We start from the raw sequence: 66,931 nt of genomic DNA, 5'->3' as shown, positions 1-66,931 counted from the left end.
CGCCACCGCCGCCACCGCCGCTCCCTGAGCCACGGCTGCCGCCTCCGCCTCCACCTCCACCTCCTCCGCCCCTACCGCCACCGCCTCCACCCCTACCGCCGTCGCCTCGGGCCGGAGCCGACGTTTCCACCCGTTCTGTCGGCGTATCCGGGACGCCGGAACTGAGCAGACCTATCATAGTATCCAGTGCGTCTTGATCTGCTTCGGTGAAAGGAGATTGGCTGTATTGGAAAGGGGACTCAGATGCGGAGCGAGGTTGGGTCTGTAATCTCCAAATGCGGAACGACTCAGATTCCGCTGAATAGGTGGGGGCGTTGGAGAAGACCTCCACGACTGACATGGAGGTAGGTTTAGGCTCGATGCCCACGGCGGGGAGATTGACTCCACATCCACTGCTGAGACGGAGACCCGCCATATCTCGTCAGCTGAGAAGGATATCCGCCATATCCCGATGGATTTGAAGGATGGCCGGCCAACGGCTGTGAAGGATTGCCGCCATAGCCCGATTCCTGCGAGTCGGGTGATTCGTCGTCTCCACCGTTCATTTTACAGAGAGTGAAAGTCTAGATAGTGAATGGAGGGATTTTGTGAAAATGGTGAAAAAATGGGTGGTGGAGAGTGATATTTATAGAGGAAATTAAAAAATAATAATTAAAAATTCTGGCTAACATCCGCCGCGTCGGATGGCCAGACACTATGGTCGCCGCGCCTATAGGCGCGGCTAACGGACGCCCGCCGCGTCCTCGCCCCCTCGTCGCCTATCCGTCGTCCGCCGTCCTACCGCCCCATTTCCGCGTCCGCCCCAGGACCGCCCCCGCCGGGGCTATAGCGGGGGCGGTCCCATTGTGGATGCTCTTACTTAGTTATCAAACAAGCCCTAAGAATAATATTTTGGGAAGTTGTGATCAATGTTGAACCAATTTTAAAGACCGAACTAGAGACCAAATTAGGGCCATTAGATATAGTTTTTTGATGAGATGTGCTGTTGTGTAAATTTTTTTCGGTCTTCATTACAATCTCATTTTAATTCATTGTATTAGGTTTATTACTTCATTCTGTACGTAATACCTTGAAACTACAACATGTTTTTACTTGTTTCCAGTAGGTTTTGAAATGATTCAACATATGCTTCATTCGAATTCATTGACCTGGGTTTTTACTTTATTCACTTTAAAAATGCAATTTATTCAAGTGGATTTATTACTTCATTCAGAAACGTTATTACTTCATTGGATAAGGTTTTTACTTCATTCCAGTAGGACTTCAAATGTTTCTACACATACTTCATTCAAACACTTTATTACATCATTCCATGTGTTTATTACACCATATCAGCGCCGTGGCGGTGGTGATAGACATTGTAGAGAGAAAGAACGGTACGTGACGGCGAAACCTCATTTACGTACTAGAATGAAGTAAAAACCTACTGGAATGAAGTAATATATTCAGGAATGAAGTTAAATCTTCGTAACATGCTAGTATGACTTATTTGCCTTCGGATGAATTAAAATAGGCTCGTGATGAAGGTGAAAATAATTTATAAATTTGTGCATCTCATCCATAAAAAACTAGATCTAAATTGTTGTTCGGCAATAAGGAGTGGATTTGCATATAATGGGACTCCAAAGCCTAATATATCTAACTTTATTAGAATAATATTTTAGAGATAACATGAGTTTTAATATGAAATTTGAAATTAGTAAAGTATGAGAAACTAAAATGTAATCAAAATGGTCTTAGTGGTAGTATAATATGTGGTGACAATTTTTTTGGAAAAAAATTAATTTTATAGGACAGACTAAAATGACAAAATGAATCTTTTCGGAAAGGAGGAAATAATATATTGTTGTTGTAATTTCTTCCTATTCAAATCTATCTGGATATTATTTTTAATTGTTCTATTCCCATCCATACAAATTGGCTTCGAGTTCTTAGCTAAAACAAAAAAAAATGTACAAAACTTATTTCCGCTTTCAAGTGGTGCCGAATTTATGTAACTGGTTACCATAAATTAGGTACATATGAAATTATGTAATTAGACAAATATAACTCCAATTGATTTATCCTAATAGGCTAATACTGTATGGAAAAATTGTTTTATCTTTACGACTACATAAGAGCATCCGCAGCGGTGGCGAAAGACGCCACCGCCGTCCGCGCCGTTGGCAAGGCGCAGGACCGCCGCCGCTGCAGCCGCGCCGCTGGCACGGCGCTGCTCGATGTATCGAGCACGTCCGTGCCAGCGGACGCACACGTGGCGCGCTCCCATTCGTCAACGGCATAGCCGTTGTGTTTAAACTTTTTTTATTTTTTTTTTAAAAAATCGGTATTTAATTATAAATAATGCTAAAAAATAAAAAAAAAATATTTTCCAAATCCCAAAAATATGGCCGTTTTTTTCCCGTTTTTTCTGAATTTTTTTGATTTTTTTTTATTTTTTTTTTCCCCAAAATCATCTATAAATACACACATTCATCATCCATTTATCACATCAAATCATCTCTCATTCATCTCTCATTCATAATTCTCATACAAACTATCAACACATTCATCCCCCACTCAAATTCTCAAATGGATTTCACCCATATTATGGCGGAAGCGGAACGCGAAGAACAAGAATACTACGAACAACATCGTGCCGCTTACGAAGCATATGTCGCGGCGAATACCCCTGCTCCTCCTCCTCAACGAACCAGATCAAATCGACGGTACATCCATCGTGACCGGGAGGGAGCCCACGAAAGGCTCGTTGCCGACTACTTTGCCGACCAGCCGCGGTTTCCGGCAGATTACTTCAGGCGCCGTTTTCGCATGTCAAAGCGCTTGTTCATGCGAATTGTCAACACATTGTCCGCACGTGTTGAATACTTTCAAACAGGTGTAGATGCAGCCGGCCGGCAAAGTATCACGGCGTTGCAGAAGTGTACGTGTGCCATCCGACAACTCGCTACTGGGCAAACGGCCGACATGTTCGACGAGTATTTGCATATCGGTGAGTCCACTGGAATCCTATGTTTAAAGAATTTTTGCGAGGGCGCTCGTTCTGCTTTTGGGGATGAATTCCTTCGAGCACCCACCACTGATGATTGCCAACGGTTGCTTCGTCTTCACGAATCAGTCCATGGCTTTCCCGGAATGCTTGGCAGCATTGACTGCATGCATTGGAGGTGGAAGAATTGTCCGACTGCTTGGAGGGGGCAACACTTGAGCGGTCACAAAGGCGGTGGCCCAACGCTTATCCTTGAGGCGGTCGCCGACTACCGCCTATGGATTTGGCATGCATATTTCGGCGTTGCTGGATCCAACAACGACTTGAATGTGCTATATTCGTCACCACTCTTCAATGATGTGATGAATGGTGTAGCACCGGCGATCGACTTCACCATCAACGGAAATATATACCGCATGGGTTACTATCTCGCCGATGGTATCTACCCAAGGTGGTCGACGTTCGTGAAGACGCTCCACAACCCGCACGACCCGAGACGGGTTCTTTTTGCGCAGCGTCAAGAGTCAGCGCGGAAAGATGTCGAAAGAGCCTTCGGGGTCCTTCAAGCTCGATTCAACATTGTGAAGGCCCCGGCTCGGCTGTGGTACGTGAATAATATCGCCGACATCATGTTCACGTGTATTATATTACACAACATGATTATAGCCGACGAAGGGCCGAGGGCGGCTAGCTTCTACGACGAGGACGAAGCCGGAAGCTCAACAGCGAGGTCTCCCCTACGCCGAGGCGAGCATACGACGGTTGGCCAGAGGATCGAGACAAGACACACAATGCGCGATACTCGAATCCACAATCAACTACAAGAAGACCTAATCAACCACATGTGGGCGAAATTCGGCAACGAGTAGTGTCATTTTTAATTTTTAGGATTTTAATTATGTAATTTTTAATTTTTAGGATTTTAATTATGTAATTTTTAATTTTTAGGATTTTAATTATGCAATGTTTAATTTTATTTGTCATTTGTAATATTTATTGTGGGTTTTAAATGAATTTTAATATTATGGAAATGTTTTTGTGTAATTGAATTTTATATTAATTGTGCTCGTCCTTGCGGAAGAGCACAGTTGTGGGTGTTGTGCTCTTGCCAGAGAGCAGGCATGAATAGTACCGTCCGGGCCCACAACCGTGCCGCTGGCAAGAGCACGGTTGTGGATGCTCTAAGGTTTGGGACGGGACAGCAACTCCGTGTAAAGTTATAAACGTTCGTATTTTTCAACTTTCTTTTTATCATCAAACAAAATATAGGAAAAAGCACACTATTGGTTTTCCTTTATTGCCAAATGAACTTAATAAAGCCTAACAAACGTGTTATCATAATTAGTCTTGAATAGTAAGAACAGTATGTTTTAAAAGTGAAGACAAAATAATAATCAACGCCGATCCCGATAAATGTAATATCGTTTCAGAATGTTCCAAAAAGTTTGAAAAAGAAAAATAAATTAAGGTGGAGAAACCTCTTTTAGTGCAATTTGTATTCTGCTTTAATCTTTTACCCCTTTTAATGGATTCCCTTCTTATCAAATCCCATGCATCATATTATTACCATATTTGCTTTATATCCATTATTACCTTTTTGCGCCTTTTTTTACAATCTTTCGCTGTTTAGACTTTAGAGGGCTGAAATTGAAAAAATAAAAATAAAATGAGCAAGATTTACTTGAATATGTTTATCAAATAGTAATTGAAAAAACAATGCTTTGTTTTGTTCGCAATATGTTTTTAAAGAACTAAATCTTCATGGATTCAAATTTATAAAGTTTGATTGATGATCAGTCACATATGACTATCCAAAAGAGTAAAAAATGGAACTCAATCTGTGCAGAGCGTGCAACAAATATAAAATTGGATTAATTTGGTCAAAATAAACTGCTGCATAGTTATGATGCAGACAAAGTTATTGTGGAGAACGCTTTCATACTTATTTAAGAAAGATTTGAGCAGCAGAGTAGCAAACTGACAGCCAAAGGTGTCGTTCAAGACAGACAAACAAACCAGCCTTAGAGCATCAGCAGTGGTGTGGAATTCCCGGCGGAATTCCCAAAATCACCTCCTGCCACGTCATACGGACTTCCCACTGCACTGCCACGTCATACGGAATTCCCACTGCACAGTGGCGTAATTTCCCGCGGAATTCCCAAAGGATTTCCCACAATAAAAAAATTCACAAATTAAACAGTTTCCGGAAGTAAGAAATTTACGGAATTAAATAGTCGAGACAAATAGGGAAAAATATTCCATTAATAAAAAAAAAGAACAGTACATTTCACCAAATTAAAAAATACATTTCAATAATGCTCACCCCCACATCAACGACGACCCCTCCGTTGTCATACTTCTTCAATAATATTGTTCTAGAGTCGAACATGAGCTTGTTTTTGCTCATGTCGGCGAATGCACGGACTCGATCGACATCGTCGTGGGGTACCCCCTTGCGGACATTGCTAGTGGCCACGCCGTGGTTTGGACCCGCAGCATCTGCGTCATCGTTGGTCCAATCAGTCAGTGCTGGACCTTCATCTTCGACAATCATGTTGTGCATGATAATACATGCGTACATGATGTCGGCGATGCTTTCAACATACCATAGTCGTGCGGGATGTATATATAGGAACCGAAAAAAAAACATTTAATGCATTAAACGGGAATTCCGCGCGGAATTCTGCCGGCGTCAACGCAATGGCGGACGTCCGCACGGAATTCCCCGCCGAATTCCGCGGAACTGCGAATTCCTTCGCGGAATTCCGTATCCGTGGAAGGGTTGCACAATGGCGGACGTCTGCCACAGAATTCTCGCACGCCGGTGGGAATTCCGCGTGGACGTCCGCCATTGCTGATGCTCTTACTCAGAAAATGCGTTTCGGTGCAAAACTATTACTGCTAGTACTAGTATTGTTTCTCATTTTTATTATTTTTTGACAACGTTTCTCTTACCATTTCAATGTTAAAGAAAAAGTAGATTGAATAAGTTAGTGGAATATGAGTCTCATTTATATATAAGTTTCATAATAAAATATGAGTGGAATAAGTTGGTGGAATGTGAGACTTGTACTTAATATTTATGGTAAAAGTGAAATATGACACTTATTGTGAGATGACTCATGCTAATTTTGCAATCAAAAGTGTCACCCACAAGTGTGCGGGATAAGTAGCACGTGACAAGCTAAAATTATCGATCCACGAAGACTAAAAGTCGGTTTGAGTACTATGATGCAACTTTGAACACTATCTAGACTAATAAAAGGGGTTTTTGGTTTTCTTAACTAAGATCAAATAACAAATAAGCAATAAAGGCAAATTGACTAAGTAAAGCAAATATAAGATGATTTTCACACAAATTGGGAAAGGTAGGGATATGGATCCGTCGGTCTGGATCACGGGTGTCACCTAGGAATCATGCTCATCTATTGGGTCTCATGTGTGGCTAGGAAAGTCGGGAAGATTAGTTAGACCCCCTCTCAGGTGCATCTAACACGTGGATCAATCTCTAGTGTTGGAGTCTACTCCATACAATTCGAGATTGACTCCCTAAAACAACGGACTCAAGCCCTCTCTTTAGCTCATGCATCTCTCGATCACAAGTAAGGCACGGAGTTGTTGATTACCTAACCATTCTAATCATGCATTTCTCAATGTCAACAATTAGAACAAGATATATCAAATTAGTAGCTAATCAATTGGATTATAAAAGCCCAATAACCAACAAAACCAACACAGTGAGATAGATAAGCATTAATCTAGGTTCAGCCCATGGATTGCATACAAATTTCACCAAATCCTTAAATAAATCTAGCTACTCATGATCAAAGTCAAAACAAAAGAAAATACAAAGGAAATGGAAAAATAACATAATAGAAAGATAAACTAGAACTCCCTATAGGTGGGATTGATGGTGGGGAGTCTTCTCCTTCAATCTCTTGAGAGGAAAAGCTCCTTCGCCTTCAAATCCTCTTCATTCTCTTGTTTCAGCTCTTGATTTGGTAGTGTGGGAGTTATGGCTCAAATGTGTGAAGTCCCCCTTTTATATCCGGAGTGAAAATCAGGGTTAAATAAGGGATTAGTCAAAACACCCGGCCGGGTGATCTGTAAATGGAGAAACACCCGGCCGGGTTTCTTCTCTGGAAGTAGCCTCGTTCGCTCCTTTTTTCCCGTTTTAACCTATTTTTACTTCAAAACTCCAATAAACTCATTATTTCATCTAATTGATAACTAAATTGATGAAAACATATAATAAATACCTTAATTAAAAAAACATGGGTTAATTCACCTCTAAAACAATCCTAAACTGTGAGTTTGTCATCAGACATACCGAAATAACAAAATAAGACTCTTATTGTGGGACAGAGATGGTAAAGTAGTAGCTTAGAATGATTGTACGTTCTTTTACGATGTTAAATAGGTTTAGTTATTATTGCGACAATTTTTAGTTGAGTAAGAGACGATTTTTATTATACCAAGTCGGTCATGCGGTTTTCTCTGAAGTAGATATGATGTGACCAAATAAGTCGTAAAGTAAACCCGTTATTATTTTTATTTGTGCATCACAAACGCTACTGATCTCAAATAAATTGGAAAAAAAACATAAGTTATATTATAATTATTTTTTGAGTATCAATTATATGTCATGTCAATAGTGGCCCATGCTTCTCATGTATGTTGATTAATGATTAATGAGGCATATACAATTAATTAAGCAGAAAACAATGATCACATAGCTCGGGATTAAGGTGATCGGTAGATATTGGATCCCTAGTAAGAACACTCTGTTTATAGAAAATGACATTATTAATACATGAATTTTAAGTTTTGGATATACTACTATTTATTAGCATCTTTAATTTAAGTTAGGTAAAATTGCGGGTTTTAAATGATTGAAAACTGTAGTTGAACGATTTTTTTATTCATCTTATTTTATTCTTGTTTTATATAATTAATAACAACCCGAATCATTCCAAATGCCATGATGATCAATTTACAGATACATCGTCCCCTAAAGTCGTATAAGTATGATTTTCGTGTGAATTTAATGATGATATACGTACATAGGATTAACAATTGTCAAATAATGTTACTCTTATTCTTTAGTTAATTTTGAGAGAGAGTATAAATTTGAGTACTATTGTAAAATATCATACCGGCGTTGAAAAAAAAAATCAAAGTGAACATATAATTGCAAATTAAGATGTAGTATATACTCTATATTCAATTTACTTTTTCATTTTCAACATAAAAAGGCTGAGTTTCGATAACAATAAATTATAACCATTGGAGTGTGAGAGATTATAGGCGAATACCGAGAGATTACTGAGTTCGGATATTATTCACATTTTATCAATTAAGTTTTGTTGCATTTGATATATTGATATTTTAAAAGTTTACTGATTGATTAGTGACGTATGGTGCAGTTTGATACATATGTTACGTATGATTTTTAAATTAAGGAGATGTGAATCGAAAAGTCTGGAATACTATCATTTTCTGCTAACCTTCATAATTAAGTGTATATATTACTACTATAAGATATCATGCTTTGTTTATTTCAAATCCACTCGTGTAGCTCGCTATTCTCTTTTTTTAAGCATTATTTTGAGCAGTCTCTTAAGGCATGTGTGAATCAATTAGTTTTCAATAAAATACAATTACTTTCTCTTATATTGTACTAATTGAATCATATTCATTATTTGGATGTCCAACTGTATGGTTGAATTATTTTTTCTAAAAAAACACATTTAACCTATCATAATTAAACTACTTTTTCATCTCATAATACTTTATCTTTCCTTTATTTAATTTACTAAATATTTCTCTCTCACTCAACTAATATGATACACTTTCCTTTTTAGTTTCTCTCAACCAAGATTTCTATTTTTTGTGACTTTCCCTCTCCAATTAGTACACTTAATCATTTTTATCTCACTCTAATTAAATATTCAACTTACTTCTTCACAGTATTTAATATTTATATCCACTCTTCTATCTCCAATCAAACACATTAACTAACAACTCCTAAAATCTCGTGCTGACTGAAAAATATATCATCTTAACCGTGATGGAGGGAGAATTTGTTTTTTTTGTTTTTTTAATTCTTTACTCATAGGAAATGTCTCAATTATATTAGGATGGAGGAAGATAATTTTAATCAATAATTTGAATGATTCGTTATGCATTTATGTGCTCAGAGAACTTAAAAAGATGGAGTTAAATGTAGTCTGCTCTGTATAATTAAATTATACAATTTCAAAAATAAATTAATTCAGTAAGGAGTCGTTTGGTTACTAAGGGGGTAATGTTTATAAACCAGGTATCTTTGGGTGTATAATCTGTGGAAGTCGTGACTACGGCCGTTTGGTTGAATATAGGTCCAATTACAAACATGGCCAATTCCCTCATGTGGTTGACCATATTCAAAGAGATTGTATACTTGTGATCCCTTTTTTGCCCCTAGGGTTGCAGAGGAATTTCAAGATTGCAGTCTAATAAAACCGCGAACCCCTTTGTGAATTTTGTCATTCGCGCGGTGTTTCTCGGAGCAGCCTCCCACTGTAAAGCGGCGACTACTGCAAAATTCCTCTTATTTTGACGGGCTAAATCCCACACAAATTAGATTATTTGACCGTTTGTCGCTCACTCCTTGATTGAAATCTGATTTTATGTTTTGCGTATCGGTTTTCCATTCCGTTATGCACTCTTTGTTCCCTGTTAATTTCATTGACGAGTTAAACCTAGTGGTGGTGATTTGAAATGGGTGTCTGTTACTACAATGTCAATGTAAAATATTTGTTTGAATGTTTACATTTTCTGGCTGAATTTCTTGCAATGAATGCTCTTTCTACTTTGTTTAACGAACTTTGCTGCAAATGTGTAGATGTGTGTTATGTGATAAAATAGATTTACTTAATTTTCCTTGAGTCTGACTCTTGCTCGTTCATTCTTCGAAGCTATGTCCGATCCTCGAAGATTTGTACCTTCCGGCGATGGTAGCCAGAACACACAAGGTTTGGGTTTTGTATGAACATATTCCTGTCCAAAACTCGGCCGCGTCTGCATTCGTACATTTTTTTTACGTTGCTGCCATTTACACTTCATTTTGTCCCAGGGAGTAGCCAATACCGAAGGGGAAATGCTCGCCGACCTGTTGTTCCCCGTCGTTCTTGGTCTGGCCGTGAGGAGGCCGTCCTCATGGTTGCCATGAAGGATTTGGTCGCCCATGGGTGGAAATCGGATAATGGGTTCCGAGGAGGCTACTTGAACAAGGTGGAGGAATGGATGCAAAAGGAGTTTCCGATAACCGATTTGAAAGCTAATCCGCATATTCAGTCTAAGTTAACGGCTGTGAAGAAAAGCTACAACTCACTGGCAAAGATCCTTGATCGTAGTGGTGTCGAGTTCAATGTGCATGGAGATTTTAAGATTGACTGTGATGATGATCAGTGGGACCAAATAGTGAAGGTTTGCTATATTTATCTAGCCCTTGAATATTAATTCCTTTTGATAATCTCTTTGGCATAGTTTTTGATAGTCTCTTTAAGCATAGTTGTTGACCTTGTACACACTTGTATGTTCTCTCGCAGCAAGACAGCAATGCCCGCAGAATGCGCACAAGGTCCTGGCCCTACTGGGAAGACTGGAAGGTTATCTTCGGCAAAGACAGGGCAAATGGTGGCCATGCCGAATGGGTTGTTGATGCGGCTGCGAATAGTTCGCCAGATGCGCCTGTTACGGAGATAGGTGAGAGTAGTGATTATCATCCCAGCTTCGAAGATTTTCTGGGTTATGATGAGCAGATGCAGGCTACGTTTGCGAATCCAATGGTTGATGACAGTAGCACGCAGAGTGGGGCGAATGCTACTGCGAATGCTCAGGTTCCTCCTAAAAACAAGCGCAAACGCAAAGTCCGGGAGAATGATAGCGGCATAGTTGAAATACTGAGAACGTTGCACTCCGAGACCAGCGCTCGTTTGGAGACCTTGGCATTACGCATAGGGTACGAGATGGATTTGGGTAAAGCAAGGGCGGAAATCTTTGGTCATTTGGGAAACATACCAGAGCTGACCGAGAATGAGAGGTACGATCTGTGTGACATTATTGGTAAAAAGAACTCCCACCTAGAGATCTTCAGAGGACTCCCTGATGCTTCGAAGGCCGGATATGCGAAGCGTGTCTTGGAGAAAGAAGGTCGCACCTAGCTGGCTGTGCACATCGGCTATTTTTTGTCTTATGAAAAATATGCTCTTTTGGACAATTTCATCACTTCTTAGCCGATGGTGTAGTATGGTAATCGTTTTGTAGTTGGGAATGTAATTTTGGGCGACGTTAAGACCTCTGAAAACTAATCGTTCGTGATGACTTATGCATATCTAGTTTGATTAACTTGAATTTTCGTATTTGGTCCATATTTAACTGATGTGAACGATATGTTGGGCATCTCACTTTCCCCGTTAAAGAACTCCAGATTGAAGGTGGGTAATACACTGACTCATGAATTGAAAATAATAAAAGTATACTAAAAAAAGTGGATACACTCATTGACTTGTATATAAATTCAAAACAATGAATTGTTCTAATATAATAGAATTATATTGTTTAAAAATTAATTGTTTGCTTGTTTAAAAATGTTTTGAAAACTCACACACAAGAACAATCAATAGCCATTGCTCAAAATGGTGAGAATGCATAATATAACTTCATTAATAATACTAGCCGCAAAAAACGCCGTGGAATACAAAGAAAACTGTTCGTGATATGTACGAACATTGGCCTTCGAGATTAGCTAAAACTATTGGTAATATACTAGTGGATAATGTAGATTAATAACCGATAATGGAGCACTTAGTAAAACATAACAGTTCCTTTGCCCAACGAAGCCAATAATTTGTCACCCCATTTATATGTTGGGCTTCCCGAGCACCCTCCAGAGCATTCTCGGACTGTTTGATGCGCAAGAGTAGGCCAATGTGGGACTGTTTGGTGGTAATGGTCGAGGCAATACACGAGAAGCTTTTTCCTCGACCTTCCTTCCCAGCTTGCCTTTAGCATCAGGGACGTAGTAGCAGACAACCTTCTTGTTGGGCGACTCCCGGTCCAAAGGACTGCCTTCGCCGAACATGAGTTTGCGCCTGGCAAATGAGAAGGGCTGGTTGCTACTTACCTCTCCATAGTCGACGGCAGGGGGTGCATTCATGTCTTGCCCAGCTTGAACCAGCCCTTGAGATTGGGAGTCGCTCAGCACGATCACCGTGTTCTCCTCCTCCTCTTTCACATCTTGTAGACCGAACAACTCGTTAAGTTGGTTGTATGCAGGATCGCCATGTCGGCAATAAGCTCCGAGAAGGGGGTTTCGCTTCAACAAAACCAATGGAGACATGAAAAACCAAGCAAGTTTTAAACTGGTGATGTCAACATATATAGTGATGAACTTACCTCAAGCACTTGGGGCCAATTAGGCGCAACAACTATTACGGTGTTGGTCTTCGCGTTCCAATATGTTCCCTCCAAGGCTACGATCTCATCGAAGGTGTTATACCGCTTCTCCAAAAAATGCTGACGATCGACAAGGTCATACCACTCGGCCATAAGGCTAACCTGGTTTTCGATTACGAGCTTAGCCTCTGAGATGAAATGGCTGGGGAAAATGAACCCCTTACAACCTGCGGCAAGCTTTAACCTAATCAACGTACCGAGGAGGACTGAGTCCATCTCGTGAGTCCAGATTGAATTGTAGAGAAATGAGCTTTGGTTGGGTATGTTGTCTGGCATTGTTGAAAGGATGAGGGGATTTGCAAGCAATTTTTGGTTGATGACAGATTTCCAATGCCCATGCTGGACATATTTATAAGTCATGCAAGTTGAAGATACACAAGTACAAGAATTTAAAGATTTTTTACATGCAACAACCCACTTCAATAGTCTTGCGCCGAATACAGAGAGTAGTTCAATGACTGCATTGAATTGCATTGCTGTTCTTGATAAATATTTGCAGCACTCCAATGACCCAGGAGGAGTTCACATTCAATGTTCCAACCACTGCCATTTAGGCTGCTAATATTATTTCTTGAATAAAAAAATGTATATATTTTTGCATTCCTAATCTATGTGTCAATGAAGGCTGATCGAATTCATCAAAGAAACTCATCCAAACTTTCTGCTAATATATGCCTATCAAATGTTTGATGAAAAGACTAAAAGAGAAATTATTTATTTAGAAATTGAATTTGATAATTTAAAATTTGGTGTTGTATTCAAAATTAAATTTTATCTATTGTAGATCATGTAGGCAGCTAATATATTTGGCTAGATAAATAACAGTAGTTCAACGCAACATTAGCAAAAATAATTAGATATAAACAATCCAAATATGCCTATCAAATGTTTGATAAAAAGACTAATAGAGAAATTATTTATTTAGAAATTGAGTTTGATAATTTAAAATTTGGTGCTGTATACAAAATTAAATTTTATCTATTGTAGATCATGTAGGCAGCTAATATATTTGGCTAGATAAATAACAGTAGTTCAACGCAACATTAGCAAAAATAATTAGATATAAACATTCCAAATATGCTTGCTTTGAAACAAAGACTAATCCAAAAATACTAGCTCAAAAAGGCATGAGTTGTTACTAATAAGTTCAGGGAAGTCAGCTACATAAAATACGGCTAATAAGTTCATGGAGTGAAGGTTGATTAAAGTTCAAACTTGAAAATAAGCTCAAATGCAAACTAGAATAGTTTCCCTAACACAATCCCCAACAATAACAACACCAAACCTATGACAACCAACACAAAGTTCATTCTAATTTCAGCTTGGCATCGGCCACAAGCTCCACATACATGACCGCTGCCATATCTCCTTTTATTCTTATCTTCCTCCTTGTTGCGTACTGTTTTTGCAGGGCGCCAAGTTTGGTTCAAGACATAGTCTGGTTGCTTGTCGTCTCCAATCCTACTATGATAATCGTCACACCACAAGAAAGACCCCGAGTGGTTTGCATTAGTCGGACACTTGTAAAACCATCTACCGCAGTGTTTGGCTTCTTTCCCGGCACACAACAACTTCATCTTCCCAACACCGCAAACACACTCGGGTATCATGTCACTGTCGGTTGTTGTCGTCGACATTAGAAGGCTGTAAAACAAGTACAAATATTATATGATCAGACTGGGTTATATTTATTTCAATTTCCACAAAACATATCAAACAAGAAAACAAATTATATAACTCAGATTATAAATGAACCACACTGAAATACACACATTGTTCCACATAGAGTTAGCCAAATCTTCTCTCATTTGAGTCCAAGCAGCAGATGTCTCAACTTGATCAACATATTCAATTTCACCATTAGCATCTTCTACAACACCAAGTTGTGTGTCACCCGCAATTTGTTCCTCTATTGGGTCGTTGGTCATCTCACCACGAATATAATTGTGCAGTAAAAAGCAAACCATTATCATCCGTATTTGGATCTTGATCGGATAGAAGCTAGCACTTCGCAAAATTCCCTATCTCATTTTTAGGACAGCAAAAGCTCGCTCGATTATATTACGAGCTTTGTTGTGCCTTAAATTAAACAATTCACGAGCATTTTGGGGTCTTTGGTTACCGACTCCCCATTCCGTCAAATGATAACGAACATTTTTTAATGGCATCAAGAATCCTTCACAATTGGCGTATCCATTATCGCATAGGTAGTAATTTCCTAAGAATACCACACTCGGTCAGGATATTTTTATATTTAAACAGAAAGAATAATGAATTCTGGAAAAATCAATTAGTGTCAAAGACTCTAGTGAATTTAAACCTTTGGGCACCCTCAATCCCCGGTCTCTTGTAATGGCATCCCTTAGCACTCGAGAATCGCCGGCAGATCCCTCCCACCGGGTAGAAAATACATGAATCTCATGTTGCGGTCGCAGGCAGCAAGAGTGTTAGTTGCGATTTTCCCCTTGCGAGATCGATAGCGTGGCTTATCCGCGTTACTTACAAGGACATTTATGTAGGTCCCATCCAATGCGCCAATACAGCCCTAGGACGAATCACATATAACTATAAAAATTCCACATGAACCTCGTGACTTAAAAATGTTACCTGTATTTGGAGACTTCGTTATTTACCTTAAAATGTTTCCACCGATTATCAACACACGTATTCGTTACTGGATTAGGTTGGGGCAAAAGAATGGTATGAAGTCTAAGAACTTCTTTCAGCACAAGATGAACATAATGCGATATTGTTTCCCTGGACCGCTTAAAATGAAACCTAGCTGGACGAATTTTCTTGTGGTGTGCTAGGATGTTTAGAAAAATAGCTACTTGTTCCTCTAGTGAGACATATCTACCATTTCGCATCCCACCCACGTCTCTCAACAGGATACATAAACGACCAAATGCATTCCTATCCATACGTAGGTTCACAAAGCAGTCTATGTCACTAATTTTAGTGAGTCTATTCATGTGTCTCACCTGTTGGGGCATCCTATCCTTGTGTGAATACCTAATTAGATTATGCCTAGTACGTCGGCCGCATCGTGGGTGTCTTTTCAGATATAAGTGCAACAGGATAAGCGTGTGCATATGTAAGAGATGCAATACACCTTCCACCATGAGGTAAACGACTTTGGAAAAATGAAATTGTCGAGCCATAACCACAGTTGGTAATACTAGCAAACAAATCAGGCTACTGCACCATAAAAGAATCCAAATAGGACATCAGAACAAGCAAAGAAATTATCATCACGGTGGTTACGAACTAGAAATCACCAATTTAATCAACAACTTACTACAACAAACTCTGCAGATAATCACACATAAACAAACGAAAATTCTCATGTACAGAAATCGCAAATAAATGTCGCACTGTAAAAAAGGATCTACGGTATAAGGAAACACACAAAATCACGCGATAATTTTTAACATCCAGATCCGAACAATTACTCCAAAAAATGCATCTGAGACATCAGCATAAAATCACAATAGGGTTGTAAAAAGATGAAATTCCCTTCTACGAGCTAAATCGATTCCCCTGTCACCTACAAAATACCGTCGACTACTACTAAGGATTACCAATTTCGTCTGCTACGAGGCTTTAGCTCTGGGCTGCTTCCCTAAATCCGACATAAAATAACGAGGATGAGCAATTGGGGAAAGATCCAACAAAAACGTCAAAGATTTGTTTGAATGTAGTCGACGGAGAATGGAATTACCTTGCGCAGACTAAATCAGACCTTTGTGCATCGACTCCCGTCTCCGGGTGGTGAGGAGTAGCACTTTCTTCCCGTTTTCAAAAAGGGGTTTTTCAATTTGAGCTGCGAAGATTTCAAATTCGATTTGAAATGGGGATGGACAATTGGGGAAAAAGGGTGTTAAACAGGCACGCCATTCGATGTCAGCTAATAAACTGCCGAAAAAATCCCGATTCCAACCCGTCGATTATTACATGAATAGTGCGGGCCTCAGAAGTTAAAAACGGGCCATGAACAATATTGCTTAAGTAACCAAACAATGAGTATATTGCAGATAAAGATTATAATCTAGCTGAAACCTTAGAACCCAATTACTCCTAAACATTCATACTACTTCCCAAAACTTGTGTGTGGACTGAACCAACAAATTATGTTGCTGGTCAACTGAATATAAACAATTTGAATATTTATTTGTTAAAGAAGTGTTTTAGTCTTGAAGTCATCAAATTTCCAGGTTAGAGACATGAATTCGTATGATAACATACATTATATTTTATTTTTGTTGAGACAATTCTTTTGTTACGGGATAGAATGATTATATAATTGGTAAATAATTATAGCAAAAAAAACAATAATGGATAACTAAAGTTTAAATCCGAGAAATCAAAGTAGTCTACTGAAGAAAAAGACAATGAGCCGAGCCGAGCCGAGCCGGATAAGGTGGAAGAGTCTTGGGCTACAAGCCTGTCCGTGTATTGGGATAATGAAAACAAGATTACTGTGTATGCATCAAAACTATCAAGTCAATCCTAATTTTCTCGATACGTCACGCCCCCATCACCATTACGTCACTGCTGGCGCCTTCACCCTTTTGATTTTCAAACTTAAAATCACCCCTTTTTTTCCTTCTAGAAAGTCACTCTCTGGCTCCATTCACGATTATAGTCTTTGTCATTCTAAAAAATAAAATTGCTCATAATTTATCTTCATATTTTCACGAATTCATCGACAAACCTTTTGAAAGATAGAATCAAAAATCTTAGACGTGACTATATATAATTCTATAAATGGAAGTCAAATCCTTATTTATTATCTACAAGTAGTAATATTTAATCAAACTATTGTTGATTTTAAGAAAACTAAATAGTAGGAGTATCATACATTCATACTTATCAAGGGTCACTCGGATGATTTATCTATTCTCAAATCCAAACAAAATTGTATACTGATGATGAATAATAAGCACAAAAAGATTTTTATTAAAATTCACGGCTAAAATTATTGAATAAATTCTAAAAGATTCTTTAGGACCCACGCGGAAAAATGAATGGATTAAAATAAGGGGTCATCACATGGGCCTTAACTACATTGGGACCCACACTTGGCCAATGAAAGATTATACTATAGTTATAGAATAGATGTCAATTTTTTTATATACTATGCAAATATCAATAAATGAAAGTAACAAGGTGATTATTGGGCTAATGAAATTTAATTTATGTGACAAAATCGATTTCCCTTAAATTTTCTTTGTTGAGAAATTTTGAGTTTAATTCTATCTACGTGTGGTGTAGTTATATTATTGCAACAAACCCTAACAATATTATCTTGCACTTCCATTCCCTTCAATTCAACTAATCCAAACAAACATTTTTAACATTTCAGCTAATTAGATTAATGGAGTCCTGATTGTTGAGTCGTTATCGTGTCAATCTATAAACAACCTGACCCAATAACAAAAATACGAACATGACCTGTTAAGAAAATTTCAAATCCGGACACAAACCCAACCTGCTACCCTCAACCCCAAACACGACACGAACCTATAATGACACGAACTACCTTGGGTCAATATGAAACGATAAGTAATTTAAGTATTAACAAATCCAAACTTCAGAAATCAAAATTCACATTTCACTCATGCTATGTACCCTAATATTATTAATTTTAAAATAATATTATTATTTCTTAATGAGTAACCTGAATCTGGCATGAAATTTTCGTGTTCTTAATGGGTCAACCCAATAAGGATACGAACCCAATAGTTTTGACTCAAACACATTATTTTCATACTTTCTCTATCTCATTAGAAATGAAATATTTGCTTTTCATCACGAGATTTTATGTAGTATTGTTTTGTGAGTCAATAAAAAAAATAAAGTAAGAGAAATGAAAAAGTAGATGTGATTGTAATGTTGTTTTTATTTTAGAAAATGTTTTATTTTTAACGAGATAATAAAAAAAATTAATTTTAATGAGACAAAGAATATGATAAATGTCTAATTATCATACTGTACTAAAAAAATTGCCAGCCCTAATCTCCATGCGACAGCTTAACGATGAGTAAATTTCCACTCAAACAAGGAAATCCTTTATTAAGCATTAGATTTAGATAAATATGCCCAAAATAAGGCAAACAAAAGCAGGACCACGAGTGAAGCCTACATATCGGCTACGCACTGCGCCGTGAACCAGTGCAGCTACTTTATTAGCTCAGTAAAATTTTAAGTCTAATTTCCACTAGACATATTTCCCTCTTTAGTAAACCACGGTTAACCATCCGTACATCTCCAGCTGCCGCGTGTCCCGAGGAACGCGGTTCTTCACCGCCCTATTTATTACTCTCCCCCCCCATCACCTCTCCTCTGTAATTCCTTCCGCCATCTCTCCTCACACACTCCCTCCCTCCCTCTAGATTCACACAATTTCCCCCTAAAACAAACCTAATCTTCCTCTTCTCACTTCTCAATTTTCAAATCCAGTTGTTTCGTGCCGTAATTGAACTCAAATCAAGTTGTTTTTCCAATGGCATCCGATAATTTGATGGCGATGGAGCTGCCGTGGATGTTCCGCCCCACATTCGGCGATTCCTGGATCGCCGACATCCAAACCGATACCCTAACAAAGGCTCTCCAGAACTCGATCTCCACCACCTCGTCCGACGGCGACGCCTTCGCCAAGCCCTCTCCGCCGACCGCCTCCGAGAACGACGCCGCGGCGCCGAAGCAGCGGCGGAGCCTGCCCCCGTGCGGCAGGGTCTCGAAGCGGAAGTCGCGGGCGTCGAAGCGCGCCGCGACGACGTTCATCGCGGCGGATCCGGCGAACTTCCGGCAGATGGTGCAGCAGGTGACCGGGGTGAGGTTCAGCGGGCAGCTGGCAGTGCTGAAGCCGGAGCCGCAGAGGGCGTTCGGCCGGATGCAGCAGCCGTCGTCATTTGACACGCTGGATGGCTCGAGCGCCGCGGCGGCGGTTGGGTTGAAGTCGTTTTGCAGCTTCCCGACGCTGGAGTCGTGGAAGGTTATGTAGTTGGGGAGTGAAATGTAATTTTACTTCTGTTTATGTGTTTCCAAGTTAGAGAGGCTGAGGGGAGGGATCTGTTAATATCTGGTTGGAAAATCAAGTTGCTTGCAGCTCTGTTTTATAATTTCCAAATTACGTTTTTCAGTTAATTATGTGTGCCGCCTATGTGTAGTTGTTTTTAATTTGCAATTCATCGACACCATTTTTTTTACTTCGATTGACGTCGTTTAGTTGAGGAGGGGATGAAATTTTTGGCCTTATTTAACCTGGTTGGGTGAGATGCCTGTGTGATCCTGGTCTAGCGGGTAGAAAAAGGGTGTAACATTGCACCCAGTCAAGTAGAGGGCGTTCCCTCCCGCAAACCCTATCTGACCAGGTAGGTGATCTTGCAACAAACCCATAACCATTCTGGTGGGGTGGGGTGGTTTGCCATGGACTCCCAAGTAGCTCTACCCGATTAGGATTAGGTGGCCGTGGCATGCTCTTTCCCGAGCTACCCAGTCGGGTGGTCACCTCTGAATCCCCAGACTTGACTTTTAGCTCTCTTCTTTTATGCTCAACTTGATAATTTACTCTTGGACATCAATCGATCCATGTCGTGTTCGACGTCCATCTCCCAAATTCGCATCACAATGTTCACTGAAAAATCTACAAATAGACCATTTTTATGCATATGAATAATCTTGTTTGGAAGATACAAATAATCAAGAGACCATTTTAGATCAAAAGAAATATCATCAATCATATACTAGAACTTAAAACTAATAAAGGTAAAGTAAATATTATAATCATTTTTTCAAACTTATCATATGCATTTAAATAAGATTTTGATGAGTGACAAGTAAAAAAATTGCTGAAGGATAGATACTCTTATATGAATCTTACAATCAATTTTAATAATAAACGGTAATAAAGTTTAATGAGTATTTTTTTAAAATGGATAAAAAGAAAGAATGAATGAAACACACATGGCGACTTAATTTATCATATGATACAAACTTTTATTTCACTAAACTTCTTTTTTCAGTGAATGACATATCACATGCCTAAATTAGTTAAAGTGCAAGCAAACTTTTTTTAGCAATCGCCTGTCATATTTAATCATGTAATGGTGCATGTATATGTTTTTCATCTGCAACTATTTATGTGCTACGATGAAAAACGAATTAGGCTCATTATTCTTAAAAAATACTCGATTCTTCATTATATCTTCACAAGCTCATATCGACCAAAATCAAATTAATTCCCAACAAATGAAAATTCCAAATTAAAAGACAGTTTATACTTAAATAATATGTTTGGTAACAGTACTTGGTTGACTTGGGTCTTGATGCAGCAACAAGTTGTAGGTTGGTCGATACGTTATCTCGAGAAAGATTATTTGATTAGCTTTAATAAATTAAATATATGCTGATTAATTAAACAATTAAGTATTTTGTAGCGTTCAATAGGTCTTTATCAATTATCATGCAATATTGTTGACAACTGTACATAGTTAATCATGATTGATTAAATTGTTCACCTATATTTTGTATTAGTTCAGATGATTAGATTGGGTAAAGTAACTTATTTACTGTTTCTTGAGTGTATATGTGTATTGAATATACTCCACTTATTATCAATTGTTTATGTGGACGATTTAATCGCATAAATTTGTGTATCTCGATCAGTAAAGGTATACCGTATACGAGCTATAATAAACCTTTAAACGATTTGGGATTGGGATTTAATTGTTATGACTCATTATCATATAATTATTTATTTTTAAATTAAGTTGTGATATTACTTTAAATAGAGCTGGAGCTGGTGGTTATAATGTATTATTATACTATTATTCATCTAACATAAAATTATAAAATTCAATCTATGAATTAAACATAATTCATATTTAATTATTAATGATAATATAGACTACCAATCTGGAAGATGTAGAGGATTAGATATGTTTTTAACGAGTTCACTATTTATTGAAGATTTGTAATGGACGTAACGTGACGCTCCACAATTTTATACACTTCATTGCAATACTTTAATGCACCCACCTATAATATTTGAAACTTAAAAAAAAGGTACGTGGACGTTGTAGGTTAAATGGCGTAATGCTTGTCCTCTCTCAAGAAAATATATTTTAGACATATTGAACAATTCAATAATTATTTTTCATTTGGGAAGATATTTTAGTTGAAATTTGAGGTTATTAATTAGTGTTTGGAAAAAATATGGATGAGTATTATTGTAGTGCTAATTAATTTTTGGAGTTTAACTCACATATTTTGATATAATAAATTGTCTTGCCTTCTTTTGGCTTCACCAAATGAAAACTTATTTAAAATGAATACTTTAATTGTTCACCTGATATTTCCAATTTATTAGTTGAACCGATTGATTAATTAAATCTCAAATTAGCACCTATAAATTAAATCTAAAATCAATACAGTGTAACTATATATAATATTAATTGAAATATCTAAGTGGTCATTTAAACTTAAGAATCACTTAATTAAAAATATATATTTATTATTAAACTTAGGAGTATATATTTATTATTAAATAAATTAAGTAATAACATTATGGTACACGATATCAAACTATACCCATTTCTGTTACTCATTTAATTTAGTATACTTATTTATTTACTACAGTAGTACTTATTCTTCTTATTATTTTTTGGAATTGTAGTTACTAGTATAGGAGAATATAATTGTAATCATATGATTAGACTTATCCATTTTGGAGTGTCACAGTAAATGTTATTTTCTCCGTTAAAATATACTCTTTCCCTCTAAAAAAATATGCACTTTGGGTTCGTCTCAATTTTAATATAACATTGGCAAAATAAGAGAAAACTAGAGAGAAAAAGTAAATAAAAATATTATTAGCGGAGAATGGATCTCACGTCATTACAGGGTAAAAAATTTTCAAAATTAGAAAGTGTATATTCTTGTGAAACGAACTAAAAAAAGTGTATATTCTCGTGGGACAGAGGGAGTACATGTTTAATGTGTTAACTGTTAAGATATAGATAATAAAGTAAACGAGAAAAAAAATAGAAAACTGAATAAAATAATGAGTAAAGTAAGAAAGCAAATAAATTAAGAGTGAAAAATATATTAATTATCTCGACTATAATGGAACTTTCTTTAATGAACAAATTATTTAATTATAATGAAATTTTTTTATATGCAATAAACGTACATACTTCATTAGTTCAAGAATAATTGTGCAATAAACGTACATACTTCATTAGGATCCGATAATAATTATTTTGGAAAATATAGTTTGTAATTAGTGAAGACAGAAATTAGTTTCAACATTTAATTTGAAATTAACGTGTATTCTCTCTCCAAAATTGGAAGGAAAGGTGATTGTGTAAAACTACTTAAGCACTATCTAAAACTATTATTTTATTATATTATTTTTGCAATTATTTACAGAAATACCACGTTGTGGCCGCATAGCATTATTGTTGTAAAAAATACACGGTTTCATTCACATTGATTTGAAAAAAAGTGCAATAAAAATTCAAATCATACCATTGTTTCTGATCTATGGAGTACTATTAATTAAGATTTAAACAGCGCACGTTTAATTAAACTTTCTTCAAAAATGTATTTGACATTATTCACGAAATAGTTTGTAGTATAAGACGAAATTTTGAAGAACTACTTCAATTCTCTATCTCTTTTCATCCGTTGTTAGGCAAATTAATAATTAGTTATTCGAGGTTCTTAAATACTCCATCACTATTCACTATTGTATTGTTGCAATGTTTTCATCTAACATTATTCTCATTGGGGCGAGAACAGTCATTGTTCCTAGAATTTTCAGTGATTCATAATTAATGAGTAATTTATATATACTCCATATATAAGTACCTCCCTATCATTATAAGTGAAGTCTATTCTTTTTAAGCCGTCCCACTAGTAAATTATTTCTTTTTATGACAAAATATTTTATATCTCTCTTACTTTTGTTGGGATATTGTTGAATTGTTGCTCACCATCTTTTTATTTGAGTCTTTTATTTATTAAAAAAATCTCTTTCCAACTTTTGTTGTCTACTTTTTTTTCACTCAAACTTTACTCTCTATTCATTTCAACACTGCCTAAAAACATATGCCCAAAATAAATGTGTCACATGTAATGGGACGGAGGAATTAGTATATATTAATTCAGAAACAATAATAATAATACTCCAGGTTAATTTTAAGAATAATTTACTAGTATTAAGGTTATATATGAATTAATTTAAACAAAAATATTTCTCCAATATAAATCTAATTATATACTACTTACTACATACATTTAAGTATAATTTTTTTTCATAATGTTATAGTTTAGACAAATGAAGTAGTTTTATTATCGCATTTTAAATACAAGGAGATATAATGTACAAAAGATATTCATTTTATAAGATTAAAATATAAACTATTACATCATCATGTACAGCCATAAGAAATGTTATTCCAGTCATATTAATTATCATTTCAATTCTAACTTATTTCATTTATTCGTACCAACCACTATTACATCTTTATAGCGTTTGAATTATTAAATGATTAAATCAAGTAATAAATGATATTTCCCCCATTTTTAATTAAATGGTGGTTCGTAAACATCTTATAGATTGTTTCTTACATTCAGCCAGAGATCACAATCCATTAGGGTATTCAGAAATTAATACTATAAATTTTTACGTAGTTTGTCAATAACTGATCCTGAAGTTTCTAATGTAATAAATTAGTGAAAGCTGAAGGGTGACGCTCATTTAAAATAGAGGAAGATAAACGAATAATTTTAATTGCAGTCATATTAGATGGATGAAGTAAAAAATATTAGTACTATAAAACATTACAAATTAACAATTTAATTAGAATGGTACTATCTAGATTCTAGAAGAGAGTTGATGACCCGCAAGAAATAGTAGTCTTTGGATTCTGTAAGCAATGACGTGCAATTGACTTTGTTTTAAGTCTTTGCAATTTACTCCATTAATTTGAGATCTCGTCTTTTCTGCGTTTCCATTCTCTAGCTTAGACCATCCACGTGCAAGGGCATGGAAGTGGGTCCGAAATCATTTTATTTATTTTTTAGTCCATACTCTTCTCAAGAGCACAACACCCACATTCATACTTTTTCGCCAGGACATGCTCAAGGGTCCCACCATTCTATTATTCAATTTAAATAAAAACATTTCCACAATATTAGAATGCATTAAAAATACCCGAAATACTATTATAAATTACTAAAAAAAATTAAAATTACATAATTAAAGTCCTAAAAATTAAAAATTACATAATTAAAATCCTAAAATTAAAAATTGCATAATTAAAAATACCCCCGTGGAAGACTAGTCCTCTGGCCCTATCTCCAATGTTTTTCGGAGACCCTGTATCATTGCCAAATGTGAATCAAGTTGCTCGCGAGTCATCCGAGACCTATCGGCCAAATTGAGTTGAGCCAAAAGGGTCCACAACGAGTTGGTGGGGGGTTGAGGTGGCACAAAGGGAGCGGGGACGTTGGGAACTGCTCGGGCTAGCGTCGGGGCTACCCAAGTTAGTTCCGGCAAGCTGGCTAGCCACCTCATCGGAGCCGCCGTCGGATAGGGATAACGACCGTTTGCCGGTGGAGCTGGAGGAGGATGATACGCCTATACTTCGGATTTCTATGCACTTGCTGCCAAGCGCCGAGGTGCTTGAATGGTTTGCCATGCATGGAATGGTAGGTCGACATGGCGCCCGTGATGATGCCGGCCTCGCTCATGCCTCCCCGCCGATCGCTGTTCCTGGAGGTAATACCCCTGGAACTTTTGGATTTCTTCGTTGGCTCTGAAGATGGCATTGCGCACCATACTATCGTTTCGCTCGATGGTTCCCCCCGGTCGGTTGTCATTGTACCGGCGAGAGACGTGCCACCAAAACCTCTCCCCGATTTGGTTAGTGTCGGTTTTCGGATCTTTGTATATTTTCATATAGGCTTTGAACATCTTCTCCACTTCCGGCGGAGTGTACGCGGTGCGGACGTGAACTTCACCGCCACGACTATGAGTAGGAACACTACGAGGAAGAGGATGAAAAGGACGGGCACTGGGGTTGTCCTCCGGAGTTTGGGAGCAGCGATCCCTCCCGATCCCGATCCCGATCCTTGTTCGGATGCCCACCCGTATCGCCCATCGGGTGCATCTTGCTCGTCCACCGGATAAGGCCAATAGCCACCCGGAATTCGAGAACCTTGGGTTTGAGGAGGGGGCGAGAATTCCGTATCCGGATGAGGGAATGGTGTTGGGTTGAACCATTCGTGGTTCCATCCGCGGGAGTCGGAGGGATGATCGCCGGAGCCGGACATTTTTTTTTACAAGAGTGAAACATTGAGAAATGATGAGAGAATTTAGATGATAATTGTATAGTGTGGTGTGAAATTTTTTGTGTGGAAATTGGGGTATTTATAGATGAAAAATGTGAATTTTGGGGAAAAAAATGAAAAATAAAGTAAAAGTGTGGAGAAAATGAATATAATTTATTGGGAAGTGGGAAAATATTTTTTTTTTATTTAAAAATATTTTTTTAAATTAAATTCGAATTTTAAAAAAAATAGAAAAAGCTAACGGCATTGCCGTTGGCCAATAGGAGGCTGCCACGTCGACCTGCTCAGCGGCACGGACGTGCTCTTGTTATCGAGCAGCGCCGTGCCGTTGGGGCGAGCACAGCGGCGGACGAGGCTGTGTCGCGCCGCTGGCACCGACGCCATCCGCCCCGGAGAGTGGCGATGGGATGCCCTTATACTTTTCCAGATGATCTCATGCTTATCTTATACTGAGCTCATTATTCAACCAAATTAATTATTTTCCCTTAACACGTAATACCATATATTATTCTTGCACAGAGTGAAGAAGTCTAAAATTTAATGGTAGAGGTTAAATTTACAATTCAAATAAATTCAACAAAAATCGAAGAGTATTTTATAAATTAATTGTTTTAAAAAAATGAATAATTAATATCAAAATTTTGGTTTTTCACCAACTCATTGTTTGTCAAAAAATATGAATTGTTTAGCACAATCGTCACTAATTTTTCTTTGAAATCCTACGATATTTGGTTGTATAAAGTCTACCTTGACCGTAGTAAAAGTCCACATCTCATATAAATCATTGCACGACCACAATAACAAGTCGTTTTTATTTGAAAAGGAAAAAAAAGTATTCATGTATAATTACTAATTTAGTTATACAAGTAGAGTTAGCTAGGAGGAAGTGTGTTCATATTCTTATAAAATCATACTACACCCAATACTTGTTAAAAGAGATATAATGAGAAAGTGACTATAAAACTGCTCCCACTATGCATCTATAAAGGTAAGAATCAATATTAAGACTTGGTCTAAAGCAGATAAATGTAAGTAGACTCATGACCCATAACCATAGATATAGAATCAGTTTCCTTTCTTTCCAATTAGAATTATTCAAGAACACTTAATTGTTTTGTTTTCTGTCAAAGGATTTCCGAGAAATTTTCATTTTTGACCATCCCACTACATTAACAATCTAGAAAGCAACTCAAAATATTGTCCCCCATAAATGCACCTCAAAGAATCCTCCACAAGTTGCTTCAATCATAAATAGAATAGTACACCTACTAGCTACATTGATTGAGATTTTAAGAGCGTCTACTATATGACGGACCACTCCAATAGCCCCGCTCATTTTTTATCCACAACCCTAGTTTTTTGTCTGCGTCCAAAAAAAAAGTTTTCGCCACTATAGGCGGACACTTCCAATAACCTCAATTTTTTTCGTTTATTTTAATTCAATTATAATTAAAATTATCGGACTATACGTAATTAGAAAAAACGGCTATAAGTGAAGAAATTAAAATTAAACACTAAATTTTCGTCGTATTAAAGTACTGGAAAAATTATACAACGAAATGTTAATCTATTGAACATCACGATGGTGTTCACACTACGCCGCCACCTCCCCTACGTGCCCAAACTTCTTCAATCAAATCGGCCCGGAGTGCGGTATGTGCTGTGCTCCTGCGCATATCAGTGAAAACGTTGGATCAAATATTCATTGCTCTGTGGTACGCCCATCTGGATCGGTGCGGAGGCAACACCGTTACTTGTACTTGCGCCATCTTCCGGTGCCCAGCGCTCTGCAGCAAATCCTTCATCTTCTATTATCATATTATGCAATATGATACATGCGAACATAATATTCGCAACATCATCTTCGTGCCAAACTCGTGCCGGGCACCGTATAATGGCCCATCGCGCTTGGAGGACACCAAAAGCTCGCTCAACATACTTCCTACCAGCCTCTTATTTTCGCGCAAAATATTGTTTCTTCGGTCCAACCGGTTGGCGAACTGTCTTGACGAATATGGGCCACCGAGGACATATCCCATCTGCCAAATAGTATCCCCTACTGTACTGCGTGTCGTTGGATACGAAGCTGATTTTGGGACCCTCCCCACGGCACTCATCATTGAATAGAGGCGATGACTGAAGAACATTGATGTCATTGTTCGAACCTGCAACACCGAAATACGCATGCCAGATCCGCAAACGGTAGTTAGCAACGGCTTCCAGGATCATCGAGGGATGTCTGCCTTTGAAACCAGTAGTGAACTGACCTTTCCACGCCACCGGGCAGTCTCTCCACTCCCAATGCATGCAATCGATGCTTCTTAACATTCCTGGGAAACCGTGAACCGCACAATGCATATCTAGCAGTCTCTGTCACTCATCAGGGGTGGTCTTTCGTAGGAACTCCCCACCAAATATTTCCCAAATCCCCTTACAAAACTGCCTGAGCACCGTTAGGCTAGTCGTCTCACCCATCTGTAGGTATTCGTCGAACATATCAGCCGGTCTGGCGTAGGCAAACTGCCGGATTGTAGCGGTGCACTTCTGAAGAGTAGACAACCCGATCCAGCTAGTGCAATCACTTTGGAGGGTGAAGTACAGGTACCGATCCGCCAAATTCGTCGCTATATGGTTGAAGAGTCGTTGCGACATTCTGAATCGCCGACGGAAAATCTCGGGTGGATAACAGGGGTTATCCACAAAGTAGTCCGCCATTAGACGTTGGTGCGCTCCGCTATGGTCTCGTTGGATGGTCCGACGACGAGTAATCGTACGAGGGATCGCGGCCTCCGCGATCTCCTCCGCGCGCGCCACATCCTCCGCGTCGGCGTCGTTCTGCACCTCTTGAATCGGAGAATTCCACGCCTCGTTCCACAAATCATCCATTTTAATTACCAATGGAATCCACAAATTTTAGTGAGAGAAAGTATGAGTGAAGAATTGGAATGGTGTAAAAATAATGAGTGAAATGAGGTGTATTTATAGGTAAATTAAATTGAATTTAAAAAAAAATAAAAAATAACAAATCGTCCGCCCCGCCGCAAACCGCCCCACTATAGGCCGGCGCGCCGGCCGCCCCGCAGCCCGGCGACCGGCGCGTCCTCGCACATTTCTCGGCGGAAGGCCTTCCGCCCCCTTTTTTTTGTCCGCTTCGGGGCGGACGTCCCGCCCACTATAGATCGCCCCCGCCGGGGCGGCCGACGCGCCTATACTATAGTGGACACTCTAATTGGTTGGATTTTGAGAAATGACAGCATGCATGCAATTTAAATTAATTTAGTAGTAATAGCTAGGTTAAGGACTATGGTTTGAGAAAATGATTTCTTAGTTTTTTTTATAGATATGTAAATAGTAGGGTTGTTGGACCCAATCCAACAATCGGATTAGTGGTATTGATTTTTAATTAAAGCCCAGTGCGGTGTATAAGTTTTCATTTAAATTTGTACAAGACCATCTAATCGCAAAATGGGTCAACATTCATATTCAAATTCCAATTTATATTACATTACAATAACATATTGGATATGCTTTTCTAAAAAATTGGCATATTTGATAGCATTAGTTTAATTTGAATCCGTTGATTCATCCACAATGAGATGGCCTCATGCAAAATTTTATGGTGCGAAGCAAACTACCCTTCTCTATTAATCAAAAGTCCACAAATATTAATATTGATTTCTGATATTCTGCATACCAGTACTTCTAAGGTGTTAATTGATAAAATCACTAATTATAATTAATATTAAATATATTTTAAATTTTAATACATCATGTCAAACAAGTACTCCCTCTGTCTCAATAAATATTAAACATTTGGTTTCAAGCATGAGAATTTATGTAGTGTTGTTTTTGAGTTAATGAAGAGAGAATAGAGTAAGAGAGAGAAAAAAATTCCCATTTTAGAAAACATTTCATTTTAGTGTAAACTAGTATTAACACCCGTGCTATGCACGGAACATAAGAATTTCAAACAATAATAGTACAAAATATAATGAATATATAGAAAATAAAAATTCAAAGTAATTAGAAGATTTAAAAAACAGAAATGTACTTATCTTGTTTCATTCTAAATGAATAATTTACTACTCCCTAATAAATGAAACATTTTAAATTCGACAAACGATTTTATACAATTTTAATTTATGATTTAAGTGGAGTAAAAACAATAAAGATAATGACAAAGAGAAAATGTGTGACTAATGATCAAAGAGAATGATTTAATTAGAATAAGTGCAGTTGGTAGCGTGGAACTGCGATGACCTTGAGGTCATGGGTTCAAACTCCACCACCCACTGGGAGACTTTTGGCATTAATCCGCAAGCCCGGTCGAGCATGATTAATCCGATTTCGTCGAAGGCGGGTTCGGAACACCTGGGGTCAAACCAAAAAAAATATGTGGAAAAAATGATCTAAAGTTATTCCTATTATATAAATTTAAATTAGTTACAATAGCATCTATGTAAGTTTCTAGAAAACTTCCCTGGTATATATGTATAGGCATTAATCCACAAGCCCGGTCGAGCAGGATTAATCAGCTTCCGCCGAAGGCGGGTTCGGAATACCTCTGGTCAAACAAAAAAAATGGGTGAAAAAAAGATCTAAAGTTATTACTATTATATAAATTTAAATTAATTACAATGGCATTTATGTAAATTTTTAAAAAACTCCCCTTTATATATGTGTAGATATTTAAAACATTAAATAGAATAGAATACAAAGTTATTTTCAAGAAGCAAAAGTTAGTGAATTAAACGTGGCAGTTATAGTGTAATTTCATCTTTTTCGTTTCTTCCTATAAGCCCAAACAATAGCCCAAATAGCATACATAAACCAATATTCCTCAAATCCTAAATTAATTGTTCCTCCCACACTCGCCGTTCCTCCCACCAGCTCGCTGCCTCTCCTTGACCCCTTCCTCACCCGCCAGCCGCCATGCCCGGCGATTCCCTCATTTCCTCCCTCTAATCGGCGGAACGGCTGAACACCAGCTTCCCGCCGCCGCCGAACCCTCCTCTTGTCCGCCGACCCACTAAACATCAGTCTCACCGCTGCCGCAAGGCACAATACCGCAGTCGTGCCTCTCGGCCTCCATATAAACCAAATCCATCTATCTCTAAGATGTAATTTTAATTTCCTTTTTGTAGTTTAATGTTTTGTGTGTTTTTTTATCTCAACTTAGTATATGTGGATTGGGTGTTTCTGCTGTATATTGGTGATTGAGCTTGCATAACACGCGTTTTCCTGCAATAAGATAGAACACAAATTTTGCACATTAAGATTAGAGTTTTAAGAGTTGGAGCTTTCTCATTATTAATGTTAGCCCCGCTGCTCCACCGCCCTGCTTCACCACAGCCGGCCAGGTTGTGGTGTGCTCCGACATTTCAAGATTTGATTTGGTTCAACTTTCTTCATTCCCAAGATTAAATTTTTTTTATTGTTTTGCTGTAATATTCTTCCACCATGCTCCGCCCGCAGTTCGGCTGCTATGCCGGCGTCGACAGTACTTAATTCAAGTATTTTGATCTTGTGTTTTTGTATAGATTTTGTTAAGTTCTTGTTCTTTTTTCTTCGGTATATATAGAGAGGAGAAATTTGGTATTGGAGTATTTGGGAAGCTTTGCATTGTGTATTGAATTGTTTGAGAAGTTTTGCATTGATTCTCGTCCATATGCAGCAGCTTTTTGATACTCCATTTTTATGAATTTTGCTTTTTTTTTACAGAATTAATTAATTTAATCAATAAATGGTTTCCCTCCAAAAAGGGTAAAAGTGTCATTTCACCCAACTGACACTTTAGATTAATATAGATATTTAAGCATTCTATTAAACGCAATATTGATATGTTAGTATAATAAAGAATCAAATAGTATTATCAGAGCATCATTTACCCCGGCCCGGTTTCAGGCCCCAAGTCCCTTCCACGTCATCATTCCTCTACAGTTGCTGCCCAGGCCCCAACTGCTCTAACCCTGCAGGACACAGCTAATAAATGACACTATTCACAACTTCGACCTATTTTACGTGTAAAAATTGAAAACGTTGAACAACTATAACACGAGAAATTCATTTTTAATTCAAAAATAATAAAATATAAACTAAAAAACTAAAAATTATAACATAAAAAATGCAAAAAAAGGCAAAAAAAATTAAAAATTAGAAAATGCAAAAAAAAATTAAAAACTAAAAAATGCAAAAAAAAAACGTCGCCCCTCTCCCTCTCCCTCTTCTTCCTCTTCCAAATACAAAAATTGCAGCTCCGTCACGGCCCCTCTCCCTCCATCGCCGGACCCTGGGACCGGCCTGGGCCGGAAATCCGCCTCCTCCAACGCACGTCTCGGGCCAGGACTCACGATTTGCGGGCCGGCCTATCGCGTTAATGATGCCCTCACTTCTCACCTATTGTGTACCAAAGTAGCCCTCTATGTATTGTTGCTACACATAAGACACGGATTTAATTTGGAAAGTGCTTGATGACACTAAAATCTTGCAATTATAGTTCGGGTGCGATCATAGAAAAAATAGCAAAAATAATGAATTTTTGGTATACCACACTATTTGGTATGATTGATAAACACATATTTTACAAGTATTTACAGTTAAACTTGACTTTTTTAGTGATTATTGTGTCATTTAAGTATGCGCTTTTTGCCTTTATTCCCTAGTTTTATAGTAAAACTGTAATAGTATTAAAAAAGGCATGGTATAGAAAATATTGAATTCGAAGAATTTGGACTGTGAATTTGTTAAATGGTTGGCAATGTATTTTATCAACTGTAATTTACTTGGGAGTGAATTGCTTGTTCGCTTGGTGAATGTCAATTCCTAGGAGATTCGATCCAAAAAGTCTTTTATGTGTGATTTCATAAGTGTATGTCTTTACTTCTATAATTTGCTCCTAATTATATTGTATCTACATAGTGAGTGTGAATTTAGTAAATGAAGTTGGATCATGTTGACATAGTTTTTTTTGCATTGCAGTAGTATTTTTTTAAGTGAATAATTTGTTTATTAGCATTTGGTTATGGACTATATAAATTAGCGTTAATTGGGCAGTAGAGTCGAGGCCCAAAGCAACGATTGATAGCTGACCTCAAAGTGTAGTTGGACCCGTGTCCAGGCCCAAATCAACGATAAGTTGAATGAATATATTCGGGTTCTGGGCGGGTTATATATGGATCCGATGAAATCCAACTTAAGTGGATAAAGCCCATTTGAATATTTGGGTATATAATAATAATATATTAATAGATGCAAACAACGCCTTTGCAATAAACATTAGGTTACGCATATCCGCGCTTCCTCTCCGCGCTTCGGTAACATTCCCCAAATCAGGTTCGCTCTATTTTCCAATAAACATTAGGTTACGCATATCCGCATAATTCGATTCATGTCAGCTTTCGATTTTGATATCTGCTTTACTTCACTTTGATTTACCCTTATCATCTCCATTCAATCGTTCAGGCGAGCAATAATTCGACTTAATTTCTTCGTTTTATGCTAAAGCTTGTTTTTGCTGGTTAGAATTTGTGTCATCCAACTAGTGAATTTTCCTGTTTATTTTTGTTTTAGGAGTAGTTTCCGGTTTATAAATTTGGTTTATTTCCTACAGGGTTCCTAATCTAGGGTTTTATATTTTCAGCTTTGGAGAGATTGAGAATCAGAAAGATGGATGACGATTCGGAGATTCAAAGGTTGAAAGAAGAGAGGCAAAAAATGGAGAAGGACCTTGCTGCTCTCACTTCTTTAACCTTTGACACTGATCTGTATAGTTCGAACAAGTTTGAAGGCTATGAACAGTCTATAGCTGTGAATGAGGATGATGATAATGCGGATCCCGCTGAGAATGAGATTGCTCGAAAGATGGCATCATTTACTGCTCCAAAGCAGTATTTTAAGGAGACTCTGAGGTCTGGGGAAGAGGATGAGATGTCTGGGTTCAAGCAGCCAGGCAAGATTATTGACCGTGAAGATGATTATAGGAGGAGGAGGTTGAATAGGATTATATCTCCTGAGAGGAATGATCCTTTCCAGGACAAGACCCCTGGTCCTGAAGTGAGGACTTATGTTGATGTGATGAAGGAAGAAGCGCTGAAGCGCAAGGAAGAGGAGGTTAGGAGGGAGATAGCAAAAAGAAAGAAGGAAGAGGAGGAGAACAAGGAGAAGGAGAAAGATGTGGAGAAGCCAAAGAAGAGGAATAGATGGGATATGTCCCAAGATGAGAATGCTGGTGGTGCAAAGAAATATAAGGCAGCATCTGACTGGGATATGCCCGACTCAACTCCTGGAATTGGGAGGTGGGATGCAACACCAACTCCTGGGAGGATTGGGGAAGCAACACCCTCGGTCTCTAGGAAAAATAGATGGGATGAGACCCCAACCCCTGGGCGCCTTAATGATTCAGAATCAACTCCTGCCGGAGGTGTTACACCTGGAGCAACACCTGCAGGAATGGCTTGGGATGCCACACCTAAGCTGGGAGGACTAGCCACCCCGACACCAAAACGGCAGAGATCGAGGTGGGATGAGACTCCAGCCACTATGGGTAGTGCTACACCCGGTGCAACTCCTGCTGCAGCTTATACCCCTGGTGTCACTCCTTTTGGGGCTGTTGATATGGCTACTCCCACACCAAATGCTCTTATGCGAGGCGCAATGACTCCTGAACAATATAATTTGTTACGGTGGGAGAAGGACATTGAGGACAGGAATAGGCCACTGACTGATGAGGAGCTGGATTCAATGTTTCCCGAAGAAGGGTATAAGATTTTGGAACCCCCTGCCTCCTATGTTCCTATCCGAACTCCTGCTCGAAAGCTTCTTGCTACACCGACTCCAATGGGGACGCCTCTTTATAACATTCCAGAAGAGAATCGAGGACAACAATTTGATGTTCCTAAAGAGTTGCCTGGAGGTTTACCGTTTATGAAACCAGAAGATTATCAGTACTTTGGCTCGCTGCTGAATGAAGAAAATGAGGAGGAGCTATCTCCAGAAGAGCAGAAGGAGCGTAAGATCATGAAACTCTTGCTAAAAGTTAAAAATGGAACTCCTCCACAGAGAAAGACTGCTCTGAGACAGCTTACAGATAAGGCAAGGGAATTTGGTGCTGGGCCTATGTTCAACCGTATTCTGCCGTTGCTCATGCAGCCCACTTTGGAAGATCAAGAGAGACACTTGTTGGTGAAAGTTATTGACAGGGTGCTTTACAAGCTGGATGAACTGGTTCGTCCATATGTCCACAAAATTTTGGTGGTTATTGAGCCTTTGTTGATTGATGAGGATTACTATGCTCGTGTTGAAGGTAGAGAGATCATCTCAAATCTGAGCAAGGCAGCTGGGTTGGCCACTATGATTGCTGCAATGCGTCCAGATATTGATAACATAGATGAGTATGTGAGAAACACCACTGCAAGAGCTTTTAGTGTTGTTGCCTCTGCCCTTGGGATTCCTGCTCTATTACCATTCTTGAAAGCTGTCTGTCAGAGTAAGAAATCATGGCAAGCTCGGCACACTGGTATCAAGATTGTGCAGCAGATTGCTATTTTAATAGGGTGTGCAGTTCTTCCCCACTTGAGATCCCTTGTTGAGATCATTGAGCATGGGCTTAATGATGAAAATCAGAAAGTCAGAACAATAACCGCTCTGTCTTTGGCTGCTCTTGCTGAGGCTGCTGCCCCATATGGTATTGAAAGCTTTGACTCTGTGTTGAAGCCTCTATGGAAGGGCATCAGATCTCATCGTGGGAAAGTACTTGCCGCTTTCCTTAAGTCCATTGGTTTCATCATACCACTCATGGATGCTATGTATGCTAGCTACTATACAAAGGAAGTTATGGTTATTCTGATTCGTGAATTCCAGTCTCCAGATGAAGAAATGAAGAAGATTGTGCTCAAAGTGGTGAAGCAGTGTGTGAGTACAGAAGGTGTAGAGGCAGAATACATTAGAAATGATATTCTTCCTGAGTTCTTCCGCAATTTTTGGGTTCGAAGGATGGCCTTGGACAGAAGAAATTATAAGCAACTTGTGGAGACAACGGTTGAGATAGCTAACAAAGTTGGGGTTGCTGATATAGTTGGAAGGATTGTTGAAGACCTGAAAGACGAAAGTGAGCCTTATAGACGGATGGTAATGGAAACAATTGAGAACGTGGTTGCCAACTTGGGTGCATCCGATATTGATGCTCGCTTGGAAGAGCTATTAATTGATGGTATTCTTTATGCCTTCCAAGAACAAACGAGTGATGACGCCAATGTTATGCTGAACGGTTTTGGTGCTGTTGTGAACTCCCTTGGCCAGAGAGTGAAGCCATATCTTCCCCAGATTTGTGGTACTATAAAATGGCGCCTTAACAATAAGAGTGCGAAAGTGAGACAACAAGCAGCAGATCTTATATCTAGGATCGCTGTGGTTATGAAACAGTGTGGAGAAGAACAACTGATGGGCCATCTTGGTGTTGTGTTGTACGAGTATCTAGGAGAGGAATATCCAGAGGTTTTGGGTTCAATATTGGGTGCTCTCAAGGCTATTGTCAATGTTATTGGTATGACTAAGATGACTCCACCTATCAAAGATTTGCTTCCTCGGCTGACTCCTATATTGAAGAATCGTCATGAGAAAGTCCAAGAGAACTGTATCGATCTTGTTGGCAGAATTGCTGATCGTGGAGCTGAATTTGTTCCTGCAAGGGAGTGGATGAGGATATGCTTCGAGCTCCTGGAGATGCTTAAAGCACACAAGAAGGGTATCCGTAGAGCAACTGTCAACACTTTCGGTTACATTGCTAAGGCCATTGGGCCACAAGATGTTCTCGCAACATTGCTGAACAACCTCAAGGTTCAGGAACGTCAAAATCGTGTGTGCACGACAGTGGCCATAGCAATTGTCGCAGAAACATGCTCACCATTCACTGTCCTTCCTGCGTTGATGAATGAATACCGTGTCCCCGAGCTCAACGTGCAGAATGGCGTCCTGAAATCACTTTCATTCCTGTTTGAATACATTGGCGAAATGGGAAAAGACTACATATATGCAGTGACTCCCCTGCTGGAGGATGCACTCATGGACAGGGATCTGGTTCATCGGCAAACTGCAGCCTCAGCTGTGAAGCACATGGCTCTTGGAGTTGCAGGCCTGGGGTGCGAGGATGCTCTGGTCCACCTCCTGAATTATGTCTGGCCTAACATTTTTGAGACGTCGCCTCACGTCATCAATGCTGTCACGGAAGCCATCGAAGGCATGAGGGTGGCATTGGGTGCTGCCGTTGTGCTAAACTACTGTCTGCAGGGGCTGTTCCATCCAGCAAGAAAGGTTAGAGAAGTGTACTGGAAGATCTATAATTCACTCTACATCGGTGCTCAAGACACGCTCGTTGCTTCGTATCCTGTGCTCGAGGATGAAGAGAACAATGTTTTCTCCAGGCCTGAACTGCATATGTTTGTCTGATCCTGCAATGTTAATCGTTTTAGGAGACATAATTTTACTCGAAGATTTTCTACTTGTCTGATGTGGAATCAGTTTGAATAAACTCTTATGTTCGTCTGAATCCCATGCTTATTTAAATACCGCTTTGTATCTTATACATCAAGTTTTGTGTCTGCTGTCATTGATAAATACTACTCCGATAAGAATCACAATTTGCCATTTCGATTCATCCCATAATAAAATTGCATATATCCCTTATTTAACTAATTTGTTTTATTCACATTTTAGTATAAAACTAATAAAGATAAGTGAGATTCATAATCTAAAAACTTATTCAAATATTGAACGTTATCATTACACTAATATATAATATTAAAATGCTAAAATGCTACTCCATTAACGGGTTATAATATTTCTGTAGTTGGAAACGTATCCAAATTTACTCATTTTCAATATTTTTTAAAAAAATCATGAGTAATTGTGTTTTCTATACATATAAAATATTTAATCGTTGCGCGCGAAAAATGCGCATAAATTGGGAGAAGATGAAAACCAACCGTTTTGCAACCTCCAAGAATAGTGAGATTTGTAAGAGAAGCAGAGAGACATAGCGCGAGGAAATCATTTGGCTGTTGAGAGATAGAGAGAGATAGGGTTGTAGAGCAGAGGGGGCCAGTGGATAATGTTGAGGCAAAATAACCCAGAAAAAAAATTAAAATAAAAAACAGATTTTTTTTCATCTTCTACATGCCTCCAACTGCTGGCCCGTCTGAGAAATCTTGATTTTCTCTCACCCATTTTAGACCAATTTTGTTTTTTTGTTTGCAGATAAATTTAACAAAAAATCATTCATAGGAAAAATTAGGTGACCAATTTTCCTCGATGGGTGGGCAAAAGTTTTCAGATTTTGCTCCACCCTCTAAATGCACTGATCGTCCCTCGGCAAAGAAACGCCTCTATCAAGTTTGGAGGGGTCGAAATGTATGATATTTCTCCCCCAATTTTGATTTGTATGTGATGCTTTTTCATATTCATGGTTTAGCCATGGAAGTTTTGCTGTGGTGTAAAATCTTCAATGTAGAATTAGGGTTTCATTATTTTTCTGTTTTGTATAGATTTTGTTCATGGAAGTAGAAATCTCTGAATTAAAATTGGGGTTTCATGAAAGGGATTTGTAATTCCTTGTTTGGTTTGTTGCTATTAAAAATTTAATCTTTGCAATGCTTATCAACTTGCACTGTTGCACAATGTATGAACTGAACTCTGTTTTTTTTTTGAATTTATTCAGAAATTTTTATTTGGTGGGAGATTGGTCTTTGGTCCTGATGCAGGCTCAGTCTTGTTGTCGACGGTTCTCATAGGTGGTCCGGCATTAACTTTCTGTATAAAGATGCTTTTTAGGATCTCAGAGCTTGATTTCTTGTACGGGCGTATTGTGTTGGCCGGAGGATTTATACTCACATTTTTGGTGGGCAACTTAAACCTGAATTGCTAGTAAAAAGATGATCTTCCGGTTTGCAAAGTTTCCTCACCTATCGTTGCGTTTGGCTCGTGTTGCAGGCATTGTCGTTTCTCTACATGACATCTGCGAGAAATCCTGGTATAATTCCTAGGAACAACCGGCCACCGGTTGATTTTGAGGTAGAGTCGGTTAGATCCTTGGATTGGGCCAGCTGCGGGGGGACTCCCTCGTTCAAGATACCAAGAACCAAGGATGTTTTTGTGAATGGCCACACAGTTAAAGTCAAGTTTTGTGATACTTGCTTGTTGTATCGCCCGCCACGCGCTTCCCATTGCTCAATCTGCAACAATTGTGTCCAGAAGTTTGATCACCACTGTCCATGGGTGGGCCAGTGTATTGGAGTTGTAAGCATGTTTGATCATTTCATTGATTATCTTTGTGTCGTTGTGCTTATCGTAGCATACACATTTACATGACTCTCCCGTTACTTGATTTTGAATTTGATTTGATGCAGAGAAACTACAGGACCTTCTTCTGTTTCGTGACAACATCAACAGTCTTGTGCATATACGTTTTCACGTTTTCCTTGTTGAACCTTCTCGAGAAACCAGGTCCCTTGTGGCGGAACATGTCAAACGACACTGTATCAGTTAGCCTAATCTTTTACTGCTTCATCTCCGTGTGGTTCGTTGGTGGCCTCAGCGTCTTCCATTCTTATCTCGTGTCAACCAACCAGGTCAGCCACCTTCCGTGTCAAAACACTTTGAAACACTCCATATTTAGTGGTATCGTTTCTCATAATCCGAGCTTAACATTTGAACAGACGACGTATGAGAACTTCAGGTACCGTTATGATAGGAAGGAGAATCCATACAATCGGGGAATAGGCCAGAACATCAAGGAAGTCTTCTTCTCCAAGCCAGTAGCTACTCAGATCAACTTCCGGGAATGGGTGAACGAGGCAGATTTCCACGTGCAATCCATATCTAGAAAATTCAGCGCGGACTTCATAAAGACACATGGAAAGCTAGACTTAGAACTCGGTGTGATAGGCAAGGATGGGAAACCATTCCCAGGCATTCTGCAGAATCTGGATTACAAGGGAATCGAGGAGAGTTTGAAGAAGCCGAAAGAAGGGAAAGTGATTCCTGACCCCTTTTTCCTTCCATCCGATCAAGACGACAAATACACGACAGGAGATAGCTTCACCGACGAAGATCGCTCTGAGTTTTAACTCTCAGAGAACATCTTCTGCAGTACTTGGTAGATAAGGTATGATCAAAACTTGCTTAAACCGCATTGACTATTGAATAAAATGTGTATAGACACCTCTTTTTTCACTGTTTGTGGCTGCTTAGATTTTTCATTTTTCCTTTGTTCAGTTTTGGTTAGGAATTATGGTTGCATTTGTCACACCAGGAAAGAGGTGTAAGTATGTATTCTGCGGTTTATAGTTGTACCACTTTTACCACAATAGGCTTTGTATTTTTTTTGTTCATTAATTGTTTTATCTTAATTACTAGTCTGTCTTCTTGAATGTTGACAGATATTTGCTCCAAACATCGTGCTGGCTGATAAGGGAACCAATAATTCACAATTGAGAAATCAGTTTTGAATATTACAAGGATGATAGTATTAAAAATATTATTGTAAACTGATTAAATTAATAGAAAATCGAGGTCGAGCATACACGAATACCAACTTGGAATCTATACAACTGGATTAATACAGCGTGGGATGCCTAATTCTTCAAAAAGATAGCTACAAGGGATTAACTATAATACACTTTTAGTTTATACATATGTTTATTTAATTGTGCTATAATATGGATCTACATATTTGTTTATTTTAAAATAATTGTATAATGAACAATAATGATTGATTCTCTCTTTCTCAAAATAAAATAGGCATCTTGATTCTAAATTCTGTACTTTTTTACAGTGAAATCAACCTATTGGGATCAAAGTAGCAGAAAAGTATATCAACATTAACAAGCAAGAAAAAAAAAATTTAAGCAAGCCAATTTTCTACATTAAATTTGAACTTTCTCTAGTATTGAATATTGTACTGTAATACTTAAATAAAATTTATAATATTTTAAATATGAATGCTGTGCCTGCACGTTCGCTTGTAAAAATGCAAAACAAGTGACTAATGTACATTGTTAATAGTAAAAGAGTAAAAAAGTTTTTTTTTAATGTTAGATAGTACGTACTATTTATTTGGTTTGTGAAGAAAATGTTCATCAAAAGCAAATACGGGTTAAGATGTGTCATAAGGGCATGTTATATTTCAACATGAATATTATGAAAATAAATTATACTAATAAAGAGTGTTTTAGAAAAGAATTAAAGGACACACTCTTTATAAACACTAAGATAGCTTACAAGATAATTATCGCACACTTTCAATGGAGGAGAGTAATATTTAATGAATTCATGTTTTTTTATTAAAACATAACACTTTAGGGTTGAAAATAGCAAAAAATAAGATTGCACGTTTGAGACCGTTAATTAGTTAAATCAAATTGCGAAGATATTAGAAAAATATAAAGTTGTACCACCATGGCTGATCATAAAAGTATATTTTGTAAATTTAATTCAAAAACATTTTATTTAATGTTCTTATCTCTTTATATATTAATTTGTTTTGTTCGTCATTAAATCACCTATCCAATATGGTTATTTTGGATGTCCACACATTATTATTTTACTCACTATTTTATTTACTTTTTTTACTCGTTTTGAAAAACATTAATTCGTGATAGATAAAGAGTGAGAAGATAATCATTTGACTCTAATGAAATGTACTCACAATAATTAGGATTTTTACAGAATTAAATTTTGAGTTAAACGGTAAAAATAATTAAGTATGTTTTGCAAAGAGACGAACAAGAACAAACATAGGCTTAAGAAATTCCGTGTGGCGAGGGCAAATGGCAGCTATTTCTTGATCATCCCATTTCTTACTTCTCTCTCTCGCCAAACTCCATATAACGATTCTTCAAATTCACCCACAATTCTCTGTAATACATGTTCGTGCATGCAACAATTGATCAGGGACAGTGAAAAAGGCACGATTTTTAGAATCTTTAATGTCATTTCGTATGTGGGCTGCTGTCAAAGAGCCAAAGATTGGAGCTTCCGTTGTCAAATTTGAGAGCAAAATCTGAATTGGGGTTTTGGGTTTTTCTCCGTCGTCGAAGACTGATGGACCTCGGAAAACCCGAAACTAAGAGGCTCTATCAAGTTTGGAGAGGAAGTAATGTAAGCCCTTTTGCCGTTTTGATTGATTTTTTGGAGATGAATTAGAAGCCCATTTGCTGATGATTTGATGTTTCCCACTTTTTTTAGCGAAATCAACTGTGAATTTTTTTTACTTAATTTGACTCAGTTGTATGACTAGAGTGCTGTAATTATTGGATTTGTGTTTTGAGGTATTATCTTCTGAATTTAGATTCTCACAAGTTGGAGTTCATAATTCTGGATTCCATATATTTGGGTTGAAAATGTATTTGATTTTTTGATTAATCCAGAAGTTAATGTGAATGGTGTTTAGTGAAGGGCTGTGCATTTCTTTGTGTGTCTATATCTCTTATATAGCGAGTATTTGGTTCCTATTATGACAGTTTTGGAACAATTATGTATAATCAAGCACTTATTTGGAAATTTTGGTTTCTGTTGGTTTTGATGTTGCAGAGGTTCTTCTTTGGAGGAAGATTGATTTTTGGACCAGATGTGGCTTCTTTGTTCTTATCCACACTCATGATTGCAGGTCCAGCTATTGCATTTTGTGTAAAGTTATTTCTCATCTCTAGGCACCGGCTCAAAGAAAATAAAAATGCCGTTCCTTGGTATGCTATGCTCGTTGTGGCTATAGTACTAACTGTGTTGGTAAGCAATCCTAAACTTGTGCTTATTCTTACCTGAGCTGTGCCTATCCTTAAATTTGCTAAATTCTATTGATACGAACCTAAACTGGAAGATGTGGCCTAGCATTATCAGTTAAGGTGATTAAATGTGTTATGTAAAATGCTCTACAACAACGTGCTTCGCTCTTTGTTGCATTCTCTACAAGCCTAACTAGATTCCATGGTGTAGTTATCTCATTAGGATGTGTTCCTTTGCTATCTGTGCTTACCTTTTCTCCTGTATTAGGCTGAGGTCATAAAATTACCATTCAATCATTAGTATTTGTTAGATCTGCAGTTGAGGTATAATGAAGTGATGACATGATTACAAGGTTTACCTCGTATTGAGACTCACTAGGAAACATACAGTGGGCGATCACAGTAACTAATATTGGTGATAGCCATGATTTCTAAATTTTATTTGAGATTCTATTTTTAGGTGATTTGGATTATCGATAGGGCCTTTTTGGGATGTAAAGATCTGTAAACCAACTGTTTTCTGAACGAAAGTGAAAAGAATAATGGACTGTTTCTTAGAATTACCCTCTCCTTTTCTTCTGCAGGATATACTTTTTCTCTTCCTTGCATCTAGTAGAGATCCCGGAATTGTCCCTAGAAACAAAAGGCCTCCTGAGTGTGATGAGGCAATCGAAATGAACACCCCTTCAATGGAGTGGGTGAACGGTAGAACTCCTCATCTGAGACTTCCCCGAACGAAGGATGTTATTGTAAATGGACACACAGTCAAGGTGAAATTTTGTGACACATGTTTGCTCTACCGCCCTCCCCGTGCATCACACTGCTCCATCTGCAACAACTGTGTTCAGAGATTCGATCATCATTGTCCATGGGTTGGTCAATGCATTGGTGTAGTGAGTATTTTTCTATTCGTTTAGCAAAATGGTGAATTGGTTTTTGTGCATTTACTCTGATTTCACTTAAAATAATTTTCTTGTGAAACTAACATGATCATCTTCTTCGTTTGTTTCTGCAGCGTAGTTATAGATTCTTCTACATGTTCATATCAACATCAACGCTCTTGTGCGCCTACATCTTTGTTGTTTCATGGTGCAATATTGTCACCAGGAAAGGCACCGTGTGGAAAGCAATGACATCCGATTATTTGTCGGATATTCTCATCCTCTACTGCTTCGTTACCTTTTGGTTTGTAGGCGGTCTAACGTTCTTCCACTTCTACTTGATCAGCACCAACCAGGTAATAGGTCATTTACTCGAGTCTTAAGTCTGGCTCGAGAGACTAGACATCCACTGTGCTTTTCTTCATTTGTTCTACGCCTCATGTGTGCAGACGACGTATGAGAACTTCAGGTATCGGTATGTTAAGAAGGAGAATCCTTACAACAAAGGGATGATCAGCAATTTCAAAGAAGTGTTCTTCTCTACAATCCCACCTTCTATGAATGATTTCCGTGCAATTGTCGAGGAAGACGAGGCAGAGGTCATGGAAATGATGGACCAGAATTTCATGGGAGAAATCACTAGCAAGAAGGAAAAAATAGACATAGAGATGGGATCGAGTTTTGTTGACAGCAACGGCATTGTGATACCTGATCTTCTGCGCAATCTTGAATTCGATGACATAGAAGACCACATGAGACACAAGCAAGGGAGCGAAAGATCCGACTCCAGCAGCCCTTTGGTTACTCCTGCTGAGGGAGACCTGGCAGAAACTGTGGCCAACCATGTGGGCAATTGTGAGATGCCACAATATCTCAACATCGCAAAGCATGAAGATGCTAAACAGTTCTATTTCCATGTTTGATGAGACGACGACTGCTGTAGCTGGATTTCTTCGACGTGTTCAACCTTACTGCGCAAACAATGCTGTTGAGAGCAATCTTGCAGCAGAATGAGGGAGAAATCATGTCAGTACAAAGCTCATATACATGCAATTTGTTTTATTGCTTTTGCTCTACTCCAGTGTTTGAGACAAAATTGTGTGTATTTTGTAAACATATATTCTTTCCAGAGGCTAATATATACACTGTTTTTTGTTTATTGAGTTAATAACTGCAATATATTTCATCTGGTGAGAAAGTAGGATCCATAAATAATGAAAATAAATGAGAATTGAGATGGCTAATAAGAAAATCCACGTGTCAGGCTCCAATTTCTCTACAAGATTGTCATTGGATGAGATTAGATCATCCAAATTATATATCGCCAGTATCTATACCACCAAAAATAAACATCTCACACTTGAAATTTCTGCTGAGAATGGCAGCAGAAATGGCTCTAGTAAAGCCCATTTCAAAATTCAGCAGCTCCATCCCAAAATTCGGCAGCTCGGGACGTCCCAAGACGAGATTTTTCAGCGTGAGCATGTCGTCGACGGCCACCCCGCCGCCGCCTGCTGCTGCCAGCAAGAAGAAGAGCCAGAAGCAAGAGATAAAGGAGTCCCTTTTGACGCCGAGGTTCTACACCACGGATTTTGACGAAATGGAGCAGCTCTTCAACACGGAGATAAACAAGAACTTGAACATGGCCGAGTTTGAGGCTCTGTTGCAGGAGTTCAAGACCGACTTCAACCAGACACACTTTGTTAGGAATAAGGAATTCAAGGAGGCTGCTGACAAGATGCAGGACCCGTTGAGGCAAATCTTTGTCGAATTCTTGGAGCGCTCTTGCACTGCTGAGTTCTCCGGTTTCCTTCTCTACAAGGAGCTCGGCCGCAGGCTTAAGGTATATCTCTGTGTGTGTGTGTTTCTTGATTTTCCTGTATGGATTGATTGATTTAAGTGTTTCTTGTGTTTATACTTGTTTTAATCTATTTGTGTTACTTGCTTACGCTTAATTTGGGGATAATCAGAATGGCTGTGAGTTGTTTTCATTTTGATGGATTTGATCATTTAAGTGGTTGTCAACTGTAATTTCATCAGCTGCTTTGTTTTAGAAAGGATAATAGGCTTACTTTTGTTTTTAGTCTTGTTTTTCTACTAAATTGAATGGCCTCATTGTTGATTGCTTTGGCAGAAAACTAACCCTGTGGTTGCTGAGATATTCTCTCTGATGTCGAGAGATGAAGCGCGCCACGCAGGGTAAGTTCGACTGACTCCCTTTTGATCAGCAAAGAGGCTGCTGAAACTGAGGTTTATTGGAACTTGTTACCAGGTTTCTGAATAAAGGATTGTCTGACTTCAATTTGGCTCTGGATTTGGGGTTCCTTACAAAGGCCAGAAAATACACTTTCTTCAAGCCTAAGTTCATCTTCTATGCAACATACTTGTCTGAGAAGATTGGGTACTGGAGATACATCACCATATTCCGCCACCTCAAGGAGAACCCCGAGTACCAATGCTACCCCATCTTCAAGTACTTTGAGAACTGGTGCCAGGATGAGAATCGCCATGGTGATTTCTTCTCTGCGCTGATGAAGGCTCAGCCGCAGTTCCTCAATGACTGGAAGGCGAAGCTGTGGTCCCGCTTCTTCTGCCTCTCTGTAATTCCTACTTCTTGCTCGTTGTTTCTTTGAAATTTATGATTCATCTCATGTTTGCTTACATTCTTTAAGGTTGGAATCTGCAGGTTTATGTGACTATGTACCTTAATGACTGCCAAAGAAGTGCTTTCTATGAAGGCATTGGCCTCGACACAAAGGAATTCGATATGCATGTTATAATTGAGGTAAAAAAATCTATTTTTTGAAGTAATTTTGCAGATTCATATATCCAATATCTTGTGTTGTCGTTTGTGCAGACAAACCGCACGACTGCAAGGATCTTCCCCGCTGTGCTGGATGTTGAGAACCCGGAGTTCAAGAGGAAATTGGACAGGATGGTGGAGATCAACACAAAGCTGCTTGCAGTTGGGGACACGGACGACATCCCGTTGGTGAAGAACCTAAAGAGGATCCCTCTCATTGCAGCTCTGGCTAACGAGCTGCTTGCTGCGTATCTCATGAAACCCATTGAATCTGGTTCAGTGGACTTTGCTGAGTTTGAGCCACAACTTGTTTACTAGCTTTTTTTTTCAAAATTTCATGTAGTGTTAAATTCATTTCAATCTGCAGAATAGAGTATCGGCTGTGATACAAAACAGGGGAAAGAAACATCGTATGAATCTGATTGATACTCTTCAGTTTTTCATGTAATTTTAAACAAAGCCTTGGATTTGAATATCTTGATTTTCCACTTACATAGACTTCAAAACAATAACAAAATTGAATCTTTAAGTTAAAACATAAAACACATTCTCTTTGGGGGGCACAAATCAAACCCTCATAAACGAAAAATATCGATATATCTGTAGCATTTAGATACTCCAATTGGATACTCATCTTTTAAATTATCAAAAGAAATAAGGGGCAAAGGAGAAAAGGAACAGGGACGTATTTGTTATCCAAAGCTCCCATCTTTATACTACAGATTGATTAAAGAAAGAAGAAACCAAACACACAGAGAGCTGTTTCATAATCTCTTCAAGCTTTTCTTTCTAGCATCTATCTTCTTCTTGCCTGCTGCCGGAACCTTCATCAGCGCAGCCTCCTTCTTCAGCCTAGCTGCAGCTGCTTCCGATCCACTCACTCCGACTATCTCAGTTGACGACAGCATAGCTGCTGACTGATCTTGCATGTTCTCTGCTTTGGGGGCCAACGGGGGAGCACCACCAGATATGGCAGTCTTCTGATCAGCACACTTTGCCGAGGTGTTCGTCTGGTCCACGTTCAACGTAGCTGGCTCGGAAATTGCTCCAGATTTCAGCTTTGACTTCGGCTTTACAGCATGTATCCCAGTGAAAAGCCTGATGTTTTAGGTATTTCATCATCATCAAGCAGCTTTTTATGTTTATTATATGTCACGTGTATAAATTTCAGTGACAGTACAACTCACCTCGCGTGTCTGGCATACTCGTCATAATCTTCTAGCAGAATCTTGCCAGCCTGCTCATTTAGAGCCGATTCTGGAAATGGTTCGATCAGTAAGCATCTGATCACCTGGTCAGCAACAAGACACCGAATGAGAAACATAAGCCTCTTGCGAGATATTATCAATTGTTAGAATATACATAGAAAACCCGACAGGACTTACGATTAAAACGTGTCGTAAGCCAAGGGTTGGATTCCAGTCTCTCTTCAATGCATTAACACAGATCTCACCAACGGATGATATATTAGGATGAAAAATCTTGGTCAAGAAATAGCCTGACAGAAGATATAGCTCGAAAAAAATTAGAATAGTCGCATTCATGTACCGACCCAAAACTACAAATTAATCGTCTGTATGAACCCCTTAGTATCAACTTTTATATTACAAGCTAATCCAGTCATCGACTATATCACTGGTACATTAAATTCCAACCATAAGTAGAAACAGTTACCAAATGAGTGTTGTTAAAACTGAGGCTTATATAGTTACAAAAGATGCTTGACCCTTGTTTCATATGTGGTCATACATTACACACGAGAATGCAAATAAGTTATGCATTTGGAACAACTTAATCCAACCGGTATCCATATTAAGTGTGGGATCACAGACCTTTGGGAGGAGTGTGTGGGAAGTCCTGTGACAATATCAACTTCATTCGGAAAAGGCCATTCTCATACGGCGTCCCAGCTGCAAGGTTACAAACAATCAATCACAAGAGTCTTGATGTAAGATAAAAAAACGGTAACAGTTTAAAATAGGTACCAGGGCCTTCAATGTCAGCGAATATAACTGAAAAGTTGTCATCATTTACACCAACTTTAATGCCTTCTGGAGGGGTTTCATCGAGATTCTTAAGCTCCTTTGCCAGTTGTTTTATGACATTTGGAGGAAGGTTCTCGTTTGTTGCCTAGAGGAAAGGTTATCTTGACTCAGATACTCAACCTATACATTATTTGTGCATGTAAACAAGAACATACAAGAAGAGAAACATTACCATCGCTCGTTGCCTGCTAGCGTAAAATGTATTCTTAGAAGCTGCGTTGCAAAACAACAGTCAATGCAAGTTTGGGACAATTAAACCCAATCAGGATCCTGCAAAAGTTATTGGCATCTTCGATCAATCAACAAGCTTACTCTAATGAAAGAAAACACCATTGGACAAAACCTTGGAATAACCAAGTGCACATTAAACCATCACACAAATACTACAGTTAGTCCACAAAATATGGGTGGCCACTGGTCAGGAGTCGAGAGAATTCTAGGTCAGCATTCCAATCATAAAAGTAAACGTGCTAGTAGCGAATAGGCTTGAATCATTGACAATTTTTATCATTGATTTGAAATACAAGAAGAAAATGAGAAACGTCAGATCATGTCAGCTAGGTATCCCTAATTTGAATTCTGGCCCCAAACTACCAATGCTCATAAATTTGATTTTCACATATTTTCTCCCCCACCTTATCCACTGCAGGACTTTAGTAATCAACCCAAGGATCTAACACACAAAGCACATAAACTCCCAAAACTAAAAGCATAAAGGATAAAAAAGTTTAAGTGATTATAATGTTCAAATTTCCACTGCCAAGCTGTTGTGTAATGACATTGGCCCTAAAATCTTCTTTAATTCTGTAAAGATCGTGCCAAAAATTCAGAGTATAAAATGCACAATTCAATCATGCAACTTCCCGAGTAGGCGAATTACAAAGAAATAAGGAGAAATTCGGTTTTAGAAGTAAAGATCGTGCCAAAAATTCCAGTATTTCAGAAGCATTAACGTCGCATCAAAGCAAAGAACTTTGAGAACACTGGAAAGACCACATTTTTCGGATCGAAATCAGAGCAAGCAAAGTATAAACCCTAAATTGAATCACTCAATAAGCTACCTCAAAAGTCAATAATAAATGGGGAAATTCACGGCAAAATAATTATAAAATCGAGTATAACACACAAATAACAAAATCTTGAAATAAATCGGGAAGCCCTAATCCAATATGATCTTAACCAAAATTCCAAGAACTTCAAACAGCAGCTAATGCAGTACTTAATTGGAGGGTTGTAAGAACCCAGAACGAAAAAAATACCTTCGACCGACAGAGACTAAATGGGGAACAGCATTAGAGTGATGAGACGATGGAGAGGGTGCAAATTTCTCAATGCTTTCGCTTTCTTTGGTAGACAGATATAATATCAGACTTGGCAGATGCAATTACAAGATTTCAGATAGCGATCCCTCCCTTGTATGTATGTGATTGAGGAATTAGATTTTAGCAAGCAGAGAGAGAGAGAGATTTGATATATGCTCGGCGATATGAAGGGTATGGATTAGGAATGGGTGAATTGATATCGGCACACCAAAATGTAATGTTGCCACTCTTTGGATTGTACCGTTAAAATACAGCTGCAGCCTTTCAAATTTTGTATTTTTCCTTTTTTAAAATAATGTAATTCTTTGAATAATGTCTATGATGAAAAAGGAACTAATTTTATTAAGGGGAATGATGCTAAACAATCATATCATGATTGTCCAAAAAAATTGATTTTGTTAAACAAAATATAAATTATAGTACTAGATTTTAAACTAGATAAATAATTAACATAATATGTAAATAGTGTTTGAATATTAATTACAACCTATTCATTTATAGGTATATAGTATTTACTTAAAATACTAGTATATAATTTTACTGATTTGGATAATCCACAATACTTCGAATTAAATGGTGAGCCAAAACAAACTCGCGGAAATCTTGCAATTTTCTAATCATAAATGTTCGCTTTTCAGTTAGATTTTTATTAGATAGGGCAGAATCAAAAATTAAAATTTTCAAAAGTTATAACCAATCGAACTGAGTGAATCAAAATAAATAAATAAAAACTAATCTGTAAAAATCGAAAAGAAAATCCAAAATTACTTAAATAAAAAAAAACTGAAGACCGAAAATGAAATCCAACATAACAAATATCTAACAAAATCATAAATCCATCAACCAACACAAATATCACATCTATCAAGGCCAACAAAAATAGAGTTTTAGAGCATCTCCAATGGCGGACGTCCGGTCGGACATCCGCGACGGGCGACCGGGACATCCGCCATTGTGGCGTGGCAAGTCGGATACGGACGTCCCGTAAGGACGTCAGATGTCCTCGGACGTGCGGGCGACGGGCGAGTGGACGTCCGCCATTGTGGCTTGGGTCGGACGTCCGGTATTTAAATTTTTTTTAAACTCTATATATACGGCTCGTTGAACTTCATTTCATTCGCACCACTTGTGTTAACAAGTTTCTCTCTTCTTTTACTACAAATATCATTTCTACTTAATGGAGAACGACATGAACTCCCCCCGCCACGAGCGAGTCGCAGACTCCGACGTTTCCCGCCGAACTGGAGGGAAACTCTAGTGGAAATGCGACAACGGTTCAGGCAATGTTGGGGATGCAGTCCCAAATGGCGTGTGGGATGGGTGGAATGGGTGGGATGGGTGGTATGATGTCCCCGTACTTCAATATGTACAATTGGATGGGTGGGATGAGTGGTATGGGTGGTATGATGCCCAGGGCAGCGGGGATGGGGATGGGGGGCATGACCCCAAATATGATGGGGATGGGTGGGATGATGCTGGGGATGATGCAGACCATGCCTGAGGGAGGGGGTGGCAGGGGCCCTGAACCACTTGCGGAGAATGTCTATCGCCCAGTTATCGATATGCTGTCTACTGATTCCCCATCCAGTTTTATTCCGGAGACTCAGTTCACCGGCATGGAAACTTTCTCTTTTGAGGAGTTGGGGCTATCTTCAGTCAGGGAGACTCCCGATGATGTGGGGACAAAGGCAAGGGGCAGGGGCAGGGGCAAGGGCCGTGGCAGGGGCAAGGGCAAGGGGAAAGCCACAGGCTCTTCCTCGTGAACGGTGGCAGAGGAAGAGGATAAGGAGGAGACGGGAAAGAGGACGGTCTGGAGCGTGTGGGAAAACGTCGCGCTTGCGAAGGCTTGGGTTTCAATAGTCGAGGATCCCTATGTCGGTGCTAACCAGCATATTGACAGACTGTGGCATCGCATCGCTGAAGCCTACCTCACACACAAACCGGCTGTGGCGAAGCGTCGCATTCCCGAACAATGCCGGAAACAGTGGGAGCGGTTGAGGCCTAAGCTTAGTCGATTTGCCCGCCTCTACCAAAACAATCTCCGCCAGGCAACCAGTGGTATGTCCGAGGAGGATGTGAAGAACCGTGCCTTTGCGCAGTACCCCGACAAAGCCTTGAAGTTCAAAGATTTCGACCAGTGGGAGGCCTATCTCGTGGTGAAGGATTCCCAAAAGTTTTGTGGGGGTGTCGAAGCGGGCTGGCCGAAGCGGACGAAGATCAACACTTCCGGTGAATACAGCAACAGTGCTGGTTCGCACGAGCTCCCAGAAGCCGAGGAAGTGTCCCCGTACCTCAATCAGACTCCCGCCGTCGTCGTCGCCCGATGGGCAAAAGGCTGCGTAGCGGAATGCTAGGGGAAGCAGCAGCGGTAGCGGGTCGTTCGAGGTCCAATCGCAGGCCCCTGCTCCCCCAGAAGAGTACGACCGTCTCGCCCGCGGGCAGATAACGACTAGCTTGGTCCGGACCATGCATAGGTGGCATAGCACGACCGATCCGGTGTACAAAAGGATGTTGAAGGATGTCATCGATGGATGTCGGCGCGATTTGGGGATGCCACCCATTGGAGATGATGGCGCCGAGATCAGCGGCGGGGACGACGGGAATTGCTTTATTTGTGAATTTGTGATTTTTTTATTGCGGGAAGTCCTAGTGGGAAGGGCGATGGGAAGGGCGGATTGTGCAGGGGAAGTTCTAGTGACGTGGCAGTGGGATGGGAAGTCCTAGTGACGTGGCAGGAGGTGTTTTTAGAAAGTCCTAGTGGATGTCCGAGTGGGACATCCGGGCATTGGAGGTGCTCTTATAGCATTCACTTAGTTCAAACACAAGTAAATCAATGAATTAAAGTAGTTTTAAATTTTAAAATTCACTTAATAATAAAAATATTTCTTTCCAAGTCTTCAATATTCATGTTTCAACAAATAATGGAGATTAATTAATTTATCGAAACTTAAGTTGAGATAATAAAGTTGTTATACATGCACAGATTGACTAATATAAATAAGATAAATCAAATAATAATACTAATAAACTTAAATGCATAGAACATTAAACTTCCAAGTACCTTCCTCTAGTTTTTTGATATCTTTAAAAATTTATTCGATAATAAATATATTAGTGGGCTTGTGAAGCTAATCTTGACCACAAACGAGATACTAAACAAGTTTAAGTACTAAATGAGCTCCTAAGTGGGTCGAGTACTCGTCCTCCGGGTGCTAAATGCCGACTCTGATGCCACAGGTGGGACGCTTGAAAAATTCATGGGCCACTTGCGAGTACTTAGTATTTTTATTTACTATTTTTCACCAATCTAAAATGTCAAATTTGTTCCACCACTCTCAAATCATCTTAAAAAATTTCTATATATCATTACTATCATTCCAATGGTGAAAATTTCATATATGGATCCTACTTTTTTTCATAGCATTCTTTAATAGTACACCTAATACATCATTATCATCTAAGTGCAACATTTGACAACTCAATTTTTGTTCATCAACATTTTTCTTACAATAGGTGGTTTGTAATCACCATACAACTAATTCAGCTTTAACTTCTTTGGCGAATGAGTTGACCAGCCCATCATTGTATGTGTTGTTGCACATTTCGCTCACTTCAATTTGACTAACGACCATGAATATTAGCTTATTCATCTTCTTAGGAGCTCCCCAGCATTTGTCTAACTTTTCTTTCAATTTTCTTTGTTATTATACCCAATTCATCACCACTATCTTCTATATAAGCTTTTAACAACTCTTGCACTTTGTAAATTTCATGAAAATACGGATAATTTATCCGACTCTAAGTGGAGCATTTCCTTTTCCAAATGTTATAGCTTCCAACATCAAGAATATCGAATTCCAAGTGAGAATATTTTATCCACAACAAACTCTTGATGTTTTTTTTTTCAGTTCACAACACTCTTTAAACTTGTCCAAAATTGAGTACCTAAAAAATCGAACGACACTTCTAATTCTCACCATAGAAGACCCAATCTCTTCCATGCTTGAACCATTAAATTGAAATCATGAGCAATGCCTCTCATACGCATGAGTACAATTACTAACAATTTTCATCTATTGACAAATAGCTTCTTCCAAATAATCTATACCAAATAATAACAGATCAAAGGTCTCTAGTGAGAGAATCAGCCCCAATCAAAATTGATAAAATTGGACAATCATGGAGAATTGCTGAAAAATAAGCAGTCACAAATACATATCAGAAAGGATAGTCACGACAACATCAGATCATCAAATATTCAACAACTCAAAACCATAAAGACAGAAGAAAGATGAAAACTAAACTAGAAAGCCATCAGACTAGCCAGCCAAACTCTTCATCCATTCTTTTTTCCATGTTTTTTTTTAGTTTTTTCGATCCATAGAAGCTTGCACAGGCTTACTAGAGGGCGAGCCGATCATTTGGCCATCATCACCTTGACGAACTCTTCATAGTTGATCTGTCCATCACCATCAACATCAGCCTCCCTGATCATCTCATCGACTTCCTCGTCAGTCAGCTTCTCCCCAAGATTCGTCATCACATGGCGGAGTTCGGCAGCAGAGATGAAGCCATTCTGATCCTTGTCAAACACGCGGAACGCCTCTTTTAGCTCCTCCTCTGAGTCAGTGTCCTTCATTTTCCTCGCCATGAGGTTCAAGAACTCAGGGAAGTCAATGGTTCCATTACCATCCGCATCCACCTCATTAATCATATCTTGGAGCTCAGCCTCGGTCGGGTTCTGCCCCAGGGACCTCATAACGGTTCCAAGCTCCTTGGTGGTGATGCAACCTGTCCAGTGAAAGTGTGACTATGACATCTCTAGAATGAGGACATGAGCAAATTGCCAAATTCTAAGTTCAGAGATTCAGATTCTACATTAAGATCAGTTCACTCAGTATTAAGCATTCAGCAACGAATTCGTCAACGGATACTATATTAGATCTTGCACAACCTGTGCAGACCAACATCTACAGTGGAATCCACAACCAAGACATCAAACAACAGGTAGATCTAATCTTGAGCTAAATTAATAATATGGTAGAGCAAAATAACAAATTCATAATCTCCAGCAGATCAAAAACCGAGAAAAGTTTAACTCTCAAACCATAAATATAGCACTTCCCAACACCACAAATGTCCTCGGGCTTACACACGAAACTACAAACCATCAAAATGCCTGAATAACCTCAAAATCGCCATTTCGACGAGAGATTCGTAATCAATTTAAGCTAATTCGCAGCAACAGTTTAGGTTCGACAAAGTCAGAAATACACAATAACCAATCAGATCTGTGAAAGAAATCAAATCCACGCGCAGGGGAAAACGACGAAAAGAAAACTAATGAGTAATTACAAAAACACACAGCATGAATTGAATGACGACATGAGCTAGGATGCACAAAATAAAAAAACACAGAAAAATAGGGGCGAAAGGAGAAGAGGAGATGCGCACCATCACCATCCTTGTCGAAAAGGCTGAAAGCCTCCTTAAACTCAGAGATCTGATCGTCAGTCAACTGATCCGCCATTACTCGAAAAAATGAAAGGATCCTTGTTTTCCTTTAACCTTGTGTTTGATTTGTGGGTTTTGAAATGAAAGGTTAGGTGATTCTGCGAAAACGAGATGGCCTCCTAATTTGTAGAAATCAAAAGTTGAAGACAGCGTTATTTACTAATCAGCTAAATTAGCTAGTAATCAGGTAATTTATCTGTTTGATAATCAAGATTAAATGTAAAAGACATTTTTCTCCTTAATATATCAAATTTATTTTAATTAGTTATAATTACTGATTTAGGTTCTTTATGAATTAATGTTAATTATACATTTTTCTTTAACATGTTTAAATTGGCGGTGATATAGAAATAATGAAGTAATTATTACCGTTAATTAACACCTAAACAAATTAAATACTCGAATTTTAATACATTATCAACCCCACGGCCTATTGAATTTTCTTCATAATAGAAATCAATAACAAATAGAAAGTTAATCAACTCCATTAATAATAAATAATATAGATCAGAATACAACCAACAAACAAAAAATTTCAATAAAAATAGAATCATTTATGCTCATGTAGCTATGCCCCACCGCCCATCGGCCTCCATCTATCTCCAATAGCCTTTCATCGTCCTGCGTCGACACCATCTTCTCCATCAGGCCAGTTTGCTCTCATATGTTGATAAGAACTTCAAACAAAAGTTAACTACAAATCTTATATTGCAATTTTGAGAAATATTTTTATTTGTGAACAAAGCAAACACAACCTTGTGTTTGTACTATCAAATTTCATAAAACATTTACCAATTTCAAAACCAAATATGACAAGGTGAATGATTCCATGATTTCAACCTTTTGATTGATAAAGTTATGATAGTATGTAGATCATTAAAAAAGATTAATTTCATTTTCATGGTTTCAACTATCCTCTCCGGTGAGAACACAACAACAAATATTAGTAGCATGCGTAAAGTGGAGAAATATAAAAGATACTATTGATAAAGATTAAAACCCTATTTTGAAAATAATTTTTTTTGCAGAAAATTCAATGATGCAATAGATTATAGGCGAAGGTAACGAGAAAGCGAGTAATTAGGCTAGGAAATGACACATATATATAGACAAAAAATATAGAGACTTTATAATGTGTTAAAATTTACATTAAATTAGTATTAATATAATTACTAATAATGTGTAAGAATGCGGCGGTGACAAATCCTCTAATTAATGCTTATTATTGAAATATTGAGATTAAATTACAACTAAAAATTTGTAGCTGCCGGGCAAAACCACTTCCACGCCACATTTATAATGATGTCCAAATTTATTTTTAAAAGATCAAATTAGTGAAAGGATATGGGTTAGATTAGATTAATATAGATTAAATAATTATAGTTGGGCTACAATTATAATTAGTCCATAAGCCCAACAATCATAAAACCCTAATGACTCTTTGTCTATATAATGGTTACTTATTCTCCATTGTGGGAGATGAGAAATAGCGTAAACGTAAAGATTTGTAGAGAATTCCTAGCTTTCTCTATAGAGCGATTGTACCGAGGAATTGTTCCTGCATCGGATCAGAATACACGTGGACATTGATAGTAGTGGATTCAACTTGCAGGACACAATCGTAGAAGAAAACACAACAAGTAAGATTTAGTTTCGTTGTGTTTTACATGCTCAACTTGCAATATGATTATGAATCTAGATCTGTTATTCTTGTTTGCAATTTTCGCTGCGCTCATTAGATGAATACAAGAATTACTAACAGTAGTATCAGAGCCCGGGGCTTGATTCATAATTAATTTTATTTCCTAATTAATTTGTGGATGATTTTGGTAATCAAAATTCTGAAATTGGATTTCAAAATTCTTCCAAAATCCCTTTTAAATATACGTGCCCATGCGAATTACCATCAATTCAACGCAATGCACAATTTTGAATTAAGCGGATATAAATTGTAACCTTTGGAAGATTAAAGCATCAATCTGTTCGCCTTCTTTACTAAATCAATTGAATTGCTTTGAGCTCGCAATTGTGATCGGTTCTCGAACAATTGTCGTAATGTGAAGAATCGACCGCAACAACTCCGGCGGTAGGCAACGAACAACAGCTGCGTCGTCCTCAGGCGGCGGCGGAGGAGCTGTCCTCGTTGGACAGCAGCTGCACAGCCACTGGACAGCAGCGGCGATCAGCTACAGATCTTGGCAGTTGCGACGTTGGCACCACGTCTGACAGCCGTTCTTGCCGCCGGCTTGTGGACAGCGGCAGCTCTGACTTCGGTTGGGGCAGTGGCCACCTCGTGAAGACAAGGCTATGGAGGGGGCGACTGTTCTTTTCGCATAACCCTAGCTGGTTTTGAAGATCTGGGTCGGATCCGAATCGTGATTTTGATCACTGTAAATCACATTATTAATTTAGAATTAATAATATTAATCAATATTATTAATTTAGAATTAATAATATTAATCAACATTATTAATTTAGAATTAATAATATTAATCAAGCCAATAAATTATTTACTATCATTATTTTGAATAATAATAGTAAGTGTGTTATAATATTGTTTTAGAATTAATATTAAATATTTGTTTATATTAGTTTGGAATTAATATAGATTAGATGATAAATTTATTAATTGGATTAATGGATTAATGAGCAAGAATTTGTTAATATTATTATTTTGGAATAATAAATAATATATGTGTGCTTGATGATGATTTGGAATTATTACTTGATTGACAAATTTATTAATTTAGAATTAATATAAATTGGATTAATTTCGTTAATTAGATTAACAAATTGGGGCATAATTATCATCTGGAAATGATAATATATACTCCACAGCACAATATTAATTTGGAATTAGTATTAAATATGCATAATTATATTAATTTAGAATTAATATAATTAAATCCACATTTAATTAGTGAATAAAATTTGATTTTATTTGTTGAGCATTATTTGATATCCTATGTGATAAGCATGCTATTTGATTTATGCTTATTTATTTAACTATAGTAGTTAGAGACCGTGTTATATTATGTCTGGGTAGGCGGCGCCCAGTATGTGTAGTCCGTGTTATACTATGTCTGGGTAGGCGGCGCCCAGTATTTGTAGTCCGTGTTATACTATGTCTGGGTAGGCGGCGCCCAGTAATTGTTTAAGATTTTAATATTAGATATTAAATTGACAATTAGTATCACAAAGTTATTCCCCACAAAATATAAGTCTCGTTTTGAAACAAACGCGTCGTCCATCACAATTGTTTGATGCTCCTAGCCTTTTCGACCACGAGTTTTACGCCCTCGCGTTTAATCTAAATCTACAAGGTTTAGGCTCATTCATAGATGCATGGCTGGCATCGTGTGATGGGGTTGACTTGCTTAAATTATTTTGAGTAGCCCTCGCAACCAGAATAATTTATGGACGTATATTAATTAGATTAATAAACCAAGAATTGTAAAATTGTTGTTACAATTGGCTTGGAGGCCTACCTGGTGATATAATTGTAGTCATCAGCCCTCGCAGAGGCTGCAATAATATAGACTTGGATCTTGGACCACTAAAATTTATATTAGATATAAATTCGTATTTTATGTTTGGGGGACATAATATATGTTAAAATTAGTGGGAGCTAATCAATACAATAAACCCTTGTTTGATTAGTGATGCGATTGTGATCTTTGTATGCTTTTCTAATTTGTTTTTCGTTTTATTTTCTGTTCAGATAATATGTCAAACTTATCTTATGAATGTATGATGGAAACAAACAAATTGACTAGGTCAAATTTCACGGAGTGGCAGAGAGACTGCCAAAAACTCAAGGCACAAGGTGCAATGAGTGGGAGCTCAGCTATGTTTGTCATTGAGATAAATATGTCTATGAATAACTCACAATCCTGGGTATTGGATACCGCTTGTGGTTCACACATTTGTAATAATGTGCAAGGTTTAATTGACAGCAGGAAAGTGAGGCATGGGGAAGTAGACCTACGTGTTGGAAATGGAGCAAAAGTTGCTGCCGAACGCGTGGGAACTTATAGATTAAATCTTCCCTCAGGACATAGACTAGATTTACATAATTGTTATTTCGTTCCAGTTATTTCAAAGAATATTATTTCCATTCCGATGTTGGACATCGAAGGTTTTTCCTTCCATTTTGCAAACAGCAGATGCTCGTTTTCTAATAATGGATTGTTTTATGGAAATGCCTCTTTAGAGAATGGATTATATATGCTTGAATGCAAACGGGATATTCTCAATGTGCAAAATAAAAGACTTAAGCTATGAAATACGGATAATGCTACTTATCTTTGGCATTGTAGACTTGGTCATATCAATGAGAAAAGGATAGCGAGATTGAGAAAGTTAGACTATCTAAATTCATTTGATTTTGATTCATATGGTGCTTGTGAATTCTGTCTCAAAGGAAAGATGACTAATAAGCCACTTTCTGGGAAAGGGGTGCGTTCTAATGATGTGCTAGAGTTGATCCACACAGATGTGTGCGGACCGTTTCCAACTCAAGCAAAAGGTGGTTATTCATACCAATGTTATTAAAAAGCGGCCATGGCGCCTCCGTGGCGCCATTGCGTGGCGGGTTTCGGAAAAAACGCCATCGCCATGAGCTGCCACAAAACTTTTTTATGGTGACCGCCATTTGCCGCCATGAGTGAGGCGCCATGGCGGTGCCATGGCAGTTATGGCATCACTTTTGGTTGGGCTGCCCCAAACCTCAGCCCAATTACCAAATAGCACGGCCCAAATGATTTTTAACCCCAAACCCGGCCCAAACCCAGCCTAAATAATGAATTAAAATGCCAATAAGTCAAAATCTAGGGTTTTTTCATTGTATCTCTTTTTCTTCTCTCTCAAACGAAAGGTTGCTGCGCCCCAGTCTCACTGCCCTAGTCAAGTCGCCGCCGCCCGCCGCCGCCGCCCGCCGCCGGTCCGTCTGGAGCAGCAACTGCCCAGATTTTGAAGGTAACCAAATTGTACCAGATTTTCTAATTTGCATGCCCTTTTAATTATCACTTTTCTACTTTGCATGCCATTTTAATTAGGAATTAGGGTTAGATTTTTAATTAGGATCTGATTTTTATAAATATGGTCAGATTTTTAATTAGCATCAGATTTTTAATTAGGAATTAGTATCAGATTTTTAATTAGTATCAGATTTTTAATTAGGGCAGATTTCATATATTACATTTTTAATTAAGGTGTAGCTGTGCAGATTTTTATCATACTTCTATTTTTTGCAATTTAGTAATTGCAGTAGATTTACTAATTAAAAAGCATGCTTTTATCTTTTGAAATACAGTTATTGCCATTTGCAACAATGTCTAACGGAGAAGAAGCCACATCAACGGCGGCTAGTGGTGCAGATTCTAGTATTTCTACTAGAACTGATCCGGGGTGGAAGTATTGCATTCAAGTGGAAAAGGGATCCACTAATAAGGTACAATGCATCTTTTGCCAGAAACAAATGAATGGTGGTATCACTAGGGGCAAAGAACACTTGATGGGAAAGAAGGGAAAGGTTGCTGCATGCCCTAAGTGTCCGAAAGAAGTTCATGATGAACTTTGGACATACTTTAGAGAGAAAAGAACTGCGGGAGCCTCTCAGATTCCTATGTCTAGTCATTCTGCGAGACATGTTGATCTTGGTGGCTTAGGGTTTAGTGATGATGAAGATGACTTGGGCGCCAATGTAGGTCAAACAAAAAAGAAAGCAGATAGTCCTCTGAAAGGGCCTATGGATTTATATATTAGAAATCCCGAGACAGCGATTCAAAAGCGAAGCAAAGAGAGGATGAGGCAGCTGAATATGAGGGAAGCTGCTGACAAACAAGCCGTAGCCCGAGTTCATCAATTTATTGCTCGGTTTTGTACCAAGCGGGCTTGTCATTTAATTTGGTTCAATTGCCAAGCTTTCAAGACATGCTCCATGCAGTGGGTGAATTTGGCAGGTATTTGCCAGCTCCTAGCTACCATGACATTCGAGTTCCTCTCTTGGAGAAAGAGATCACATACACAGATTCATTGATGAAGAAAAGGAAGGACGAATGGAAGCTATATGGTTGCACAATCATGTCAGATGGATGGACTGATCGGAGACAAAGGACTATTATTAACTTTTTGGTTAATTCTCGTGGTGGATCGATCTTTATTAAATCTATTAATGCAAGTAGCTTTGTCAAAACGGGGGAAAAATTGTTTGAGTTGCTTGATTCTGTTGTGGATGAGATCGGCGAAGAACATGTTGTCCAATTAGTAACAGACAATGGGAGTAACTATGTAGCTGCTGGGAAGATGTTGATGGAAAAGAGAAAACATCTTTATTGCCCTCCATGTGCAGCTCACTGCATAGACCTCATGCTTGAGGATATTGGTAAGATTCGGTCATTCAAAGAACAATTCGAAGGGCTATTAGTCTTGTTGGCTATATTTATAGCCACAATTTTACCTTACACTTGTTGAGAACTTTCACAAAGAAGAAGGACTTGGTGAGGCCGGCCATCACTCGGTTTGCTACATCCTTTTTTATCATTAGAAAGGTTACAAAAGGAGAAATATAACATTAGGAAAATGTTTATTTCTGATGAGTGGATCCAAGACATGCTTTCGAAAGAAGCTAAGGGAAAGGAAGCAGCCAGAACAGCACAACATACTCCTTTTTGGAAGAATGTGGTTTATATTCTCAAAGTTATGGCTCCCCTTGTAGGAGTTCTTAGATTGGTTGATGGTGAAAAGAAACCGGCAATCGGCCATATTTATGAGGCAATGGAGAAGGCAAAAGAAACAATCGCGAGGTCTTTTGATGGGAATGAGCAAAGATACTCTAAAGTTTTCGGGATCATTGATAGAAGGTGGGATTGCCAACTCCATAGGCCATTACATGCAGCTGGCCACTTTTTGAATCCCGCCATCTTTTATAATAATCCGGAAATGCGATTTGATGCTGAGATAACTACAGGGTTGTTTGAATGCATCAAAAGAGTGGTGCCACGGAAAGAAGATCAAAAAGAGACAATGAAGCAGTTGGAAATTTACAAAGCTGCAGCAGGCTTATTTGCTTCAGATATTGCAAAAGAGCAAATAAATGAGATGCCTCCTGGTAAGAATCTTTAAACTTAACTCCATTAAATTTTTGAATTCTAATTTCTAATCTAGGAACTTTATTTGGCTTTGTAGTTGATTGGTGGAGTTTACATGGCGCCTCAGCTCCGCCATTGCAAAAATTCGCGCTGAAGGTTTTAAGCTTGACTTGTAGTGCTTCCGGGTGTGAGCGCAATTGGAGTGTTTTTGAGCAGGTAATTGACAAATCTTTTATTATATTTTGGTTTTCAATTTTAAACTTCTAATATAATATTATAATTATGTGACCTATTATTATATTTATGTGACAGATTCATTCGAAAAAGAGATATAGGCTCGAGCATCAAAAGATGCATGATTTGGTTTACGTAAAATATAACCAAAAATTGAATGAGAGATACGACAAAAGACATACACTCGATCCTATTTCACTCGATTACATTGATCACTGTAATGAGTGGTTGGTTGGAGAGTTGGATGGTGCTGATGGTGAAGGCAGTGATAGAGTTTTTGATGGAGATTCACTTGATTGGGATACTGTCTACGAGTCGTCGGGGATTGGAGAGCCTATCATATATACTAGGTCTAAGAAAAGAAAAGAAGCTTCTACATCATCAAGTTCTAGGAAAGCCTCAAGAACCACAACCACATCTAGAAAAGGGAAAGGCCAATTAGGGAAAGGCAGATTGGCGAGAGTGGTTGAAGAAAGAGAGCTTGTGGATGAAGAATCGGAAGATGAAGAAGTTGGGGATGAAGAAGAAGGATCTACTTCGTTGGAGGACGATGATATCGATGAGGATGAGGATAACTATCTTGTGGAGGATGACTATGTTGGGGATGGTGATGATTGAGGATGGTTTTAATTTAGATTTGTTATGTATTATGAATTTGTGATGATGACTTTATATTTTGATTGTTGAACTAAGACTTATTATGGTAGGCATATTATATAATTGATTATGACTTTATGCTTTACTTATTGTTTTAATAGTTGATAACTTGATATATTACAATTTTTATTATTTTCTAATTTTTTGAATTTATATATACATATATTATTAATATTTTATTAATTTATTTATCGACCGCCATATCCCGCCATACTGATACGCCATATCCCTGTGGCGGTTTTTGGGCTCACCGCCGTAAGCCGCCATACGCCATCCATAACATTGATTCATACTTCATTACTTTCACTGATGATTTGACAAGGTATGGATATGTGTATCTTATGAAACACAAATATGAGGCCTTTGAGAAATTTATAGAGTTTAAGTGTGAAGTTGAGAAACAACTTGGGAAAAGTATAAAAACTCTTCGATCAGATCGAGGAGGGGAATACTTGAGCCGAGAATTTCTTGATTACTTGAAATCGCATGTAATTCAGTCGGACTGGACACCTCCTGGTACACCACAAATGAATGGAGTATCTGAAAGGAGAAACCGAACATTATTAGATATGGTTCGATCCATGATGAGTTTAGCTAGTCTTCCTTTATTTCTCTGGGGTCATGCTTTATTGACTGCTATTTACATTCTGAATAGAGTTCAATCTAAATCAGTTGAGAAAACACCATATGAGTTATGGTATGGCAAAAAGCCTTGTCTTAACTATATGCGGACCTGAAGTTGTCCAGCTTTTGTTAAGAAACAAATGACTGATAAGTTGGAATCTAAAAGTGAGAAGTGTTACTTTGTGGGATATCCTAAACAAACTAGGGGATACGATTTCTACTGTCCTGAAAATCACAAGGTGATAACATCAAGGAATGTGACGTTCCTTGAAGACAGTTATGTATGCAAGGAACAAAGTCAAAATACAGTAGATCTTGAAGAAATTCAAGAACCACAAGTTAAGAATGAGGATGATGTATTGTCAAATGGTTTGAACAATAACTCAGTGGGAGTTTTTGATGATCTATTGGGAGGGGAAAATACTATTAGAGGAGACCTTAAAGGGACTCTCGAAGAACCTCCTCAAGACAATGAGATGCATCAAATACAAGATGATACAATAGTTGCATCACCTCTACCTCAAGAAGATCATAGTGATATTCCTGGGCCTACTCACAATCTGAATGAACAGCCCGAGCCAGAAGAAAACCAACTCAATAGGCCTAGAAGGATTCGTCGTGCACCTAAGAGACTGAATCTAATGGTTGAGAACCAAGATGATGAAGTTGATTTAGATGATGATGAGCCTAAGACCTATACCGAGGCGGTGTCGGACACCGATCGAGAGAAGTAGCTTGAAGCCTTGATATCTGAAATGGATCGATGTACTTCACCTTAGTCTAGGAACTAGTTAACTTGCCAGATGGGGTTTACCCCATAGGTTGCAAATGGATCTTCAAAAAGAAGAGAGATGCAGATGGCAAAGTACAAACCTACAAGGCTAGGTTAGTGGCAAAGGGTTATAGTCAGCGCGAAGGCATTGACTATGATGAAACCTTTTCGCCAGTTACTAAGATCAAGTCCATTAGGATATTACTTGCAATTGCTGCATACTACAATTTCGACATTTGGCAAATGGATATCAAAACCGCATTTCTCAATGGAGAATTAGAAGGCGATGTCTATATGACACAGCCAGAAGGTTTTGTATCGAAAGAAAGGCCGAATGCAGTGTGCAAGCTAAAGAAGTCCATCTATGGACTTAAGCAAGCTTCGAGGAGTTGGAATATTTTTGACAGAACAATCAAATCGTTTGGTTTTGTCAGAAGCATAGATGACCCATGTGTTTATAGTAAACGCGAGAATGGAAACGTTGTCTTCCTCATCATATATGTTGATGACATCTTGATTATGGGAAGTGATCGTTCCATGATGCAATCCGTGAAAGAGTGGTTGTCTAGTTCCTTTATGATGAAGGATCTAGGTGATGCTTCCTATATCCTTGGAATTAAGATCTATCGAGATAGACCAAATAGGATGTTAGGATTATCACAATCCACTTACATAGACAAGTTGCTAAGGCGCTTCGCAATGGAGAATTCTAAGAAAGGTTTTCTTCCTATGGGACATGGCATTGTATTGTCAAAGAAGGATTGTCCATCTAATGACAAAGAAAAAGACAACATGAAAAGGATCCCGTATGCTTCGGCGATAGGATCTATTATGTATGCCATGATTTCTACTAGGCCAGATGTGGCCTATGCGCTTAACATGACAGGCAGATTTCAGCAAAATCCCGGTGAGGAACATTGGAAAACCGTTAAGACTATTCTTAAGTACCTTAGAAGGACTAAAGAATATTTCTTAGTCTATGGTGGACAACCAGAGTTATCAGTTACTGGGTACACTAATGCTAGTTTCCAAACAGACCATGACGACTATAAGTCTCAGTCTGGATATGTTTTTATCCTCAATGGTGGAGCAGTGAGTTGGAATAGTTCCAAACAAGGTACAACTGCCGATTCCACCACCGAAGCCGAGTATATTGCTGCATCTGAAGCTGCCAAAGAAGCTGTTGCTTTGTTAGAGTTCGTTAAAGAACTGGGTGTCATTCCGAGTGCCAATAGTGCAATACCTTTGTATTGTGACAACACTGGTGCTGTTGCGCAAGCAAAAGAACCCAGAGCTACGAACATGAACAAGCATGTTCCCAGAAGATATCATCTGATCAGAGAAATAATTGAAAGAGGCGACATAAAATTAGAAAGAATACCCACTGATGATAACTTGGCTGATCCTTTTGATAAGGCTAATTTCATGCATCGGTCTAGGGATTTTATTTCGTGAAAACGCTGGGTCTAACGCATGTTTAAAGCCAGGTGTGTGAAGGTTTTCGCTAGATCCAGGAAAGGAAGAGGACGCTTGCATGGTCCTAGGAAACTGGTGAAAGAGTGGACATTATGAAGAAAATTGCTTGACGGAGGAAGCCTCGGAGTTGAAGGGTAGAATAGGGATTTCTACGAAGACTCTAGAAGGCTATGTCCGCATCTATAAAAGGAAGAAGCATGCAAGCTGGAGGGACCTTCTCGGTTGGAGGCCTCGCTAACAGCCTGTAGCTTAAGTTCACTTTTCACACACTTGGGTTCTAATTCGCGGAGGATCTCGGGTTCGCACTGGGGTTCACGTTTAGTTTTCTCGGAAGTATTTGCGGGTTGTAACACCGTCTTTCTGTGGGGCGAAGAAACAATTTAATTTCCATTTTCGTACTTTGCCGATTTCACCGAGCTCCGCTGTTCGAAGCTCGGTCCTCTGTTTCTTTGCTGAATATTTCTCTTATCTCAATGCAAGTTTCGTTTTCGCTTATGTTGATTGTGTTGATTTCTGTTTGTTGATTGTGTTTACTTGAATGCTGGAGTTGGAATTGTTGGAGTTGGTTGTTTTCGTGGATTATTGCAGGTTCGTGGTTGGATCTGGGAGAATGGAGTTTGTTTGTGGATAAATCGGGGTTTTGTCTTGCTGATATTGTAGGATTGTCTGTGATTGTTGAAATTCGGAGTTGATCGGAGCAGATCTGTAAGAATCAGAGTTATGAAGTTGATTATGATGGTTGTTGAGTTAGGATGGCTTGGATCCGGAGTGGATTAAGCACTCGACGTGAATCTGAGCAGTGTTGATTTAATTTCATGCCTAGTTTACGTGTTTTCATTTCGCTTCGCCTAGTTTATGTCGATCTGATGTATTTCCGATTCGTAGCAA

General features: G+C 38.4%; 7 protein-coding genes across 9 annotated transcripts; 5 read left to right on the top strand and 2 right to left on the bottom strand.

The window, feature by feature from the left end:
* Positions 1–18,831: 18,831 nt before the first annotated feature.
* On the top strand, positions 18,832–19,639 carry LOC121797643 (calmodulin-binding protein 25-like). The gene has a single exon (XM_042196279.1). The coding sequence runs from the start codon at positions 18,996–18,998 to the stop codon at positions 19,494–19,496; it is 501 nt and encodes a 166-aa protein (XP_042052213.1). The 5' UTR covers positions 18,832–18,995; the 3' UTR covers positions 19,497–19,639.
* Positions 19,640–33,104: 13,465 nt separating this feature from the next.
* LOC121799464 (splicing factor 3B subunit 1-like) lies at positions 33,105–37,394 on the top strand. 2 transcript variants are annotated; one of them, XM_042198844.1, is made up of 2 exons: positions 33,105–33,184; positions 33,462–37,394. In XM_042198844.1, the coding sequence occupies exon 2, from the start codon at positions 33,518–33,520 to the stop codon at positions 37,292–37,294; it is 3,777 nt and encodes a 1,258-aa protein (XP_042054778.1). In that variant the 5' UTR covers positions 33,105–33,184; positions 33,462–33,517; the 3' UTR covers positions 37,295–37,394. The 2 variants fall into 2 exon arrangements, with proteins under 2 accessions (XP_042054778.1, XP_042054777.1); XM_042198843.1 differs by having other exon boundaries at positions 33,107–33,184; positions 33,492–37,394.
* A 430-nt stretch (positions 37,395–37,824) lies between these two features.
* On the top strand, positions 37,825–40,295 carry LOC121801547 (probable protein S-acyltransferase 1). 2 transcript variants are annotated; one of them, XM_042201058.1, is made up of 5 exons: positions 37,825–38,254; positions 38,605–38,741; positions 38,834–39,139; positions 39,250–39,471; positions 39,559–40,295. In XM_042201058.1, the coding sequence occupies exons 2-5, from the start codon at positions 38,664–38,666 to the stop codon at positions 39,967–39,969; spliced, it is 1,017 nt and encodes a 338-aa protein (XP_042056992.1). In that variant the 5' UTR covers positions 37,825–38,254; positions 38,605–38,663; the 3' UTR covers positions 39,970–40,295. The 2 variants fall into 2 exon arrangements, with proteins under 2 accessions (XP_042056992.1, XP_042056991.1); XM_042201057.1 differs by having other exon boundaries at positions 38,562–38,741.
* A 1,347-nt stretch (positions 40,296–41,642) lies between these two features.
* On the top strand, positions 41,643–44,664 carry LOC121801271 (probable protein S-acyltransferase 4). Its single transcript, XM_042200726.1, has 5 exons — positions 41,643–42,001; positions 42,434–42,628; positions 43,209–43,517; positions 43,640–43,861; positions 43,955–44,664. Exons 1-5 carry the CDS (start codon positions 41,945–41,947, stop codon positions 44,426–44,428), a joined length of 1,257 nt encoding a protein of 418 aa, XP_042056660.1. The 5' UTR covers positions 41,643–41,944; the 3' UTR covers positions 44,429–44,664.
* Positions 44,665–44,845: 181 nt separating this feature from the next.
* LOC121799459 (magnesium-protoporphyrin IX monomethyl ester [oxidative] cyclase, chloroplastic-like) lies at positions 44,846–46,800 on the top strand. The gene is made up of 5 exons (XM_042198839.1): positions 44,846–45,348; positions 45,640–45,704; positions 45,778–46,105; positions 46,192–46,290; positions 46,363–46,800. Exons 1-5 carry the CDS (start codon positions 44,884–44,886, stop codon positions 46,624–46,626), a joined length of 1,221 nt encoding a protein of 406 aa, XP_042054773.1. The 5' UTR covers positions 44,846–44,883; the 3' UTR covers positions 46,627–46,800.
* A 178-nt stretch (positions 46,801–46,978) lies between these two features.
* Positions 46,979–49,882, bottom strand: LOC121799460 (ubiquitin-conjugating enzyme E2 22-like). The gene is made up of 7 exons (XM_042198840.1): positions 49,613–49,882; positions 48,526–48,623; positions 48,294–48,438; positions 48,141–48,218; positions 47,694–47,806; positions 47,496–47,599; positions 46,979–47,406 (listed from the first exon to the last, which is right to left on the bottom strand). Exons 2-7 carry the CDS (start codon positions 48,526–48,528, stop codon positions 47,073–47,075), a joined length of 777 nt encoding a protein of 258 aa, XP_042054774.1. The 5' UTR covers positions 48,529–48,623; positions 49,613–49,882; the 3' UTR covers positions 46,979–47,072.
* A 3,953-nt stretch (positions 49,883–53,835) lies between these two features.
* On the bottom strand, positions 53,836–55,349 carry LOC121799461 (calmodulin-7). Its single transcript, XM_042198841.1, has 2 exons — positions 55,130–55,349; positions 53,836–54,466 (listed from the first exon to the last, which is right to left on the bottom strand). The coding sequence occupies exons 1-2, from the start codon at positions 55,203–55,205 to the stop codon at positions 54,093–54,095; spliced, it is 450 nt and encodes a 149-aa protein (XP_042054775.1). The 5' UTR covers positions 55,206–55,349; the 3' UTR covers positions 53,836–54,092.
* Positions 55,350–66,931: the final 11,582 nt, after the last annotated feature.

The sequence above is a fragment of the Salvia splendens genome, chromosome 4, assembly GCF_004379255.2.
Source record: "Salvia splendens isolate huo1 chromosome 4, SspV2, whole genome shotgun sequence".
Taxonomy (NCBI): Eukaryota; Viridiplantae; Streptophyta; class Magnoliopsida; order Lamiales; family Lamiaceae; genus Salvia; species Salvia splendens.
The sequence above is the reverse complement of the archived record's forward strand: the minus strand, read 5'-3'. Positions and strand labels throughout refer to the sequence as shown.

Coding starts and splice junctions, on each gene's coding strand:
- LOC121799460 (XM_042198840.1), bottom strand. Junction 48,219..48,293: donor CGCTGACATTGAAGGCCCTG/GTACCTATTTTA, acceptor GTAACCTTGCAG/CTGGGACGCCGTATGAGAAT. Junction 47,807..48,140: donor CCCACACACTCCTCCCAAAG/GTCTGTGATCCC, acceptor ATCTTCTGTCAG/GCTATTTCTTGACCAAGATT.
- LOC121799464 (XM_042198844.1), top strand. CDS start 33,518: ATGGATGACGATTCGGAGATTCAAAGGTTGAAAGAAGAGAGGCAAAAA.
- LOC121799459 (XM_042198839.1), top strand. CDS start 44,884: ATGGCAGCAGAAATGGCTCTAGTAAAGCCCATTTCAAAATTCAGCAGC. Junction 45,349..45,639: donor AGCTCGGCCGCAGGCTTAAG/GTATATCTCTGT, acceptor TTGCTTTGGCAG/AAAACTAACCCTGTGGTTGC. Junction 46,291..46,362: donor ATATGCATGTTATAATTGAG/GTAAAAAAATCT, acceptor TCGTTTGTGCAG/ACAAACCGCACGACTGCAAG.
- LOC121801271 (XM_042200726.1), top strand. CDS start 41,945: ATGGACCTCGGAAAACCCGAAACTAAGAGGCTCTATCAAGTTTGGAGA. Junction 42,002..42,433: donor AAGTTTGGAGAGGAAGTAAT/GTAAGCCCTTTT, acceptor TTGATGTTGCAG/AGGTTCTTCTTTGGAGGAAG. Junction 42,629..43,208: donor CTATAGTACTAACTGTGTTG/GTAAGCAATCCT, acceptor TTTCTTCTGCAG/GATATACTTTTTCTCTTCCT.
- LOC121801547 (XM_042201057.1), top strand. CDS start 38,156: ATGGGTGGGCAAAAGTTTTCAGATTTTGCTCCACCCTCTAAATGCACT. Junction 38,742..38,833: donor GATTTATACTCACATTTTTG/GTGGGCAACTTA, acceptor CTCGTGTTGCAG/GCATTGTCGTTTCTCTACAT. Junction 39,472..39,558: donor ATCTCGTGTCAACCAACCAG/GTCAGCCACCTT, acceptor ACATTTGAACAG/ACGACGTATGAGAACTTCAG.
- LOC121797643 (XM_042196279.1), top strand. CDS start 18,996: ATGGCATCCGATAATTTGATGGCGATGGAGCTGCCGTGGATGTTCCGC.
- LOC121799461 (XM_042198841.1), bottom strand. CDS start 55,205: ATGGCGGATCAGTTGACTGACGATCAGATCTCTGAGTTTAAGGAGGCT. Junction 54,467..55,129: donor TTTCGACAAGGATGGTGATG/GTGCGCATCTCC, acceptor TTCACTGGACAG/GTTGCATCACCACCAAGGAG.